The sequence below is a fragment of the Betta splendens genome, chromosome 9 (assembly GCF_900634795.4).
Source record: "Betta splendens chromosome 9, fBetSpl5.4, whole genome shotgun sequence".
NCBI lineage: Eukaryota > Metazoa > Chordata > Actinopteri > Anabantiformes > Osphronemidae > Betta > Betta splendens.
This window is the reverse complement of record NC_040889.2, coordinates 6,327,334-6,395,070: the sequence shown is the minus strand read 5'-3', so window position 1 is coordinate 6,395,070 and position 67,737 is coordinate 6,327,334. Positions and strand designations below refer to the sequence as shown.

Here is a 67,737-nt window from a genome sequence, read left to right as displayed (position 1 = left end):
TGGTCCCAGTCACGTTGCAGTTCAACGTGACTGGGACGGCGGAGGGGGGACGCGAGCACTGTGCCAAAACAAAACGTGATGCAAGCCCTGCACGAGAATGTGTGTCACATTTAAGGAAGCAGAGGAAATGGCCGCCATTGCCAAGATATTTGACCTACTATTCGCTGGGAAGGAGAAGCGAGAGTGCGCGTCAGAGACACAGGAGAGCGCAGGAGCAACAGGTTCAGAGCGCGCGCGGGGACTTTACCAGCGGGATTTTAAGGTAAGTCACGGTCCATGATCATTAATAACAACTTTATAAACATCCTTCTAGCTATTGCTACGCGCAACCTATAACATTTTCCCGTATTTTATGCATTTTGTAATTCTTGTATTAGTGTATTTTTGCGCACCTTTGCGTAGATGCGGCTGCAGCTTGTGTTGCGTTTAACTGTCGTGGGACTTTATGATAACAATGTTTACCTTCTGGCTACGCTCCAACAATGACTGTTTTGATGGGAACCACGTGACCGCCGCGAGTAGGACACCCCCCCTCCCCTCCCTCTCCGTGTCTGCCGAGTCCATAACAAACAAGTAGCAGATACGAGTGGGAGAAGAGCAGCCTTCTCGTGCCCTTGCTCGCATCTCGTGAAAACTCTTCGACGTGACAGCTCGTTTCCACGCACGGCGCCGTCAGCACCGTGAAGCGCACGATCAGAACCGTGGGAGAAGCGCTCGCGCCGCCAACCTCGCCGTTTGCTCCGTAAACATATCGATACTGATGGTAAGAGAATGTGTAGTTGAGTCTGTTGCAGTATGTTTGCAGGTCAAATTGGACCGTTTGTGTGGGTGTGCATGTGTCGTTTGTAGAGGTTTTGCTTGTAATTAATAGTTTAAGACTTTGTTGTTGTTTGTTATATTCAGAAATATGTCGTGCGTGGCTGTTGTGTGCGTTCTGAGCGCTCGGTGCCGTGACAGGATGCCGTGTTTGTGTCACATCTCATTGACCCACATTCGCGATGAATGCAACTGCGTCACACGTCTTTTTTCCTTCTGCATACTTTCCTCGTCTTAATAAGCGCTGTTAACATCGTGATGCCGCATTAAAAGCACCTTTTAGTCGTAATTACACGCGGGGTGTTTTTAATTGCAGTAAAGTGTTTTTATTTCGGTGTAAAGCATTCGAGGCTGCGCGTGCGCTTTTTCTGGCCGCGGGGCGCAGACCACAGTGGAAACCTGATCCGCACACACCGCGCCCACTTCTTTTTCGACGCAAACAACTTTCACTGGGCGAAGAGAGCAGCGGCTCTGCGTGAAAAATCATAAATTAGGTTGTAAAATGTTAAAGGCAGCTTCATGTTGTACAGTTACGCATGAAAAACACCCAAACTCAAAATATACAATTAATTACAATTAATTATAAATAATGGACGCACGCACTTATAATAAAGCTTAGGTTTGAACTGGTCACATTAGGAGCCTGCCAGCCTTAAATTCCAGCCTATTTGACTGGTGAAAGTGCTCTTCTTCGCTATATTATCTATACGTGTCAAACTGTTGCGCAAGGCTGCGAAGCTTCCCTCTCGGGCGCCTCTGAGGTGTTTGTTTTCTAGCTGATTTCTGTCTTTAAGGTGACCTAGTGGCACATTTGCCTCTTACTTTAACACTTATGGTTCAAAGCAATCACTGTTTCTATGGAATCAAATTGATGTTTCCACTAATTAGATTTGTGTCATCTCTGTGTATTATTGATATTTCCACTGGTGAATCTGCTACTTCAAGGACACTCTGCTCTTAATCATATTAGATCAAATCAGTTGCAGGGGCCTCGAGGAACAAGGGCCAGTGTTGGGGATTACATCAAAAAGCAGAAGCATGCATCTATAGTAGCTGCTGCCCATCCCAGAACACACATTTAGTGTCTTCTGCTTTTACTCCCCACACACAGTTAATAAGGCTGTGAGCAGGCAGCTAAGTGGTCGTGATCACCGGAAATATTCTCGGACACTGTACAGATAAAGGTTGTGGTATGATGATTTAAAGAAGGTTTAAAATTAATTAGCATTGTAGAAATAGTGTCAGAATTTAACACCTGATTTAACACCTGTGCTCTAATGAAATGCAGCAGCTGGAGGATGCTGGAAACATTCCTCACTGTGAGGCTCAGTGACCTTTACTGTCGACCTCGGCTGTTCAGGCACCGCGGCAGGTGGAACGATTGGGCTGGACGCGACGGGGCTCTGTTCTTGACTTGAGCGGTAGATTTATTTGGTGTTGGCTCACTTGCCAGTTGCTGCGGGAATTACTCAGCAGGTTAGGGCACACGTGGGTTTGATCACATAAACACAAAAGGTGCCTATAAGAGCAGAGGGTGTTCAGCGGGGTGGGGGAGGTTGAGCCTTTACAAGCTGGTCTGTGTGTATAATCAGTGCCAGTAAAACCATGGATCACACCTCATTGAGCCCCTGCAGGCCTAAGTGAGTCAGCACTCCACCTCTGACCTTCCTTTAACACCTGGTGTGTCTGTGTGCGTTGTGTTCCCCTATAGGGACATGGCCATGTCTGCTCCATCAACATCAACATCAGAACCAGCTATGAAGTCCAACTCAGAGCTCCCGGGCCTGGGGGGGATTAAGGCGTTGAATTTGAAGGTGGGTCCAGTGCGGAGGAATCTCTTTGGGCCCGTGGACCATCAGCAGCTGCAGAAGGACTTTGAGCGGCTGTTCTGCATGAGCGTGGAGGTGGCCAACAAGCGATGGAACTTTGACTTCCAGAGCGACAAGCCGGGGGTCGGGTCCAGCATGGAGTGGGAGGAGCTCCGGTGCCAGGATGTGCCGACGTTTTACCACAGCTGCACGGTGAGGCCAGCGGTGAGACCTGTCGGGATGACAAAGGGCAAGAGGCGGACGTCATCTACGTCGAGCGAGGACTCCCCCGTGTCCAGCAGCTCCTCTGGGTCTGGAGACGAGTACCTTGAAGTGACCACCAGGGGGTGCTACAGGCTGCAACGGTCAGGGAAGCGTAAGCAGTCCAACATCACAGGTCAGTCCACAGAAGGTAGAACTGAAATATATAGAATTAAAAAAAAAAAGTTAAATGAACTGAATGAAGATTTTAAATGTTTTTTGTCTCTATCTAGATTTCTTCAAGGTAAAGAAGAGGAGGCTTCTTCATTACAAACCATCTTCCCGACAGTAGAGGAGCACAACAAGACCCAGTAGAGGATCACTAAGTGGTCCACACATCACCTCACATAGATATGACTGATATCATATGTATATATGTAGCAATTTGTAACTGACTGTCCACAAGCTCATACAACATGGGCTCAAAAACTCCTTTTACACCACATATCATTAACGTTCAGCACAAGGAAGCTAGCATGTTCCTAGTTAAGCAATGTCAGACTTTACAAACATTATATATATTCTTTATACTGTTTTGCTTAGCTTTTTGACTATACTGTGAACTTTTTAAAATGCACTCTTACAGAAAATTAGAAAAGCAGTCTCTAGCTCTAAGGGGTTAAAAAGAGGCCTTGGGTGACCTCAATCCACACTCACCATTTAGTTTTGTGACATGGCGTCGAGGGTCAGTGGTCAAACCTTCAGCGGTGGCTCCGAATGTGGCGTCGTCGTTAGAATTAGCACCAGGTTAAAGGTTAAGCAACGAGGTAACGGTACCTGTAAAACAGTGACTTAAATAGTGATTAATAATAACAATAATAACATTTAACTTTTTATTTATTATTAACAATGCTAGATCATTGTCGAAACAACATCATTATTTTACTAAAAAGAAAAACATGGTGTAAAGCGAGGTAATAGAATGTGTGGAAACCTGCTCTATTGGCTCCAAGTTACACTTTGGACTGTGGCTTGTGTCCACTCCATCGTTGCCTCCTAAATTTATCAATCATACATCATCAGAACATTGCCAAAAACATACAAATTGCAAACTTTATTCAATTTTTGCTTTGTATTATTTGCATAATAGGGTCGTACAGGTGTTTTTGGGGAACGGACCAGAACGTACCTTCTTGAGCTGTATGTTTGTCGGCTTTATGCTTTTAATAATGTAGCATTTCTTACTTCGTCTTCATGTCTCGTCCACTTCGTTTGATGTGTCTCGTCTACTCAAGAACAGAATGTAATTTTCGTCAGTGTGCTGCCGCTCAGAGGAATTTATGTCGCCGCGCTTATGCGGGTGTTGGTGAATGTTGATTTGTTTGTCTTGATGTTCTTAACACGATGAAAGGAAAGTGGCAGCTGATTTAGTAGAGACCAAAGAGAAATTGCTTTGCCCGTTTATAGTCACAAACTGTTGATCGCCTGTTGGTTGCAGACGGGGTCACACACGTGTGCAGCTTTTTTGGTGAACCACAAACAACAGGATGTGACTATTTTTCTTTTTATACTCTGGATTTGGATTAAAAAAAGCCATGGATCCTCTCGTACTACCTCATTAAATGAGTTAATAACACAGAAAAGTTACAAACAAAGTGCAAACCAGTCAAGCTCACTCAGGCTGTTTGCAGCTGTAGGTGTAAAAGACAGACAGACGTGGGACGGGGTTGTTCTGATGTGGTAAAAGCCGTTATGTTTCAGCGCTCGACCTCGAGTTTCACATCAGGTAAAAAAGTCAGTGTATCAAAGTAGAGGAAACGCTGGCCGCCCCGCGGGAGGCCGGGAAAGGGGGGGGCAGTCCGGCCTTTGTTGTCTCTTGCTCTCGCTCATTGCCCCACTTTGCTTTGACAGCATTCCCAGAAATGGACAGAGCAAAGGGAATATGGGGGGGGGGCATTTAAATCAATACATTTCTACTGGCAGAATAGATGCCTGTGATAAAGAAGTCTTTACTAAACCCTTGCATCAGTTGGTGCATAAAATTAACAAGTAAAAGCTGTTATGACCATTTTAAATTGATCAGGATGACTTTTTCATGTCAGCGTGTCTGAGTGTGTGTGTGTGTGTGAGACTGTTTTTGTTCACCTTTCTTCTCAGCGTGTTTAAAGTCTATATTAACTTATTTTGAATTTCTGTCATTTGTATGGTCGGGATTTGTATAATTCCCAGTTATTAGACAACTAATTCACTGTCACGTCTGAAACTATATCTTTGCACTACTTAAAACGTTGACAAGAGAACTATTTTTGTATGGTAACATTTGGAAAAAACATACAAATCCTCATTGAGAAGCTGATGCACAGATTAGATGTTGATACAGACTTGTCACATTCAGTTATTTTTGACTTTGTTTAGCCACATTGACTTGACAACTAGTAAAAATATGCAAGAAAGTTATATCACAACTAATCTGTGCATGAAGAAATTTCATTTATCACAGTTACATTTGTGTTTTTTACTTTGTATATGCATGAATGTATGATAATCTTTGTAATAATTTGTTCATATTTTTAAACGGGCTTATGTGGCCTTGCAACATGTTAGAAGTGTATAAGAAGTATATCCTTCCATGGTAACTTTGTAGATAACAACGTTAAGAGACTCAACTGCTGGGTTGTTGGTGCACTGTTGCCCTTTGTAATGCTAATTTGATACAGTGTGATTGAAATAATAAAACGTTAATTAATTTTTTCATTATAAACAACTAAACATTTGTAGAAAGTCTTCTTTTGCACCAACTACTCCCTCTGGTGGTTGTAATGCAACACTGCACAATTCCCCGAAGTACAAGTGGGAGCTTGTACTTCGGGGAATTAGGGCTTAGCTAAAACAGATGATTTGCAAAATGAAATTTGTATTTATTTAAAACAAGAAGAATTGCATTTACAATTTAAAAATGTACATATAAATAAAAAATATACCAAAAAAAATAAAAATAAAACACCACAGGTTCCAATTTCAAAGAGAGGAGCAGAGGTGCAAGTCTCATTTCAGGCTCCGCTGCCTCAGGTTTAGCATAAGAAACGAGTCTCATACAAGTGGAGAAGACATTAAATAGTGTTCCATGCAAAAGCGCAAACTATGTTCCAAGTATATTTGCCACAGCTGCTCCCTCAAAAAATCAAAATATTTACTACCTTGAAAATTAAAACTGACGTTTCCCCCAAATAGAAAACAAGTATGAAGCTTCTGCTACAAACACAGTTTTCACCCGCTCAAAAAAGTCTCAAAAACAATGGCACAGTTTTCAAAGTGTGCGAGTTTTCATGAGGATGTCCTGTGACGTAAGACACTAACATTTTTAGATGTAAACATTCCGGTGAACAGAAAGTAAACGAGTCAAATTAGAACATGTCAAATCCGTGACGAGCATGTAGACAGAATCAAGAGGACCAGTCCCCCGTTACCTACACTCTAACCATGATAACGCAAAACTGTACGAGAAATCAAATGTCTGTGAGGTGCAAAAAAGCTCCTAAAACCCAGCTTATATCGGTGGTTCACTAGAATCTTATAATAGTAATAATCCTAGAGTGCAACATTTAGACCCTGAACAAAAAAAGCACAAAAATATTTTACTGGAGGTCTTTAAAATCACTTATATTTTTGTCTTATTTACATTCGATAGGACTTTCTAATCCCCAAATTGTCTCTAAGAGCCCAACATCTAACTTAAAAACTTGTTTTAAAATCCAACTTCAATCAATTTAAATATCAATACATCAATTTGAACCATACATATCTACATTTGTACATTCTGTGATGGTTGTGAAAGGCCACTCCTGGTTCAAACCACTTTTCATTTCCACTACACTAGTGAGAGAGTGAGACCTCAGGGCTCACAGGTGATGTGTTGCCAAACCGATCACCATCCTGGCTTTAAGGAGCAGCATCCACCTAATGGTTCCACATACCAAAACTCACCCAAGGAGCCGTCTCTGAGCAGCCAAGCAGTGTAAGAGTAGGAATTATGTTACAGCAGCAGATGTTGCAGGTTTCAGAGCTGGCGCCGCAGCGCTCTTCTGTCTCTCCACATGGCACGCAGCTCGCTGAAGAGCAAGGGGAAGATGAAAACAATGCTGCCTCCGGTCTGCAATGAAACCACGAGAAGTCACAAACTGATAGTTTTCTCAGTCTCTCTCGCTGGGCGAAAAGTAAGTGAAAGTAAGTAAACATACCATGACGATGAAGAAGTAGAACACCCACATCCAGCCCAGTCCACTCTCAATCAGGGACACTAGGTACTAGAGGGACATATGGATGTGAAAACACAGGTTAAACACAAATCAGTCTGTACATGAGGCCGTTACTGTATATTCAAACGGTGTCAATGCAAAGCTAAACTTAAATTTCTTAATGGATTCATTTACCTGTCCTGCAGCAGCTCCTATACTACCGGTCCCATCCACTATACCAGTGACAGTAGCCAGAGCCTCCTGGCTGCCCCTCAGAGCCTCTTGTCTCCCCAAATCTGCAGATATGGCTGAGCTGATCATGTTGGACGGACCACCAATGAAGAAGCCGGTGGTAGCCAACAACACAGCATTTATCAGCTGGTCATTGGGCGAGTCTGGGAGTGCAGAGAGACAGACTTTAGTCACATTGTTCTGCTCAGTTCAGTTCAGCCTACAGAAGCTGTCTGATAATGCTCATGTACTTACGACTGTATCCCACCAGAGATCCCATCGCCACTGCCAGACTCAAGGCCAACACCGGGGCTCTCTTCCCCATGAAGTCAGAGATAAGACCCTGAACTGTCCCCCCTGGCAACAAGAGATAAGATGATGGAGACTAGACTAGAAAACATATGAATACATGTAGTTTGTTATATCAACTGTTAGACCATTTTTAATACAGTTTAATGAGGCTAATCTCTATTTTGTGCTACGTTATGCTTAAAGAGTAAATATACCACTTACCGATGATCCCGCCAACGTCGTACCACACTGACAGGCGGTCAGCCTCGGCCTCCTTCCAACCATAGTTGTTACTCAGGTAGAAAGGAAGCCAGAAGAAAAAGGAGTAATTGACCAGCTTCAAGCACGCATACGCCAGAGAATACTACAGCACAGAAAGACACAGAGTCAACATGTGAATTCCCGTCAATAGAAACACTTGATGTAAAGGGATCAAAGCTCCGGACTCACACAGAGAACCCCCGGCAGACAGCAAGCCTGGATAAAGCCCACAGCCTGGGGAGCCTCAGCTGGAGGTTCATCTAGCTGCTGGATAGACTGGTTTTGTCTCCCATACAATTCCCCCTCGTCCTCCTCATCGCTCATCAGTGGTCTATGGCTGTCTGTGTCCGTCTCCACTGGACTGAGTCCAGTGTCTGACTCCAAACTCAAACCTAAAATGCACAAGAGCATACATAGTAAACATACAGAACTGATTTTTTATCAGCCTTCCCAGTGTCTGTGTGACACAACTTGGAATTGAGGAACAGGTCATGTTGAAAAAGCATAAATAGATACAGTCCTCCATACGTACCGACTTCTTTGGGGGAGGTAAGAAGTCCGAAAAACACGACTATCCCGCCAGCGAACTGCACAACGGAGGTCACCAGAAAGGCGTACTGCACATAGCAACATGTTACATCATGTTAGCATTTAGCTAAAACATGAGCAGCATTAATTAGGCATGTGTGGGTCATACCTCATAGCCATACTTGAGAACACTAGAGGCCAGGACAGCACCCAGGATGTTGCCCACAGAGGCACAGGCGCTCCACAGGCCAAAGACAAAGCCGCGCCTGGAAGAACAAAACAAAGTATTATACTACTGAATCACTTAAAAACATAATTGTCCAAAACGAAAAACACTATATTTTAAATAAATGCAAGTTCTTCACGCAGCAACTTGCCATTTTTACAACCAGCATAACTGGGTTTACATAAGAAAACCGAGTCTAAATAGAATCCGTACCAGTGAATGGACGTCATTGTGAGAGTGTAAGTGTGTATATTTTCATTTGTGGGTGTGTATCACACGGCCTGACTGAATATGTCTGAGCTGGACAGTTGGGGCCGTTGTGAACGCTTGCACCGGTCAGACTCCAAGCGGTGCCTGACAAAGGCAGGCTTTGTGAAAGAAGAGTGTCGCTCACCCCGTCTTGCCGAACCAGTTGCCCATGACGGCCACCACGCAGGGCCACACGGCCGACTGCAGCAGGCCGTTGAGCACCCACAGGACACAGTACAGGTAGACGTTGTAGATGCGCAGCCATTCAGTCAGGGTGCCAAACACAAACTCCTGCAAACATGCGAGGAAATATAATCAACAGCATATAATCATGAGTAGAAAATAATATAACCACAATTCAACCTAGAGTCTCTGTACTTACTACTATAGCAGAGCCACAGAGACCGAAGCAGAGCACATAGCGCAGGTTCACTCTATCCCCAATCACACCACTCAAATACAGACCCTGCGTGGACAGAACATTATAATAAGACACAAATGCCACCAGTGCTTTATAATGGACCTCCGTATGAAGAACACACAATAAAAAGACGGCAGTGACTTTGTCCTAGAGTTGTCAATTTCATTGTCAATGAGCAACACTTCAGATATTGTTACTCTCTAACTCTAAAGTGCCGGCTCACCACAGCATATGAGAAGAGGAAGATCGAGTCTAGAGCCCCCAGGAACAGAGTTGCCTCCTTCTCATCTGCAAACAGATGATTGTTCTGCCAAGTCTGGGACAGTGACAGAAAAACATGCTTTTAGTTGACCTATGGTGGCTATAGAAACATTGTATATATTTTACAATCAGTATATAAAATCCAGCTATTTCTCTCTTTTCTTTTCACATGAAGGCATTTGTTATTTGGGGCCAACGAAGTGTTTTAAGAGGTCTTTGCTACATTGTCTGAAGGTTGAGTCATTAGTAAAAACATTTCACCACCAATCTAGGTGGCTTCTTCTGTCTGAAGAAAGTTGGCTGAAGGCTACACATTTGAATCTCTATATCTAAACTGCAGCCGTTCCCTCTGATGACTGCACAGTAATCTGTTGTTCTTCTCTGGTGAACCCAGTGTTGTTCACTGCATTTATGTGGTCTGTAAAAGCCTGCACCTGATCTTCACCCAGGTGTCCACATATCTGACCCAGTGTGTCGGGGCCATCCCTGGAAAGGCGTTAAAGACTTCTCACTACTCCTATCCCTTTCTTCACATGACAAGCCCATCGTTCACAGGTGGGAGGGGAAACCTCCCCCAAAGGATGGATGTGGTGGATGGTGGTGAAACGTTGTGTCCTGCTGTGTCCTGCTGACACGACTCAAACTTCAGATGACTTAACCTGAATGATTGAGAATCTCCATCGACCTTCATTACATTGTTGGTAACTTTTCATCTTAAAAAGGTATGGCCATGGCCTTTTGGGGGCTCAGTACCTCTCCAGGAGAGAAAGCGGGTGCACTGTCATTCTGGACAGATGGTGTCCACTGGGCCGAGATGCTCACTTTCACATTGCTGAAAGTCTTCCTGGATGCATGCAGCAACACATAACTGGAGACAAAGAGGAGACTTAGTTAGATACTGAAAGAAAATGTGCTTTAGTGTCAGTGTAGTGGCAAAATAGTAATAGATACCCATAATATACCCATAATTAAATAGTGGTAGTTAGTAATCTTAATTAATAGTTGTGTAGGTCTTGGATTGTGTCAATGTGTGCACAGAAGCTAAGGGGTACAGAGATGTAGAAATGTTGGTAAAAACTCTGGTGTCATTGTGACTGACGCGGTTGCGCCCTGAAAAGAGACATCTGGTCTGGCATAATTTTCCCTTAGGTAAACACTGATATCGGCTGTCTCCAGGCTGTCTGCTGCTGATGCGCTAAGAAGGCATAAAAGACTCCCTTCTGGGTCGACCAGCTTCTCAAACTCCCCTCTTCTGGGAAAGAAAGTGACTCCAACTCCTGAACTTGAGGACTGTGCATTTTGTATTACACCTGATAAGGAGTGCCATTACAAGGTGACTCATCACTAGAGGTTTGATTACAGGTGTTAAACATTAACTATGTGACCGAGTTGGACCTTAGTAACAAAACATATGGCATTAAGCTTACAAAATGGCTACAGACACGTCTGGCTTGTGGAACATTTTGCATTTTGGGATTACTTTATAGAATTTGCTGTATTAAAGAACAAACTAATAAGCACAAAAACATACTCATTTATGTCCACAATTTTATACCACAAAGTATATATTTAATGCTCCCTCACTAAACCTATAGGATTCATTACAGTGTCACACAGCAAGACAGGGTGAGTGTTTTACCTAAAGAAGGTGAGGAGGAAGGCAACCAGATGATGATGGGTGTACTGTGACAGGTAGCCACAGCATGGAGGAGGCATCACAGGGACGACCAGAGGGAGGAGGAGGTGGAGGTGGAGGAAGGAGGTGGTGTCGGTGGAAGTCTTCAGGGGCAACAGCAACTAGGCAGGGAAAGGGTTCCGCTACAGCACATCACTAGAGCCACAACAAGAAACAGTCTGAAAAGAAGGAATTGGAGAATTAAGATTATAAAGCAACAGCTTGAACACATTCTTATTCAGTCACTGAGATACTGCTCTCCTCATACGACAAAGTCAGCCTTTTATGCAATTTAAAAGGGTAAATATTAGTTCGCCCGAGGCTGTAGATCGTGTATTTTATAATCTTCACTAGATTCTTGCATCCCTTAACTCTTATCTTCTTGTTAAAATCTGTCCCTTTAGACGCCCCTTAACTAATACATCTGGTCTGAATGCTGAGATGTGTTCTACCAGGTACATGCATCAATAGGCCCAGTGTTCCTGCCTCTGAAGCATTCCACCTCCCCCACTAGTCTGTTCAATCACTGCTATTTTAGCATTTAGTAGTAAATACCCACTGAAAGCAAGAGAAACTTGTCATGTTATTTAATGTGGGCTGCCAATTTTCTATGTCCCTAGAAGAACAAGGAACCAAACAACCCATGAATGAATTACTGAAAATAAAGTTTTCATCTAATTCAATAATTACCAGTTCCTATTGTGCTGCTCACTTTAGCTTCCGACCATCTCCTCACAACAACGTTAACGTGATGACCGAGCTTTTACCTACGTCGACAGTTCCGGGTTGTAAAAATCCAACTACACGTGTGTAATAAAGAAGCTGGTGTTACATGTGAAACGTGTTAAAACGGGAAGAATGCAGCGTTCCTACCTTTTAGCTCAGGGTGGCGTTCACTAGTTTAAGCTCGCTGGGGCGACGGTCTGTGTTTACTGTTAATCCCCGTGTCGTAGCGCGTCATCGGCGGCGGAACACGGCGGCGCTCTGTCGCCCCCAGCAGGACAGGAGGAGAACTGCAGCTGGCAGCACAGCTGTTGGGGCTTCCACCTGTCACCGGGACAGTTGTGCCGTAGGGTCGAACTCTCATTGGCAGATTTCAGCATAGTATAAAATATGCACCGCCAAAACTACTTAGATGTAACACTAGTTCTCTGCTTGAAGCTGAAACTGGGAGCCAGCACTGAACAGGTCACAACAGAGTTCTGGTAAGACTATACGAAATAAATAGTTCTGTTTTTGATTTGCATGAAATCATGAAGATGTCTATTACTATTCATATAATGTATCCAATTTGTGGTTTCCATTTATTTATTTATTATAATTTAATTTGTGTTAAAATCACTAAACATGATAAATAACCACTAAGTATGTACAGTAATACAATGCTTTCTGTACTGCCTCTAAAATGTTTGTGAGCAGTAATTTTTTTTTTGCTTTTTTGGTACAATGTTATGAGCTCCTTGTAAATTTTATTTTCCCGTGTGGTTTGAAAATTTCGGCCAAACTATCTCATCCATTTCCACGTAAGACAGCAGACATACTGTACACCATGGGACTTACAGATGCAGAGTGACCAGCAACTGGAACTCAGAAACAGTGATGATGTCAATTCTAGTGAATTTTAAATTTGGAGGGAAAATATGTCGCAATGTGATGACAGCAAACATTTGGGAATTTGAGCAATGGAACAGTGATTTATTAAGCAAAAAGCATGTCAGCTCAGAGGGAGAGTCAGTGGAGAGGGAGAGAGAGAGAGAGAGAGAGAGAGAGAGAGAGAGAGAGAGAGAGAGAGAGAGAGAGAGAAAGAGGAAGTCATGTCAGAGTGTGGGGGGAGAGAGTGAATGGAAGTTGCACACTGAGGCAGGGAGGAAAGTACACCGCACTTTAAAGTGAGAGTGTAGTTTGTCTTTTATCATCTAGTTAAACTGATCAGCTACGCTGAGGTATAGGTCTGGTTAGTGAAGGCGCTGCAGATCTGAGCTGGAGGTGCAGCACAACGCTGTGGTTTGGATCTCATACCAATGGATACTGTTACAGCAGCATCTCTGGCAATATGCTTCCATTTTAATACTGATCACATGGACACTGTACAACACAAGGAGGTAAGATTCACTTTTGTGTATTTGGCTTTACAGACTGGAGTAATGTGGCCTTATGATAATGGAATTGTAAAGCAGTGAAATAAGATGTATATAGTGTTAAAGATCAGTAAAATGTAAAATGTAAATATTTTAAAGGTCACAAATGAAAACAAAACTTTCCTTTTGGTTTCTTAGCTTACAAAGCTGCAGGCGGTGTCTGTGCTCATGCAGACCTTCATTAGAACAGGACATCCACTAAACTAAATGCTGACACCCCTCCAGATACAAGGGAAATGACCACGCACTGTCTTAGAGACCACTGAACTTTAAAACGTTGGCCTGACGAGTAAAAATCTGGAAGTCACAGCCGGGAAAGCATTTGAGCGACTCTGAGGGTCAGCCTTCGTCACATCTAATGACTGTCACTATAAGTGAAGTGCTTGAAGTCTTTAGACTCCCAGTTTTCCCTCTCATCCTGCCGCCGCTGAGTGAAGGTGTTCTTCTGTCTCCTCTCAGGTGTACAGTTATCATGGATGCCACTGAGTTAATGAAAGCAAAGCCAGCCTGCATCTACTCCACTGTCAACAGGTTTGTACCACAGCAGGTTTATCTCCCTTCACAAAATGGATAATATCTACAGTACCTTAAATTTTTTAGCAAGCGTAAAGAGTTAAACACAGGGGGTTCGCTCTCACGTAACTCATCACATCCATTAAGAGAAAAGTCAGAAAAGGTCTTTCAACTTAGGGCTTCCCATTTCCTCCCATGTATTTATTAAAACATAACAGTTTGATTAAATGGGCCCTGAGCCAAGTATGTGTTTATTTAGCGAGGCTGATGAGAAGAAGATGCTCGTTCATAGGCCTCTGGCATTTACTCTCAGGCCAAATTTTCCCACTGTCGCCATAAAAAGACAGCGTGTCCTGCAACTGGAAACCACTGTGACCATATACAAGGAAGTTCAGGAAACTGGCAGCACTCAGTTACAGAGTTAGAGTCTGAATAACATGTTAAAATTCTGTTACATTACTATTTTTTACATAATAATGAGCCATATGGTTCTAATATTTTAGCTGTAATTATGCGTCCCTCTCAGTTTCAGGGGCCTGTGTAGGAGAGGTGTGGGGCCTTTTTCCTGTCTGTCAACAGGGCCCCATTTCCTCATAATTTGTCCAAAGGCTGGTTAGTGGGAGGTGGGCACTTATTGTACTTAGTGATTTATTGTTATATACTTTAAAGTAGGGTCAGCATTGTGTCAATAAAAACCACAATTATTAATTTAAAAGGATTACTTTTTGGTGTTTAGGCTAAAAACGTGCAGTCGTCGTGGGAGGGGGTTCCAGATCGCTTCAGTCAAAGACAAAGGCACTGGGCAAAGGAGAGAGGGGCGACCGAAACACCCCTTAACCTCATTAGTCAACCTGAGCAACCAAAGAGAAGATTCACTCATCATGGCGAACAGGAGGCCAAACTGTGACCCTCACAGCAATGACAATACTCCTTCAGTTGGGAGTAAGTACCCCCGGCCCAATGTAGGCAACATTAAGGACAAGATTTCACTGTGGGAGGGAAAGGAAGCCACTCATTCTCCCGCTTCCTCAGCGCTTTCAGGCCAGTGTGCCAGCGCGAAAAAGGCAGAATCCCAGACAAAAGGCAGCAGCAAAACTCCAGATGAGAGTGGCAGGAGAGTAAATAACCAAAAGGAAAATCTGGGGAAGGAAAATGTAGGAAAACCTTTGGATTCAAGGCCTTGTTCACCTGTTGGGGAACACATTAGGACACACAAAAGAGGGACCCTCAGGAGCAGCAAGCCCAGTGAAAACCAGAGAGACGACGATGGGAAGAGAGAGACCAAGCAAAAATACGAGAAAAAGAACGTAGAAAAGCCCGAGGATTTAAGACCCTGTTCACCTGTGGGGGCTGGGAAACAGTTAAGAGGGACGCTAAGGAGCAATAAGCCCAGCGAGGACCAGAAGCAGGAGGGTAAAAAGGAGACTAACAAAGACATGATAGAACATGAGAAAGAAAACGTAGAGAAGCTCGCAGATTCAAGACCTTGTTCACCTGAGGTGGCAGCGCAGCAGCAAGTGGGGACGTTGAGGAGAAGCAGTGACAGGAAACCAGCAGAGCAGTCCACGCAGGAGAGGAGGGACGTGTTCACGCTCTTCAAGAAGCTGGAGGCTTTGGGACAGAACCACGGGAAGACTCCCACAGAGCTCGGCAACTACTTCAGCCCGCCGAGCAAGGAGAAGCAGGGGGATGCGAGGAGGAGGTCCGCGGGGGTCCCGGAGGGCAAGGAGCACCCGGAGAACGTGTACACGGAACCGGGCTCGCCCCCCATCAACCCGGTCCCCAAGCCCAGACGCACCTTCCAGCACGCGACCCTCACCGGCTCAGAGAAGAGCCAAAAGGAGGGCAGGGCCCAGCGGAACCTCCCCCCGCTGCCCTCCGACCCAGCGTCACCCTCATCAAAGCCTCCTTCTGGTGTTTATGGGAGACAGAGGGGCGAGAGAGTGAGAGACAGCGTCAACAGGTAGACAGGGACCCATAACTCCTCTGCTCTTATAATAACAAGTGATTGACTAATGTTAGAACTGCGACACAGATTTCTCAAACTGGGGCGCCTCACTGTGCTGTTCACTGTACAGGAAATCCTTCGAGTTTGAGGACCTGGCAGGGTTGAGCAGCCCGCTCTCGTCTCGCTCACTGTCCCAGGAGCATCACTATGAAGACATCCTGGGTCAGACATGTCTAGTGTTTGTTTAAATACAGATTTTAAGTCTACTAGTTCAAAGTTTCTCAGTGCATGTTTTAGTTGCTGAATTAGTGACCTTTGACCTTTGCAGACGCCTCCAAGGAGAATCCATACGAGGACATTGAACTGGAGAGTCAGTGTTCCCAGCAGTCTTTGCCTTCGTCCCCTGGTGCCGACATCTCAAAGGTTGCGACTGTAGGAAACAAGAATATTTGTATTACTTGAAATGTTGACGGAGTTTCATTCTGAGGCTTCATTCTGTATAAGGCCTCCAGACCCGGCTTCTTCAGGCAGAACTCGGGCAGGAGCTTCAAGCTGCTCGACCTGCGGCGAACCACCCAGCAGGCCCAGGGCTGTAGCAGCGGAGGCCTTTCATCTCCACCGCAGCTCAGCCGAGCCTCCACCCCCACGGGGCCCGAACACGCACCCTGGGGCCCCGCAGACGCCTACAGCCGCACCTGCCGCCGCATACCCACAGTGGGTGTTATGAAGAGGCTCGGTCCCAAAGCCCTAAGCCTTTGTTCAGACTCCGTCTTACTTAAAGCTGATTGGCCCATTTTTCCAACAGGTCGTGCTGAGAATCAACAGCATCTTTGAGGCTCGTATAGGGAAGAAACACCTAAGAAGAATCTATCATTACGCTGAGACGAGCTCAGGAAGAGGTGATGCTGGTGTCAGGTTGACGTCACAGCTTTTAATGTGGATGTCTGTCTCAAGAACTTTGATTTTGCTTTATAGTGACAGATGAGAACAGTGACTCTGAGAGCGAAGCTGAAGAAAGAGCAAAAGGTAAAGAAACACCCGCTTTCTCCACTTACATGACATTGGTAGTTTATAACCACACTCTACCCCCCCAAGCTCACCGTCAGCGCCTGGTGTCGGTCCAGTCCATCCTGAGCCATCCGAGGCAGACCCAGGTCCACTACAATGGTACAAGCCCCAGAAACGGCTCTTTGGAAAAGGAGCGCCACCAGCACCAGCGCAAACTTTTTGAATATTTCCTGGTTGTGTCGCTGCAGAAGTCCAAAGCCGGTGGCCACTATCTGCCAGAGGTCACGCAGCAGTTCCCGCCTAAGGTCAGACTGCGTAGGACTGCTGTCGTAACTCACTTTCAGTAGCGCTGTCAAACTAGAATGATTTCTGTGAATGAAGTGCAATGAAGGAAAAAGTAAACGCATTAAAGGAGCCGCTTCATATTGTTTCAGTTGGAGAGAAGCTTTAAGTTCATGAGGGAGACGGAGGATCAGCTGAGGATCATTCCTCAGTTCTGTTTCCCTGATGCGAAGGACTGGGAGCCAGTGGAGAACTTCCCGAGGCAAGTTAAACACGAGTAATGGTCTAAATAGTTGTACAGATGAATTCCCCCACAGCATCACATCACGTTATTAGTTGTTACATGGCAAGAGTGGCGTTCATGTCGTGTGTATGTTATAATTAACGAAACAAAGTACATTTTTAATCCAAATATGCTAATGGCATGTTTATTTGTGCATTTTGTATGGCTTCGTCCCTCACAGTGAGATGTTCTCCTTTGTTTTGACTGGAGAAGACGGGAGCAGGAGGTTCGGATACTGTCGCCGTTTACTGGTAAATAGAATAAAGACGTGTGTTGCTTCTGGACAGGAAGTGGCTGAATACCACAATGACGGCTGAGTAAATAAGCACGCCAAAATAGTCAGGGCGCCTGTGGGAAAGCCGGCCATCTCAGAGTCTGGGAGGAAGTGTGTGAGACTGGGAAAAGTGTGCATGTGGGGATGCGATGCCTTAAAGTCTTTACATATGTTTCTATGAATTCTTGTGTGACTGCGTTTGCATGTTTCAAACCCTGCAGCCCAGTGGAAAAGGCAAACGCCTTCCAGAGGTTTACTGCATCGTCAGCCACCTCGGCTGTTTCAACCTGTTCTCCAAGGTAAGCGGCCCCCACTGCTCCCCAGCGACGGTGCCGGCGATGAGGTGAATGACGCGTGTCCCCATGGCTCCTGCAGGTTCTGGACGAGGTGGAGCGGCGGCGGGCTCTGTCTCCGGCGCTGGTGCAGCCCTTCATGAGAGCCATCATGGAGGCCCAGTTTCCAGCTCCGGGCCGGACCATCACCGTCAAAACCTTCCTCCCCGGCTCAGGCACCGAGGTGAGGGGCGCGGCGAGAGTGCTGGCGCTGGGATCATGAAGATGTGGCGTCATGGGAAGCGCCACTCACTCCACTCCCACTTCGCAGGTGATGGAGCTGTGTCGGCCCTCGGACTCCCGCCTGGAGCACGTGGACTTCGAGTGCCTGTTCTCCTGCCTGAGCCTGCGCCTGCTCCTCCGGGTGCTGGGCTCGCTGCTGCTGGAGCGGAGGGTCATCTTCACCGCCGACAAACTCAGGTCAGCCCCCCCCCCCCTTAAATCTGTACGATTAGCTGAAAACGTCGTGTCCTGATGATGGAGCGAACCTGGGTGGCCCCCAACCCACATTTATAAATAAATTCAAGACAGACCCAGTTTTATTTCGGGAGCATTCCGTGGAAATATTTCGATGGCAGCCTGTCTAATTTCTGGGGCGCAGGAACCGGTTTGTTTGTTCTGCAGCAGAAATCCAGCGGGAGTCAGAGAACCTAGAGGACGGGGCAGGAATGCGAAGTTGGGTGACGTAAATAAAGAGTGCCCAGCTCTGTTTTCCTTCTCAGGGAGCTGTAGCTGGGTGGACTGTGGGTTCGTGCATGTCGCCCCCGTGTGGCCGCTCCGCCTCTAACGCCCCCCCCCCCCCCCCCGTGTGTCCCCTCAGCACGCTGTCCCAGTGCTGCCACGCGGTGGTGGCCCTGCTCTACCCCTTCGTGTGGCAGCACACCTACATCCCCGTGCTGCCCTCCGCCATGCTCGACATCGTCTGCACCCCGACCCCGTTCATCGTGGGCCTGCTGTCCAGCTCCCTGCCTCAGCTCAAGGAGCTTCCCCTGGAGGAGGTAAGCGAGGCAGCTCACTTCACGTCCGCCGACTGCAGATCTAGTAACAGAAACTCTGTGGGCGCAGGTTCTGGTCGTGGACCTCGGAAACTGCCGATTCCTCAGACAGGTAGGCCTCGTGTCTGAGTGCACATGCAAATGAGAGGGCTTTCAGTCCACTTAGGGGTGTGTTGTCATTTTCATCATAGTTGGATGATGAAGACTCCATCCTGCCCTCAAAGCTCCTGTCGGCCCTGGAGAACATTCTGGAGAGAAGAAAGGAGCTTGCGAGTGAACGAGGAGGTGACGTGCCCAGTGGTAGGACATTTCCATCTGGTTAACTGTGTGATTCCTGCCATTGGTACCTTGCACCTGGCCTGTTAACAGCTAATGTCCTCATCTCAGACTCTGAACACCTGAGCACCGTCGTGTCCGAGGCGTTCGTCCGCTTCTTCGTGGAGCTGGTCGGCCACTACCCCCTCTTCATCGTCAGCGAGCGGGAGGATGGCTACTCCTCCTCCTCCTCATCCCCGCTCCCCTGCTCGTTCCAGCGGGAGGGCTTCCGTAAGGCGATGCCATCCAAGACCATGCGGCGCTTCCTGGAGGTCTTTATGGAGACCCAGATGTTCGGCTGGTTCATCCAGGAGAGAGAGCTGCACAGGAAGACTCTGAGAGGTAATGGGTCGAGCAGCGAGCTGAGGTTCAGGTGCTGTGGGTTCATTCAGTGGTTTGTGTTTATGTCTCTCCCCCAGGACTGTTTGAAATGAGGGTGCAGGAGTATCTAGACTCTATCCACGAGAATGAACACAGGAGAGTTAACAGGTTTCTTAAAGGCTTGGGTAAGGATGTTATTTTAGTGTATTACAATGAAGCTTTCTACTGTAAGTCACATTTTCACTCCTTGCCCTTTTCCCATTTGTTCCAGGAAACAAAATGAAATTTCTCTCCAAGAAATAACTGCACAGAACACGTAAATTAAATAAAACACAGAATAAAGGAGAGATTTTATGGACACGGGGAAGATGATCATTTATGTTAGTTTTCATCCTCAAGGACCCATTGTAAAGATTCTGTCTTTGGTAAATCACAATTTGTTCTCACTAATGAAGGAAGCTAGGACAACAGAGCAAAAGAAATGGTTGTTGACACAACTGTACACAGAAATAATAGTGGCGTTAAGTATATTACTGTAAGATAATTATGTGTTATAATAAAGCCTGAGTGAATCAGTGTAGAATGGTAGTGATCTCATGTGTTAGTTAGGGATTTAAATAGCATTCAATCTGAATGATCTTAATCTATATGATACTTTCTGAATCCACCAGGGGGCAGTAGTAGTTTTCTCATAATAGAAGTTATTGACACTGACAAAGCAAAAAATGCCACAAATCTGCATTCCTGCTGTTTAATGCTCCAGTTTTTTCAAGGTCGAAACACTGTAAACAGAATAGAATGATTGCCTCAATGTTCATTTGTTTTATTAGCAATCTAATGCCAAGGTCTGTTTCATTGCACTGAATGTCATTTTTGTAAGCCTCTATGCCCTATACACAGATATTAAATGATGAGATTTGGGGGTTTTGTCAAGGGAACTGTGTTCATCCAGCGTTTGGTGCCAGTTTTACACAGTCACTAACCCTCACACCACCTTCGTGAACCACTTGCTGCTGCGTTCGTGTCTTTTTTGGCCTTTATGACCACAAAGAGTCTCGGCTCAGCTTTTGGCGGCAGCTTTACTATTTTAGTCTCTGACTCATAGAAACACAGCACATCTTCAGCCCACGGAGAGCAGAGCACGAAGACATAACACAGGTGCGGGGCACAGTGCTGCATTGTCTGACAAACCTTCTGGAATGCTCAAAGTGGAAATGCCTCACACCCGTTAAGGTGGTCAGGAAGGAGCAAGGTAGAGCAGGGGACCTGCAGATCCAGCTGGACGAACAGAGGAAGAAAGCCTCCAGTGCAATGCCAATAGATTTACAGGATGAAGTCATTATTTTGGTCTATTTTAGTCATCTAACACAAGACGGTTTTAGAATGACTCAACTCCCATCCTCTGAGTGCACACAGACACTCTTTCTGCTGAGGTCACGGCTAAAAAAAAAGCTAAAAGAGCAGTTTTTAATTAAAGGAGCTTGAGAGAGATTTGTGATAGTCATTGGAAAGAGGGGGATTCCTGAGTAAAACCAGGGCAATTCCCACTCAGACATCACTGACGGCATCGCAGGTTGCCGTCTCTTCAGACCTTTTAATTTGTTTTTAGGTTCTCCACCCCTGCACCAGATGCAAAAGCTACTCTTTCCATGCGATCCTCTAAACGGACTCCATGTTTTCATACAAAAATACAAACCTGCTCGTCGATGCTGCCACGGAGCAACAAACGTGACAGTCATCCTGCAGCTTCCTACAGTATCCGGCTCCCGAGGTGGGAACGCTGCTGAGCTGTGGGAGAGGAGGATGAATGCGTGCGGCGAGAGAGGGGCCCGTCTGCTCTGACTCGCTCGGGTTCTTGGAGCTTGAGCGTCTTTTGGTGCACAAGGCCCCAGTCGCTAACGGCTTCCTGCTCAACACCTGGGCCGCGGCTCAAGACGACCGGCTCATTAGCGGAGGTCATTCCGGTTTGCAACAACAATAGCTCGTTGCAGGTGCAGTCCTTCTTTGCAAAGTGCCTTCGTTTAAAAGATGCTACAGCTGTAAACAGAACCTTTTTATATCACAATTTATCTCATAAAGCTTAGCCAAAAACTTAGTTATACTTCAGGGTGCTTAATGTGTTCAGGTTTACAAAATATTTCTAGCTTTCCCCAGGGGTTTTGGTCGTTACAGCATAAATGTGTCACTCACAGGTTTTCGTGTTTGAGCAGAAGCGTGCGAAAAACAGTGTAAAACGCATGAACGTACAAGAGGAGGGCAGAAGAGTGGAAGGCCTGACTGTGCAGAGGAGCTGCAGCCCACACGCCGCACACACACACACCCGACATGCACTCGCCGGCTTGTTTTTCCGAGCTGCAGGTGCAGCGTCCAGCTGCAGCCCTGCCATGCGTGCCAGCAGCCTGAATCATTTCCCCTCTCAGAGCAGGAGCCATCAAAGCATATGGAGAACATAACAGCGGACCAGGAGGAGGAAAGCGAGGAGAATGGCGGAAAGGAGGAGGAGAGGTTAATTTGACAGAGGGAGAAGTGAAGTGGTGCGACGTGAAAAAGAAAAAAAAAGGGAAGAAAAAAGATGTGGAGTGGAGGATTTCCATCTTCCTGCTGCTAAGCCATGTTACGGCAAAGCCTAAAAGCTGGACGCGGACCAGACGCTGGAGGGGAGGGTGAGGGAGCGTGAGGAGGGAGGTGAAGCCGAGGAGGCTGCTGCAGCCTGGCTTCACACAGGAGCAGAGCCGTCCTGCTTCTAGGTCTGACTCAACTTCTGTTTCGCTCCGGTCAGTCTCAAATGTTAAAGAGGCAAAGGGCCGAACAGAGAGCGGCTCGGACACAGAGGCAGCAAAGTGAGAGTGATGCTGAGCGTGCGCCTAAGTGCTGGGGGCCGAGGGCGACGAGGCTCGGGCCACACACGTAGATTTCCAGGCCTGAGGGTGCGTCAGTCAGGCCTGTCTGCATGTGGTCTGCTCTATGTGTCCAAGTTTATCCACACCACCATTAGTCATGGCGTCTGATGACACGGGTTAAGCTGCTTCTCCCTTCTTCGCTCATTCGACTGGAAGAGCCTTTCAAAGGCTCACGCCGGCTTCTTCTTCTTCTCTGATTTTTTACTCATCTACCTTACATCGTCCGGCCCGTGAGCCTGGCGAGGAGCCCGTCTGGAGGACCCGCTGCAGGGCGGAGTCCTCGGACGGAGCAGCTCCGGGGTGGTCCGGCCTCCAGGACTCCGCTCGGAGGCTCATCGCTCTTCACGCGGACGCCGTGTGTGTCCTGCAAGTCCAAAATGGCTCATTAGGGCTTTTGCACAATGCGGGAGGAGATTATTGGGAATATTCATCCCGAAAGATTTACAGCTCAAGACAGTGGCTCCATTGAGAAGTAATGGCCGTGTGCACTTCATTCAGTCTTTAGTGTAGTGAATGAAGTCCACAAGGCCATGAATTCCACATTCTGCATTCAGGGCTTCACAGCAAAGCTAAGCTAAGCTAGCGCTACAATAAATTACAATTGCAGTGAATATAAACGGCTGTTTATCTTATGTATCTTATCTCCTGGTGGAGGAACCACACCTCCGCTTACATAGGGTTTGATTTGACTCTGTGTGTTCTCCAAAACCTCTTGTTCCCTGTTGAGTTTTGTGTGATAATGACCTGAAAAAAGGCTCTCCAGTATCTGACTTGCTCCGGGTGCATAGCTCCCTCGTCCAAGCAACCTTGACATTTTCCACAAGCTTCTCATACGTCCTGCCAAGATACTATCAGGCCTCTGAGCGTGCAGTATATTGCATTTCTCCGACTCTTGTATCTTTACTGTAACACTCCGGCTCCCGCCGCTCTCCACTTACGTTGACAGAAACAGAAAACACTCTGGGATGAAAAACAACTGCTCCCGTTTTATTTTATTTCATTTCTCTTTATTTTTCTGGCTTTGTTTCCCGCCTTTGGCAGACGTCATGATTTGTGCTTCGGAAGGTTTTTTAACCAGCGCTCGTCTGGAAATTTCTGGAAAAGATTATTTGGAGCGTTTCTTTTTTTTCCATCCCTGCAGAGCACAGATGGGATTGAATCAGTTAAAGTGCTGTAGGTCAAAGAATGGCTTTTTAACTGTTTGATTCCAACACTGAAAGCATATTACAGTCAAAAAAAGCCTAAAACATCTGCAACATATATTTACTCTGGACTCAGGAAAGAGAAGGAAGAGTAGAAAAGCTTGTTACGATCGCTGAGGTGTGTGCGTCTGTAAAACAGAGCTGCTGAGCTGGTTTTCCACTTCTACTGATGATGAGAATGATGCCTCCAACGCATTCTGAGGAAAGGCCCCATCTCTGCCTTCGCTGTACTGTACAGTAGTCGGCCACAGTTCACGCGAGGTGGCTCGGCCTCGTTTTGATGGACGTGGGAAAGGGGGAAGTGACCGTGCCTTGTCTTATCTGCGCGCCGTCCAAGGCCCCGGCTCGGGTGAGTCCTGGGAGTGACAAGCACAGTTGTGTGTCTGGTCGCTGGCAGCCTCCTTGGGGCCCTTCGCTCCACTGCAGCGGAGAGGCTTCAGCTAATTCTCCCCCGTGATGTTTCACAGGCACCGCGATCTGATATGTACCCAACTGTCTCCACAGAGACAAAAGGAGTGCAGTGATTGTGCTTCTTCTGGCTTCTAGTGTGGATTTGGCCGAAGAGTAAACTTAAGAGATTTAATTAAAATTTCTACATGACATATGACTCAATGTGACTGCAATAAGCCACAGTTCGCTGGGTTTTAAAATGAGATATCCATTATTGGAAAAAGGTCAAGCGCTGTCTTGCCTAGCAGAACATAATGAAAATGTAAAAAGACTCCCAGTGACAAAACACTCTTCCATTGTGGACTTTCTTGTGATTGATGACCTTCACTGAAGTCTTTTTCCCGTCTAATATTGCATCTTGGATGAGGACTGCTACTGCAAAGGCAACACTCCCACTCTGGCCAAACCTTGTTCAACTTTGAACTTCAGCCTGAACACACTGATTGACTGACTGGAGGACTGCAGCCAGGGTGTCCTCGTTTAAACTGTCTGAATGTGGTGGTGGTGGTGGGGGGGTAAGCTCCCATGCTCCCAAACCACAGCAGGTGGCCTGTGTTTGGGTCCTACGCTAGCTTAGTATCAAGTTCCCTTCTTATACACATGTTTTTAATCAGTATAGATCCTCGCTGCAGCGGTGCAGAATGCTCAATGTTTTCCATCTCGTTCTCTTCCAAATCCCAAGATCAGGAGAGTTTTCGCAGCAACAGTAGTAAACAGAAAAGCTGGCCAGACGTGCAAAAATGCTGTTTACATCTCAGCAGCTTTTACAATCAATTAGGTGTTGAAATTCCAAATAAAGGCGAGAGTGGGTTATCTATCAGTTGGAGCTTTGTGGGTTTGCGCCACGAATGCCCACTGATGACGAATGAGCAGAAAACCCCCGTACAATACAACTGACAACTTGAAGAGTTGCAGTTGTAGCATCTCGCAGTCTGCAGATGGATTCCTCGCACATGAGGAGAAGGTCTGTGTGCGCCGGGATCCGAGCCTTCGAAAAAGGGGAAAACGTCGTGATTCTGAAAATCGTCCCTCACTTGGTCTCAGTCAGAAATATGTCTGGGACTGGTCCTATGCGAAACACTTGTACAAACACAGTCTGTCCTTTTATACGTGTCTTGGCTGCCGGTTTCATAGACGGCCTTCTCTGGGGAAGGGTCTCCCTCCAGTTAATTTCCATTCGAAAGGAACCAAAATGCATCCTTCAATTCAGACACCATGCGTTTAGAGACAGATGCACGGTTCCTGCTTTGGTACTCGTTTCTTATAAGCGCTATTCGTCATCGTTTGTATACGTGGATCATCACGTGTGGCATTACCGTAAAGGCGAAAAAAGGGGTTTTTCCAGTTCCTGTGCGTTTCCTCTTACACATAAACAGCCACTCCAGATTTTCCAGTTTTTGTTGTTCTCTGGAAAAAGAAAGACACTGCCTTTTTGTGGCATTTTCCTAATGAGTCAACCGGCAATGATTTTTGCACTAACCCCCAATGCAGGTCAAATGGGGAAAAATGGAAGATGAAGGAAGGAGTTGAAACATTGGCCTTAAGGGTGAGAAGTTTGACTTAGTTCATCTGATAATATGAATTGCTGTATATGCATGTACTCAGTGAAAGCGACTGGCCAGACTTCATACAGGGGTAAACGGCTTCACTGCCATTAAATCCAGATGTTCAGTTACGGGGGCATTCGGGGTAACAGGTAAGGCCTGCAGCCTCATCGAAGAACTCGCTAAATCCCTCAGTTCTCGGCACCGGCCCTCGTACAGCTCATTAAACCATGATTATACTGCTCTCAAGGGTTTGGGCCCCGGACCAGCTCGTTACACAGGCAGCAGAGAACAGAGCTAGCGGGAATGCTCCGCATTTATGCCTTGTGCCTCAAGTCAGCATCATCTGTCGCGGTAGTTTGTTTCCAAACAAGGGGCTTCGTGTTTAATTTTGACAAATGCGTTCTCCTACATGGGGGAAAAAGAAGAATCTTAACAGGACGCCAAAGCTGGACTTAGGAACAGGAAGTAAACGTACCGTGGGGAGCTACAGGTTGTTGCTGTGTGAATCAGGGCTTGGCTAATGGCGTACACCTTTACTCTTGTGTATTCTATCATAATGTTGTTAGTATAAGGCCTTAGAGAAAAATGCTAATGCTAAGTGCTGCTTTGAATGAGCCTCGCATGGCAACCTGTGACCCTGCTGCAGGTTCACCCTCGGCCTGTGTGTGTGTGTGTGTGTGTGTGCATGTGTGTCTTTGAGTGTTTATTTTACTTTAATTAATCATCATCACTTATCTGCCTGTGCTTCTGTTCACCTACGTCTGGTTGGTATTTCAAGCAGGCGAAGATTAGAAGTGGTGTCAAGTATCCTGCTCCAGGGCTGCAATGTAACCTTCCTCCCGTGCTTTGACTGATGAGTGCAGATAATGCGGCGACTGAGAGTGTTAAAGCCTCTAATGGAGTGCACATCCAGCTCCATGCCAAAACAAGCATTCTTTGTGAAGAGAGGACAGGATCTTACTGTATTACCTTCGACTGGTGCCAGACTGGGGGGGGGCGGCCACGGTGATAGCTGAGTGCAGTAGATGCTAGGTTAAATGTCAACATAGTGAATTTATAGGTGATCAAGACCAAGGAGACACAAAGACAGTCTGAAACCCTGAATTTCCCTTTTCAACTCGTACACTGTCATAAAGTTTTATTATCCGACTATTTCTCAGATGAAGCCTGTGTGATTCAAATCTAGCCTGAGACTGTAGCTTATCTGCAGCACATCCTCTCTCCTGAAGTATTTTATTAATGCTATGTGTGTCCTAACCAAGGGGGGGCAATAGGAGAAATGTAAGGACAAGACATGAGCCAGACTTGAATGCTCATCTTCGCGGTCACATACTCCGCATGCCGGGCCGCCTGCGTAATGCTTGTGTAGCTACGAGAGCTCGACCTCGTGAATGACCCGTTCTCCAGCGGCGACGTTGCGACTGTGAGGGGGCGACACCATCGAGCTGAGACCTGAACCAAAGTCCACCCCACCAGAGCTCGGGTGTCACATTCAACCCCAGGGCTGGATGCTCCGCCACGAAAGGGGGGGCTACCGTCATCCATAACAGAACCGAGTCGCCGGCCGGATGTGTTTATTTTAAAATGGACAGCGATTACTTAACTATGCTTTAAAGATACGCTAGGCAGAAGAAGAATGCTGTGTGAATATTTAGAGTAAATGCTGGGATAGTTACAGTCAAAACACTACACAGCAGCACTAATACGCCGCTGACATGAAAATGAACGGCTTCCTGGCACTAATATGCTGCACGGCCCTTCACGGGAGACCTCAGCGCTCCTTTCCTCTTAACATTGCCCAGAACATTGGCGGACCTGCGCCGCTGAGAGCCGGGCCTCGCTTTTTCAAACAATGGACAGAAAAGGGTTTTGCGCCGCTTTACGACGGAGAAGCGGAGCCGTGGCCGCAGCTGGGAGGACAGAGGTGGCACCGGGCGCACGCGCCAGCTTTGATCTGCAGGAGGAGTTTGGACGAGGAGACGGAACGATCTAGTCAGCGAAGATGGCCACGAAGCGGAGGAACGTAGTGGGTCCAGGCCTGCAGGTGCAGGAAGGCCACGGTTCTAAAAGCTGGATGCGTTGAGCCAATGTGTTGATGCAAGGGGCTCATTGAATGGTCCGTGATGCTTTGCATTCACTGAAATAACCTGCAAAGCAGAGTTATGTTAATTTCCACCGGTCTCTGTGTAGATCAGGGGTCTAGACTGTGTTTCTGATTTTCCGCTCAGCGAAGACAAATTCCACTTTCCGGCAATATATTCAAGCACGTTTCAAACATGCAAATTATTTAAGCAATTTGCTTTATCTTGTTTATAGACCTGCCTGGAGGCTGGGAGGAGAAGCTGGAGCTGTAATGAAGCCAAGTGATCCTTTTCCATTTAGCAGCAGTCAAAGCCTAAAAGCTGAGTGAGAAGGCCTGTGAAGGCCCTTTAAAGCATATTGCCAACATCTTTCCTCTCAGCTGGGCCGACATACATAAAAGTGGACTCGTCAAGTCGAAATCGCGAAAGAAAACTGAAAGAAAATGATTTGAACCATGTGATGCGGATGAAAAATTAATTCATGTTCTTTTTTCCCCTGCTCTCTGTGCAGCTGTGCATGCTGATTAAAAACACTTACTGGAGCCCTTTGAAAGTTTTTGAGTGATTAAAAACATGAAAGGGCCTTTCACTGGAACCGTGAGGTTGAATCTGGATCCCCATTTCTGATGCTAAGAGAGAGCAGGCTGCAGAATGTAATAAACAGTAAAGGTTTGAAACAAGGCTACTCTGACAAATATTGTCTTTGGAGAGCGGCCAGATTCTTGCGCCGGTGACTCCATGCCAGAGGCAGAGCTCATCCAGGCCCGGAGTGCTCTCAAGTGGGCCTGAGTGTTGTTTTGGAGTTTGAAGGAAGGAGAATAGGCCAGCGGGGCCCCCTGCGAGAGAAGCCATTACAGTCCACTCAGCACACACAAACACAGAGCGGCCTCAATCTGGGTTTCTGCAAAAGGTGCACGGAACAGACTCGGGTCGGGTCACGGCACTGGTGCCTTTTGATAAGCTGCATATGATTTTGCAGTTATGATACTCATGCAAGTAATCTGGCGGCGGTTTATCCCAAACTCTCAGCTTGGCTTTACTCAATTATGAACTGTGTGCTGTCCCATTGTTGCACTATATCCCGGCCTTTGTGTCTGCTTCAACTTTCACCAGGGACTTTCTGAGTATTGTGTGTGTGTGGCTTAAAGCTTAGTGGTGGGGGGGGGGTCTAGCTGAAAGGATGTGTGTGTGTGTGTGTGTGTTTGTGTGTGTGTGTGTGTGTGTGTGTGTGTGTGTGTGTGTGTGTGTGTGTGTGTGTGTGTGTTAGACTTAGTGCAGCTTTACATACTACACAACACTGCTTTTGATGTGTGTGTAATTACATTTTTGCTGCATACAATAATTAAATTATATGTGGATTTGCTGCCTCATGTCCATGTTGCATCAATCCATCCAGAAAAACAGTAAAAACTGCTTCCCTTGGGTTTTCATCTTGTCAATCTAAGCATCGTTTGTTGCTGGAATATGCTTTTAATGTGATTTACTGAACCCTGCATAGCACACAGAGTATCTAATCTTAGCCTGGGGCCTCTGTCATCTTTCCCATGCCCTGCTGTCACACAAGCCCACGGTCACGTCTCTCGCAAAGGTATTTCCTCTGTCATTATTATCATTATTAATAATATTTCTTTTCATACTGCCCTGACCTGGTGAGGACCCCTCCACTTGGCTGCATAACTTGCATTTTTACACACACGGCTGTTTACACAGCTGCGTATCCATCAGGGCACGGTTATAAGTGGACGCATGGGTTCTGCCCGGTGCCATCTGGTACCCCTGGCTCCGAGCGGAACTCAGATGGACGCGGATTTCATGGCTGAGGGGGAGGCAGAAGGCACGGTGGTATCAGAAATAGGAGACGCGCGACGTGGAAGCCGAAGGCAGAGGCGACGGCGGAAGGGTGAAGTTGATGAGCATGTAAGTGGCTGCAGCACAGCAGATGCAGTGGCACAGAGGGGACGAGGGGATGGAGGGTGGGAACCTAGCGTGTGAAAACTGTGGCCACTGGGAAGCAGGAAACAACAGGTTGGGGGAGGGGGGGGGTCACGGTATTCAGTGTGCTGTGCCTTTCATTTGTTTCTCCCTCATGCTAAGTAAGCAGAAAGAGGAAACACACAGAAAGTCACTTCCACAATTTTGAATATTAGCACCTCTAACCACGCTGTGGCACACACGCTCAACCAACAGTGAGATAAGGGGTTCGGAGATTTTAAAAAGCACCGTGTGGGGAAGGACAGGAGGCAGGACAGAAACGGGTCCGGGTCCGAAATGGGTCCAGTCGAGTTGAGATGAGCGATCGGGCTGGAAACTGAAAGGAGTAACAGGGACAAGAGCTGCAGGGAGAGAGGAGGCTACTAGAGGGTGAGGGGGCAGAGTGTGAGTACAGTATGTGAGGCCAGCCGAAGGGGGCGTGGCCAGGGCGTGAGTGACAGGGGGTATGTCTTGACCACAGGGACGCCTACTCCGTCGAGGAGCTCAGAGGAGCCCTGGCCCAGATCTGGCAGCTCAGACTGAACCCAAGCCGTGGGAATCATTTTCTGCACCGTAGTCCACTTCAAACGTCCACTTCACTCTCTTTTTGTGCCTAAAGCAACACGTGCGCGGCGCGAGGAGCGAAAAAGCGGCGGAGAAAAACACCGCATCAAAATCTGATGAAGCCATTTTCATCGCGGCGTCCGACTCTGACAGGCGCGCGGCGTAAACTTTTCAAATCGAAACACATTAAGCACGACTATGAGGCGTCAGCTGATCTGAAAGCAGCTGTGTGATGTTGACAAAAGGTCCGGACGATGAAACATCTGGACAGCGACTGTCCTCTCGGGCTTTAATCGACAATCACGTTAGATCTGGGAAAATGAATGAATGAATGAACGAATGAATGAATGAATGGCGTTTGGAAAATGAGGTGATGCTGCACAATGTGGGCTACGTCATCGGTTCAGGCTCTGCGTCTGTCACTTTCAGCAACTTTCAGGCAGTGACAGGATCCCGCCGCGGGACAAACAAACAATGGGCCGAGTACATCGTGTACGCTTGGACGCAGGCTCTAAAATAACCCGTTTATCGTCTGTATTATCTCACTGCGTTTTCTTTTGATCACGTCCCCCGCAGGAACTCCTGCCGCAGCGCGTGCCGGCCTTGTCCGTCTTAAACGAGTTTGATTTCCTACCAGACAACAAGCGGCCCCGCGTGAGGAAATGGAGGCTGCCGCGACAGACGCGTTAAAATGCCGTATCGCCCCCCGTCCGTTGAAAACACAGAACGCAGCCTTGGGCCGTGCCCCCCCCTCGCTGCCCTTCCTGTCTGTCCACTGCCACTCTTTGATTCAGCTCAGCTGTAATAACAATAAATCTGAGGTTTACAGGTTGTTTAGGGCGGAGTGGAAGAAAGGAGGCATGGAAGGAAAGTGGGAGCGGAGCTTTATTTCATTTAACCTCTTATTTATTGGGTCCCGCTGAGATTAGCGTACAGCAGGGACTGATAGGAAACCACAATAAACGTCAGCCGATAATGCAGTTAAAAAACTACACATCGATATAAAAACCTAATTAGGGAGTTATCCTTCCAGACGTGGGTGTGGTTTTATTGGAGCTTTAATAAACGCACATCCTGAAGGAAGTTCTTTAGAATTGTTAAAGGAGCAGTGAGTCAGATTTTCACAGTTCCACAGGAAAAGTGTGACCACAGCAGAACCTGCCAGGTGTTGAAAGGCTGGCCGTTCTACCGGTGACTCAGCTATTGTGTCCGAGCGTCGACCCGCACGGGGCCCGGGTTGGTTTCCAGGTCCAGTCTGGGTTCTGGCGAACGCCCACTGGCCTCGCTTCGACCTCCTATTCCCTCGTCTCATCTGAACTTTACGCGTTTGCGGAGGCTCGAGGGTACGGGCTGGTGGAAGCAGGACGGGCTCGGGAGGAGCCCCGGCCCTCGCCCTCCGTCTGCCCTGATGGGATTAACGTCTGTGGACCATGTCTGGAGATGACAGGTCATTAGTGCGCTGCGTAACATCCTCGGGGACTAGATGTTGTCTGGAGGCCTGTCTCAGCAGACCCATCAGCGGCTGATCGCAACACTCAATTAGAGCAGCAGCTCCAAACAATCGCACAGACGGGCAAACGGACGCCCTGAGTCGTTGGCTGTCTACTTTAAAATGCAATGGAACAGGCAATGGAATAGGTAGCGATAAAATGTCAAACCCTTAAACGTCTTTGATGGCTTTTTCCAGGCCTTTGATATCCATTTATCCATTTGTGTGTGAGATAAACGCAGATGCATGTGTATGAACAAAAAATGAATGGACCCAAATGGATAAAGGGCTGATAAAGGCTGTATGTGTGAACGTATCATGTTGATGATCTATATGCTCCTGTTTAAACCTGTTGGTGATCAACCAGCAGGGGGCAGCGCATTCAAGTGCACCATGGCATTTTTAAAGCCTCAGTGTCTGACAAACCTATATTTTTTTAAAGTGTAATATTATTATGGCATTCAAAGGGTATGTTGCTCAGGCTATATCTAACTAAATCTGTGTGCAAGATTGATAACGTTGACTTGAGAATTAGTGCATCCTTCCATGGGCTCCCGTCCGCGTCGGGTCTATTACTACATCTCAGTGGCCATTCACACAGACAGCCCACGAACAGACCTGTGACACCATATCTGTTTTTCGTGGACCAACACATCGTTGTCTCTCTCCCTCTTGCCTCAGATAGTTAAAGTTTTACTCGTTCACTTCTCACAGAGTCCCAGAAAACAATTCAGCCCATAAAATCCAGACTCGGCTCGCCATATGTGAAAATGTATGTCTCCCACGGGCGCCCTAGAGGAAAATCACTGGGCGGGAGACAGCGAGCGGGGGCTCGTTTCCTTGCTTTCCTCTCTGGAAGGGAAGGATGACGGCGCGTGTGCTCAGTGGGCTTGGATGGAGGTTCTGATGTGGCTGGGTGGTGCTGCTCAGGCCTTGTTATCCACAGTGTTATCCAGTCAGTAAACCTGTCAGAGTGGAGCTCATGACGCCTCTAAGCGATTGAGAGGAGTAACGCAAAGCAGCGATTCTGGGCTCAACATTTATTGGCTTTCCCTCAAACTGACACCTCGGTGTTGCAATCGGCCGGGTCGAGTTGCTCAGCAAGTGGCTGTGCATCCAACGAAATGTGTTTTTTTTTCTTCCAAATAAACTTCCATCCGTTTGCTCATCGCTCATAGGGGGGGGGGGGGGGGGGGGACTATTGCGAGCGCCGCATGAAGCAGGAGTTATCTAAATCCCTTCTGTAAACACGGCTTCAGTGGCCGCTTGCCAGACCTAAGCACGCGTCATGTGTAAAATGTTTGTCAGGGCCTCATCTGCTTGTTTTAATCTGTGTCTGTTGTGAAAGCTGTTTGTCTGCGTTTGGCTCTACGCTGTTGCATTATTTACCCGTTTGGGTATTAATGGGCGATTCCACAGATTTAAACTTTCGTACATGTACCATATATTAATCGTATAGTTATTGTATGTATAATTATCAATAATTATACAATATATAATTATTATATATAATTTCATAAATATATGGGACATTATTAAATGAACAATTAGTTAATTAATTAATTAATTAATAATAGAACAGCTATTTTTTCACACTCTTTTATAAATGTGCTTATTATTGTGAAATATTTAATGGGGATTATTTGTATTAACATAGATGATGACAGGCCTTGTTATTGCATAATGTCATTTTAGCACTATTCTCTATCTATTTCAAAACAGCCCATTTATTTTGGAGTTCCATATGGCTGCTCTCTTCCGATGATGTCATTTAGTTGCATGTTCTGTGGAGGCTGTAGCCTTGGTTGATCTGCTCCCTCAGATGACATCATCTGAACTCAAAACTCTATCAGCAAGGTCGTCTGGAAATGTTTTCCAACTCATAGCAGCAAAATATATGACTGCACTGCAGGAAAGGCAGATGCAAGCAGAAAACCATTTAAATTACATTTAAATCTTTGGTTTATAATTTCTTTAGCTACTCTTAAGATTTACAGAAGTTTTGATTATTAAGCCTTTTTATCGTTAATTACAATAATTTACACTTTAATTGGCACGTTTAAGTTCCATTGTGTGTGTGTGTGTGTGTGTGTGTGCACACACTGCTGTGCTTATGTAACAAAGAATTCCAATAACTCAGAGAAAATGCTTACAGTAAGACTCATCTCTGACCTCTGCGAGGTCAAAGGTCAAAAAAGATGCTAGCAGGTAACAGAGCTCCAGTATGTCAATGCTGTACATTTGCCTATGTTTCTATCTCTGCTTATGTATGAAATGTGGGCTTATTTGTGCCTTTGTGGTTATTATGTTCACTTCATTTGCAAACAATGTCTTTTCACCGCAGCTGCAAATCACAGGCCTCTGTTTTGTCCTCTAGTGGAAAATGTGAACGTTGGGAAGCGGTGGGAAACTTTTACTACACCAACATGTAAACTTGGAAAAAGACTTAATTGTGTGCCATTATACCCGCTGCATTGCTCTCTTGCTCCTCTGTGTTTATTTAACTGAAAGCAAACCCGAAAAGCTCGACTCTAATTGTGCGGTGGGCTTGTTTTATTTGCAGAAAAGCAGCGCTACGTCCCTCTAAGCTTTTGGACTCCCCGTATGTCATTTAACGCATGACTACTTGCGTGTCCCTGTGCATAACAAATGGATCACAGAGTTGGGTTTTTTTGTTTTTTTTTAACTCGACGAGCGACACCAACAATGTCCTGTGCTGCTGTAAACTCCTCCTCCTGTGCTTGTGATCAAGATGGAGCATAAAAGCTAAATTATCCCTGTATCACCCCCCCCCCCCCCCCCCCCCCCCCACACACACACACACACACACACAGGTGATGTCACGCAGGGGGAAGTACAACAGCAGTGAATGCTGACAGACAGCAATGACTTCTACTGTATCGCTCTTTATCTAACCAAGAAAAGGGAGATGTGGCAAACCTGGATTTCATAAGCAGCCTGCTCTCTGACTCAGACCGTTACTATGTGGTAAGGCTCGCATGTCTGTTGGGAAGAGAGCGGAGAAGGAGAAGCTAGAAAGGATCCTGCGGTATGACCAGTAAGTGGAGCTCTGAGGAACCCGGTGACCCTTCTTCTTCTCTACGTGCTCCTGCCATGTCTTTCGCCACACGTCTATCACGTACCCGCTTTTTAATAATAGGCCAGAGCGCGTGAGGCAGAGTGAGCTGGAATCTGCGTAGGACGTGTGCCCGTGTGTGTGCGTGTGTGCCCGTGTGTGTGCACGCGTGTGTGTGTGTGTGTGTGTGTGTGTGTGTATATGTGTGTGTATGTGTGTGTGGGGGGTAGTATTGATCATATTAATGAGGACAAGTTAGTTAAAAAAAAATTAAAAAAACAGCAGCTGCTCATTTCATAACTCTACTAATTTGTTACAGATCTTTACCTAAATCCAGCAGATGAAGCCTCTGGCACGTTTGTGCTGAAGGTCAGACTTTGACAGTTATAGTTCCTCATTATTCAGATCTCGGCAGCGGTTTCACAGCCCTGTGTGGTTTGCTGCACCAGACAGCAGCTATCAACAGCCTATCTCTCTCTCTCTCTGCATCATGTAACAGCCCACGGACGAGCAAACACGACTCAGGAGTGGATGTGAAGATGCTCTTGTTTTATTTAGACTGATTTAAATACTTCAGGCGTCTTAAGAACGCTTGTGCAGTGCGTTGGCGATGCTTTCTCTTGACCAGCATGAATAAAACGTCACAGTTTTGCTTTGAGTTGAAACGGTTTGCTATCAGCGCATTGGGCAACGGGGCATGTGGTGCATAAATCTGTGGCAGCTGTGCTGTATCGCCTGTAACTCGTTAATGCCCGTCTTTGATCCTGACTGAGGGCACTGCGTGTATTTTTGAAAACACCAGAATAATTAATTTAACAGTGATTTTTACGAGAAAAGACTTTTGCAGTATGCAGTTTTTTGTACAAACAAAGGAAATGATACAAAATCAATACTAAAACTTTGCAGGGCGACGACAACGTTCAAACTTGAAGCAATGAACCAAAACCAAAATGTTTTCACCAGAGATGCGCTGTTGTCCGCAACCGTTTTAATTGCCTCCAGCTGTGGGGAGTTCTTCCAGTTCCTACAACCATCCCTGCATGTAAACGCGCCATCCTTTTTTATGAAGGAAAGGCAAAGGAGGAGAAAGATATAAATGTACAGTATGTCTCAAAGCTGTCAATCAGAGGCACACGCTGTCAGACTCCAACTGTTCCCGTCAGCGCTCAGATGTCCACGAGGCCTGGCAGCGTTTAAACTCGCGTCTCGTGAGCGATGAGGGGACGCAGGCCCCGGCCAGGGGTCAGGGGCCCGACCTGCTCCCTCTGAGCTCGGATTGGATTACATGCGTCCAAACCCACTGACACATCGGCGTGTGATGAAAGCTCTCGCTGACTCATTTGAAAGTCCAAGGGGAAGGTTATTTATTTGTCGGCGTCAGGCTTTTAAAATTAGAACAAAGAGAAGAAGGGAAAGAGAAGAGGACATTTGTTTGAGTCACACAAGAAGTTGTGGAAACAGTGAGCCAGCATTTCCATGAAGCACACAACAGTATTTATTTTCCCTTCACTTATTTATTAGTATTATAAGTATTTTGGGAATTTAAACGATTTCATGAACTACTTCAAAATAAAAGCCTTAATAAAAACACAAACAAGTGATGTACATCTGACCCTGCCGACCTTTGACCCCAGCTCTCTTTTGAAGGAGACGCTCGTCTGGCAGACGGATGTTTTTGGGGCTTCGTCATAAAGATGCTGCTCACGTCGCACAGCTGCCCGATAACCTCTGCGGGCCCTGAGCGGCTGACAGCGAGCATTCTCCACATTCCTGCAGCAGGAACGTCCCGTTTTCCGACATTGTCTCTTTGGTGGCACCACAACGCATCGCGTCCTGCTGAGCTCTGCAGATGCAGGAACTGAATCATAGGGGTCTTTTGAAGTTCTAAGCTGCAGGAAGCTGCTGAGCGAAGCGTTTTTCTGCAGATAGGTCTGGATGGTCTCTGAGGCTTCTTATCTGATACCAGTTGCCTTCAGCTTCTCTTGTGACTCAATCAACTTATAGCAGCATAATGTTAAAAGGACACTTAAAACCTAAAGCAGGCGTGGTGAAAAGCTCCGTCAGCACCTTGGTGCTCGACAACGAGGAAGTATCCGTGTAAAGACACAAACACAAGGCTAAATTTAACATCAGTATTACTCTTTACTAATTAGTTGTGGCACGTGTCTGTCACCCAACTGTCGTAAATACGCCACGGATGCCTCTCTAACCACTTGGCGTGCGTGCAACCAAGTTAAAAAAACGATTATTACGATGATATAATCCCAGAGGAGGAGAATCAGGACTTTATGGCGCGTTCAGACAAGCACACAAAAGCTCATTTACAGGATGAGTCAAAGGGAGGAAGCGTGAGAGGTTTAAGGTGTGGCTGCCTAGATCTTCAGCTTTCTCTGTCTTTATATGCAAGACTATATCACAATTATATATATATATACGTTATAATTATCATGCTCTTGGCTAAAATGGCCCTAACTGTGTGTGGCAGTAGGTCAGTTTAAGGCCCCTCTGATTTCATGCAGCACAGGGAAGTGTTTGATAGTGTGGTCAATCATTCTGCTGCTTTTGCAACTACTACTACTTCTACTATATGTTCATACTCATACGCCTGCTCCCTTAGTGATATTTGTGCTGCATGGAGCCAAAACAATAACAGGAAACCGATTCACAAAAAGCAGTAGTCTGATCACTCTGATTGTGCATTTTGAGACGCAACAGTTAATATGGGCCGCTTATTTTTCACAGTTTCTTTAAAACCTTTTAAGTAAATAACTTTGCAGCTCCTAAAAATTCAAGCTCCTTCCAAAAGGTGTTTTCAAGCATCTGTCGAGGCTTGTAGTCAATTCATCACTCACGAGAGAGCGCTTTCATGCCTGAACATAAAAACAGCATCTCCTCTCACCGCGAGTGGAGAGGATCATTTTACTATGCGATGTGCAGGTCGACCGACAGCAGAGGAGGAATCGAATCGTCTGCAACATGTGGCGACGAAGCAGATGTGCAGTGAGTGGCGCTGGAAGCCTTTACGCTGTCCAGCAGCCAGAGGAACCGGGCCCTCGAGGGCCCCGTGTTTTTGTCTCAGACACGCTAGGCCTGTCTGCCACTCGCGGCTCCTCTCACTACAGAACCCCCCGCCCCCCGTCCCCCCGCGGGCCCCCGGCCAATGGCGGAGCAGCTCAGGTCGCCACCGAGGCCAGACAGGGCGTTGTCCTCTCGGAGCTGCAGGCGGACCGACCGGGAGACGAGTTCACGTGACACGTGTTGATTTGTCGGAGTGGAGAAATGGAGAGAGTACGGAAAAAAAAACGAGGGGGGAGAAAGGAGCGTGCCTGCGAAATGAAGTCGAGAAAATGTCATTTGGCGGGAAAGCAGGAGGGGGGAGTAGCAGAGGGAGTAGAAGGAGGGGGAGGAGGGAGGCAGCGCACCGCTGCACGCTCCCCCTGTGTCATAGATACTTCCACTCATCAGCTGTTTGTCATTGCCGTGACTCATGAGCGGAATTATTTTATCCATTAAAACTTTACTTGACTACGCTGCTGGGCCTGTCTCACTGTTTGATTTAATTACATTCACAGAGTAAAGCAGTCGCTTTACTGTAAATCAAGAAGAGAAACATCACAACTCAATTATTGGATTTTGACATTGTCTTTGTCTAAGACACTGTCTTTAAATAAGCTGTTTGGCCATTTGACTTCTCCAGGATGAGACAGGGTCTATGAACTGTCCTGCACCAGGACATGTGTTACATATCTGGAAAATCACCGCCACAGACACTCCCACAAACACACAACAGACGTGTGCTCATGTGTTGCTACATTACTGTACGCTAACAGAAGCAGCACCAACTCCTTAACTTTGAAATGCTGTGAAGATGATGACATCTAACAGTCATGTTATTTTCACATTCTGCAAACAGAACTGAAATGGTGGCTTAAAACTATTGCGCCTCAACACTTTGATTTGGACGATCTGTCAGCGATAACCGCATGTAAAGCCACATAAAGATGGAGGAGCACAGTTTCTGCATGACGTGACTTTAAAAGTCTTGGTGGATGACATGGGTCAGGGTCAGGGATCATCATATAGTTCAACTCATTAGACATTGCCAGGAACCGTGGCCGCTACATGTATATTTCTGGGTTCTGCTTTTTTAGGCCCTCAGTCATTACAAACCGGTACAGCCTGTAGCGTCTTTACTGGAAATACAGTAAATAAACCCACTCGGCCGGTATTTCAAGACGCTTCCTTTCAACCTCGCCGAGAGCAGCAATGACAGTAAGCGACAGTCACTCCTACAGTACGAAACGCTGCAGTGTTCAGGTCGTGATGAAGTAAACGGACTCTAAAATACTTTATTTTCCGTACGACCTAAACGCTTCAGCCAACAACACGAGGCCGCGATGTTCTGGTCCCACAAAGAGTGAAGACTTTTCACAAAGCCGCAGTGTTCTTAAAAGAGACACAATATGATGAACACATAAACCTCATCTACTGGACTTCATCTATTATTCTTTTCATATTTATTTTGTATTCCCTGAGTCAAAAGAGCAGATTAAAGCACATTACACGAGCCGATTTGTGCTGCACTCGTCTGGCGATCGTCCAGTCACGCGTGTTTAATTCCATTCTGACCTCGTGTAGGTGAAGTAAGTGCTTATTCACGTCCCTTGTTTAAGTTCCGTCATATGTTTTCCACATCGGGCCTCCGTGCAGAGCCTTCGCCCCATATTGGAAAAGCCTTCGGACGGAATTATCCCGACCACCTGTTCCTGATCCAGAGGCATTAATAGACGAGTGGAAGTCGCGTGGGCTGCTGTAAAAAAAGAAAAAAGGAAAGACAGGGAGACAGGCGCCCCTCTCCTCAGGCACATAAAACAGAGACGCGTCTAGACATGACAGAGACGGGGAGTAGGGAGGACGCGTGCGCTTGGGAGACGGATGAGGTAAACGCAGAGAGATAATGATGAGAGTCAGATAAAAGTGGATGAAAAACGTCCATACGTCTTGTTTTTTCAATTTGGATCATTTCAAAGCAGCCACTTGAACAACCTTCTGGGGCCGTTTCCTCTACCTGATGACCTCAGTGCAGCATGGGAGGCGTGAGTCCAGGAGGCTGCAGGCGTGTTTCACGCGTGCACCCGTGACTCTGCGCGATAGCAGTGTTTGCCCCCGGTTCGTTCTTTACTCTGAGTTTCGGTGACATCATTCATCAAACAGCCATCGCTTGCTCAGGCTCCTGCGCTTGGACACAGCGTCTTTGTTCAGACCTTGACACAATGCTGCCGGCTGAACATGTGACTCCTTCTGTGTGTGTGTGTGTGTGTGTGTGTGTGTGTGTGTGTGTGTGTAACCTGTCATCATTAGGACACAAGCCTGCCCACGGACCCCCCGGCAGGATCCGAGCCACGCGGCTCTGCTCTCAGCCTGTCAAGCCGTCGCAGCCTGACCACGCGGACCTCCCCCTGTAATCTTTGTCCCAATGGAGCGTTTTCAACAGCATCAACACGCATTCCAGCGAATACAGGAAAGTAAACACACACAAACACCAAACACACCCACGTGGGCCGTGACCTCAGCCGTGAGTTCACTCCACTCCCGCACATATGGGCCCCTGGCACCGGCTCAGCTCTCGGCGGCTGCCCTGCTACTATCAGCACATTTTTAATTGCCTGGCTTCGGAGATGTGTGATGACAGCACTCATGTTTATTTTTATATGCCGCCATAAAGTCCCGAATAGCCCCGGACCGTATAAGGCGCCTGCGTACGCCGTTTGCTCATTAGGGCTCGTATTTTTAGACTGTTCGTACAAAGTGTTAGTTTTGCTCTCAAACAACAAATGGAAATGGAGAAAAAGAGTCTGCAAAGCATCCAAGCATCCATTTGAAGCTACAAGGCACATTGGGTTCTATGTCTGCATAATGTGTCTCATAATGGAGCTAACGAGGTGCCAGGTTACTATTTTAGCGGCGCCATAAATAAAGCAGTATCCACGGACGATGCAGCACAACGTGCCTCACCTGCACATCAGGTGATGGTGCTCAAAAGGCATGACTTGAAATAAAACAATAGCTGCCACACCTTCCCAACAAAGAAAATATTTCACGAATGAATCTCAGCGTGCAGCATCGTCCGGTCTTTCGCGTTGGTCCTGTAGCTCTGCGTTTTCCGTGCCCATCCCTTTCCTTTCATCTCCAGGCACCAGAGACTTCCATCTACTGTATGTGAGCCTAGCCTCAGAGGCAATCCTCGCGTCACTCTGTATCACCTGCACTCGGCTCTCCGAGCATGAATTCAAACACCAGTGGTGCGATCGCCGTGCGCCCGAGTCACAAGGTTTGTTTTAAACACCACAGTCGATACGCGTCCACACCACAAATAGTGGTAGAGTAAATAGAGTAAAAGGCTGGTGGCCTGTCGCAGTCTAATGAAGGAGCCCATAGTGAACAAAGGAACTCACAGGAAATACAGCAAGGCCTTTTCAAAATAAACTAGCAAGGCAACAATCTAAACAACTGCTTATAGTCAAAAGGTAACATGAACCTTCTACAAGCAGACACTAGATAAGAGATAGAGCCTTACAAAATGCAAGGCTTTACTCAAAGCGATTGAACATTGGTGAGCTTACAATCACGCGGCGCGAAGCAGTCGTTGCTTCAGGTGTCACGTGTCTCAATTGGTGCTTTCTTTAAGGTCGGACGCAGGCCGCAAAAATGAAGGAGCAGCTGCGAGATGAGCTCCCGACCGCTCGGCAGTCAGTGGACATCATCGTACTTGACCTGGTCTTTGAACGCCACACGCGCACACACACACACACACACACACACACACACACACACACACACACACACACACACACGCACGCACGCACACACACACACACACGCACGCACACACACACACGCACACACACACACACGCACACACACACGCACACACGCACACACACACACACACACACACACACACACACACACACACACACACACACACACACACACACTGAGGGGGGCAAAGAATGGGCATGCGACACGAGGAGTGCTCCCTATACTTAGTGAACTCCTGGCGCTTTAATGGGCCTGACGTAGTTCCATGCTGCGGTCTGAGGTCTCCCCACCAGCATCTATTTTTCCTCTGAAACTAAGAGCTGGAAGACAACACCGACCATTAAAAAAGGCTAAAAATGTATCTAATGGCCACCACCGTCAGCTGAAAATAGCCCTGCAAGGTTATTATTATCATTAATGAGGGATAAATTTCCCCACTGGCTTATGCTGGAGTCTGGAGCTCTTTAACACTATGATGGAGTTTGTTCTTCTTTCAGCCGCTTTGACGAATTGTCAACAAACATGGAGATAAAAAAAAACTTGTGTTCCTGTTTTAACTTTCTTAATTTAGAATTTTTCCAAACCCTCGTGAAGCTCCAACAACTCAGGTCGGAGGCCGACCGTTGATTGTGGACATTTCCTTCTCACAGTCGCAGCCTCTTAACGTGGCAGCAGTGAAATGATGTAAAACTTTCACTCTTACTGATCCAAAACGAACAAATATGCACTTTGACCAGCATTTTTAGTATTTTTTGTTCCATCCTTGCGGCAAAATACACCAACGTATTGTTGATACAGGATATTCTGGTTGTGTTTTGTCGTTAAACAGGAACGTGGAGTTCATGGTGACATATGAACTCATGACAAGCGAGCGGCGGACGAGTGTGACGAGGCCTGCTGTTCCTGATGACGAGGCGGGACGGAGGAGGAGCTCTCCGCTCCCTGCTCAGTGAGGGAGCACTGCGTGTGTGAGGGAGTTGGCTGAGCTGCCGGGACAGAGTAGAGGAGAGTAAAGTGCAAACCAGAGGAGGAGGACAGACGTAGTAGTAATCTTATCTCTGTGGCCTACTTTCAAACATTATACAGCAGAAACGGTCAAACCGACCTCTACACAGTCATTTATATAGGCCGCGAGTTACTTCCACAGTGTTTGTTACATACTCACAAACAAGCTTTTATGTTATGTTGCTGTTAAAGCTCGAAAATACTTAAGCTACGTGAAGCTAACACTAGCGAGACAGAAGTTGGATAATTCGAACAAAGTGTATTTTCCACATGTTGTTTGCTGGCTTCATGCGGTATCTGCTACAGACAGGGCGTTATTATCATTACGAATCCATCTCGGCTCCATAAATTCATAAAAGTGATAAAATACAATAAAATAATCTGCGTGCATCGTAACCCAGACGAGTGGCGGCGCTTGGGTCGCGTTTATTGCATAATGGAAATGTAATCACCACCGCACAACTTGGTTTGTGGAGATGGTAAAATGCACTGAAAGGCAGACCAGTCGGCTGCTGTCTAGAGACTACGTGTAACTGTCGCTAATATCTCAGTTGGTGAACTATTAGCACTGAACTTCCACCGTGTTGCGGTGCGAAAGTGAGAAACGAAAAAACAGACTGTGACTCGGGGACTTCTACATTTTCACCACCAGACTGACCGGGACGCGTGTGCTGCTGCAAGACTGCAGCGGCAACAGGACAATGCACCATTCGTGAACTTTAACTGTGCACATTTACTCCAGGACCGACCCGCTGGCTGGTTCTGAACATGCACGGTGAACTGAGCAAAGTCTCTTATTATTGGAACGAAGTGGGCGAAAATCCTGAGGACAGAAGATCCGATAAAGAAAAAAAAGGGATGACTGCTGATGAATGTTGAACATAAACATGTGGATGGTGCGTGACAGCCGGAGGTACGGCCATTATTAATCAACCGTAGCTGCTCAGTGCGGAAAATATTCCAGCGAGTCTATATGTTTGGCAGGAAATCAAGTTCTGTGCATGTCTCCCATCTGCAGAGTCTACAGACGGTCGACGTACAGATCGGCATTAATCTGAAAACCTACGACTTCTATGATGCATGAGTGAGAGAGTTTCTGAAACGAGCGCTTATCCTCACAAGTATGAGCTTGATTCACCTTGACTTGAAAGGAAAAGGTGATAAGTGAAGCACTGACAGGGAGAAGCCCCCCCCCAACCCCCAACCTGGATTTGATCCCTCTCCCTCCACACCAGGCTCCGCTTCGTCTCTTATGGCTAATTAGATTAGTGCACTTTATTAGCCGGCCAGAGGCCGAGAGGAAAGGTCGACAAATAAAAGTAGAATTAAAACATACCACCATTAAACAATAACTGTATCATCACGCCCCTCGTGCCTCGATGCTCAGCTGATTGTCACATCACATGCTAACACAAACAGCCACACTGGGGCTTGTTTGCATTGAGAGCGGCGACTATGAAGGGAATCCATATTAATACACTTTGTGCATCTGTTGTTTTTGATTTTGTCCTTGTTTCAATATTATGGACTGTGCCGTCTGTTTTACAATACAGCTGAAGGTAGTCTGAAAAACAGCAAAAGCACTGGATAGAAACATTAAATGTTGCTTCATGAATTCATGATGTAACTGTGAGTTTGGCAAAATGTAATAGTCCGAAAACAACAGTTGATCGTATCACTGCCCATGAAGTTCATGATCTCAGGTACTCGGACCCCCCCAACACCAGTATATTTTGAAGGGGCCCCATTTAGGGGGTTAGGGCCAGCACTGCGTCGTGGCTTTACGACACCTATAAAGAGTTTATAGTTGTCCAGACCAGGACATTAGATTTTTGTGGGGGAGGGGTCACACATTTGTCTGGTTTCTATTCTATTCTCACTTTGCTAATGTAATCTAACAGTTTGTTGTGAATTCTCAGAAGGGAGCTTTGTTGAGCTCATAAGGCTCATTTGCTGAACAGTGGCCTGAAATATTACACATGCATGTTCCCTTTCTGAATCAGCACAGTGTGCTAGCACAATGTCTGTATTTGGGTCATTTCTGCTAGAAGCAGCTCAAACTTTATCGTCTGGTGGCTAATTTCTTCATTATTATTTGCAGAGGCTACTTGACATATTGTCTAGTGGTGGTTTAGTTTCACCTACACACACACAGGCCTGATAAGCCTCCAACTATCTCCAGCCTGCATCTACCTTCTCTATGGCCGGCTGACCGCCCCCCTGCTGGGAGGGGGCCGATTCGTTTGACCGCTGACCTTGCACTACTTGAGCCCCTTTGAAGTCGGCTGGTTGGAGGTTTCTTAACAACGCTGGACATTAAAGGGAGCGGTGATCAAACCGCCGCTTCCTTTTATAGACCGGCCTACATGAGAAAATGGCCTCCCTCAGGGCTAACAGCATGATGAAAAGGTGGCCTAATGAGAAACGCCCTAAATGGCAGAGTGTCTCCTACCTGAGGGTGACAGAGGTCCTGCTGAGTGGACGCCATAAAGCTGCTTGTTTGCTCAAACCTTAGTAAACATTTAACAAGAACATTTAACGAACACAAAGTAAATCCACGTAATGTATCACATCAAAACTTCAAGACGAATGAACTGTGAATCTCTGTTTGACTCTGGCTGTTATCTTGGTTTTATCAGCCTCCAGAAGGAGTCTGTCAGTGGGAGATTTGAGCAACGCCACCGGTGGAGCGCGAGATAGGCGAGCTGACACCGAGAGCGGCACAGTCTAATTCATGCTTTTTCCTGCTGTGGTTGTTTTCCCCTTCCTTATAACTGGCAGGGATTGATTTAGAGGCCGCTGCTGCCGAACGCACCCCCCCCCCGTCTCTCTCTGCGCTAACGGCAGAGGTCGTCAGCAAACGCAAGGACATTCCTGCAGCTCGGTGCGTCTCCGCGTGGAACTCCCTGCCTCCATTTATCTGCTTCCCTCTGTCAGACCAGTGAAACGCTGCGGTTTCAGCTTTCTGCTCTAGTTTGTTAGCTTTGCCTCGCTTCCTTCCATGCATTTGCACGCCACAGAGGCTGCCAGCGCTCTTTGCGCTCTTTGTGCCCGTGTGTGTGTGTGTGTGTGTGTGTGTGTGTGTGTGTGTTTATTCTACAGCGTCGAGCCCTTGGGATGTGACCCATCATAATGACTGCTCATTACCTACCATGCTCTCCTATAAAGATATATTTATACACCCAAGGACATAACCTCATCGCTCATCTACATAACAATTATGGCTCATTTTATAGGCCTCTCTGGAGCCATTCAGGAAGCACAGAATCCACTCAGTTGCAGAAATGGCCTGGGTGATAGACAGATTGGAAAATTAACAACAGCCACCAGTCATAACGACGGTTAAATTGCTGCTGTGGCTTGTAAGTTTGTCTACCAATCTCCTTTGGTAGATGCGACGGGTAAACTGATGAGACAGAGGCTTCAACAACAACACTCTGGTCATGCGAGCCCGTTACAACAGAACAATGAGTGAATGTTCAGAGAAAATCATGAATTTGAGCAGCTAAACTTGGATTGGTGCTCAAAAGACCATAAAACCACCTTTTTGTTTTTGTCCTCGCTCAGCTGTGATATTCCCAGCGTGTGTTGACACAGTTCGGGTCACGGTCTACCTGGCGCCACGAGTGACACGATGACACGATAAGCGCAAAGTGTGACACTGTGGCGAAGGGTCAACAGTTCAAGGACAAGGAGAATCAAGAACACGTGCAAGAGTTCAAAAAATGCTTGAGTTGTGCACAGACTGAAAGCAGATGCAGGTATTTATGACGCAGGGCTCATTTCGTGTAGGATAAATAAAAGGATGATAGAAGAAAGCTTCGCTTGTACCTGGACTTCGATCTCAGACTTGGACAATCTTTCTCTTGATTGTGTACAATTGTCAAACCTTTGTGCCGTAATTACAGCAGCACCCTGTGATTCTAGAGCTTAATTACAGTTAATGATCGACCAGCGCAGACACATTACGGCTTATCTCCAGCTAAACGCATCATCCTTTTGGAAAAGGCCCAAACGCTGGCAGGTGCGTGGTGTTGACTTCACTGTGGATCCGTGCGTGTGCGCGTTGATCATGAACAGATGGTTAATGTCCAGAGGAGAGATAGACCTGGTGCTGACTGATTTGTTTTCCTGACCAACGTGCAGCTCCTTGTAAAAACAGATGTTTTTAATCACATGTTCATCCGGGCCAAAAGCCTCACGGAGGTGTCGCGTTAAATTAATTCATAAGTGGAATGTGAGCATTAACTCACGAGCGAAGGATCGTCTTTCGACGGCGATGCGCTGGATGTGACATTTGGGCTGCGGTTTAGCAGGAGACAGACGTGTTGTTTTCTGTTAGCTCTGTCTGTTTCCTCCTTTCTGTGCGCGCGCACACACACACACACACACACACACACACACACACACACACACACACACACACACACACACACACACACACACACACACACGCACGCATATGACACACACACGCAGCAGCGGTTCACCAGCACAAACGTGGGTGCAGGTTCGGCCTTGTTAGATATGATCAGTGCCAAAAGTTGTCGGATGTCCTCTTTGCATGGGTTGTTCGGGTTGAAACGTTAGCGTCAGATTAAAGAGCTGCTCCGGCAGTGAAAGTGTGTGGGAAGCGGTAGCTCTGGGCCGTGTGTTTGTGTGTGTGTGTGTGTGTGCGTTTGTCACTGTGAAAAGTGTCGGTAGCTGTGTGGGGGGCTGAGACCACAGACTTTTAGAAAAAGAGCCAAACTAACATCAGCCTGCAGACGCGTGTCATTTCCTCCCTCTGCGTGTCTTCTTACCCCCCCCCAAAAACACCCCAAAGCAGCTTTATTTCTGCCTACCTGTCTTTCACCTAAGCAGTGGACACGACAACCAACAGCGGCCAGTAGCCTTAAATCGCCTCGTGCACACCTCACACCCCAGTATCTCAGCCTGACTCCCTGCTGTGGTTACACATCACATCTGGACATTAAGACTATTATCGCCTCTTTTAGTTGCAGCAAATTCTTAGTTTAATGCTCAAAATAATACCAAACAAGTTGAAAGTGCAGTGAATGTGTCCAATAAGCTCCTCGTCAGCGTGCTGTGTGGTGGAAGCGGGTGGCGTCTGCTCCGGGGGATAAATTAAATTAGATGAGGCACTGGACCTTTAGAGCAGAAGAAGATGAAAAGATGCAGAAATGAGAAGAACAGGAGAGGAGGAGGAGGCGGAGACCCTTCTCAGTCACATGAGCACAGACACTTCCACCACCTCAGCAGAAGCTGTGATGACAGTCACATGTTCATGCTCGCTCCACTCCATCCATTCGAGCTGCAGCGCGTTCCAGGAAAATGGAAGCGCTTGTGACGGTCAGACGCGAGGCCGCGGCAGCGGGATCGATTTCACTGTCGTTTAACCGCGGCGGGTCGTGACCCCCCACTCACCCGGGCACACGCGTCAGATGGGGGAAGTGGGTGGGGTGAAGGGATGAAGACGGTCCTTCTTACCTTGGGCTTTTTTCACCAGACCTCTGTACTTCCATGTGGCCTGCTGGGTCCGTCTGACTTCCTGCACCATCCCACTGTTTTTCATCATCATCATCATCTTCATCACCACCACTCTCGGTGTACGACCTTTTATTGTGCTGAAAAATATATATATAACAGCACCCAACAGAAGCAGCATGTGCAGGATGAAATTCCTCTTTCCCGACCAAGTTTGCCAAGTTCTGAGTTCATACTTTTAGGGCTGAGTTTCTATTCATAGCATCAAGACGTCAGACTTTTTATGACCCAGTTTTCCTCTTGTGATCTGCTGCAACAATTAACACTGGGAACGTGGAAGTGCTTCACTGGGCTGGAAAGAATATTCACGACGAGAACGGATTATCAGCTTTCCACTCGTCTTTAGAGATAGAAGTTACAGTCCTGAGTCCTGAGGCTGCAGCTCTGCGTGAACGACACCACCGCAGCTGCACTGATGCCTGGTGCTGCATTCATCATGCACCACCATGAGGTCGGCTCTCAAACGTGGCCTGAACAAAGCAACTTGGGCTCCGTTGGAGCACAATACAGATGATTAGCGTTGCATGTCGTTTGACCTCTCCTCAGGCCGAAGCCCAGTTTGTCAGGACACCCACACAATCCTGAGAGGCAGGCATTTTAAGTGAAAGCACCTGTGAGAGCGGTGCACTTTAAATACACATATCCTAAATCCTGCATGAAGCATCCCGGAAGATTCTCAGGAACAACCAGTCAGCACATCTTCGCCTCCATCTCATCTCATCTCTTGACTGTCTTTCCATTTAACATCTGTTGTCATTTGCCTTCATTTGAACCTAAAGCAACACAGTGTAATTGTAGCCAGCTGAACGCTTTGGTCCTCGTGGTGCCAAAACCTTTTTTTTCTGAGAAGCTGGACCTCGTGGTCACATCACGTTTCTCTCAATACCCAGCTCCTTTCAGTCTGTTTGTGCCTTACTTGGTGTCTTCCTTCAACTTTGTTCTGAAAGCTAAAGAGGAATCAAAACATAAAAGACGTTTCCTTTACTACAATATTCATCTTTCATGAGTGATCACTATGAGCCTCCTTGAGAGGCCACACCATTAGTACCTGCTCCTAAAATGATGTACTCCAGTGTGAACTCAATTAGACACATACAGGTACCGTACAATAAGGTTTATGGCAGCTCCAACTTAAAAACTGAAAGGTTAATAACTGTTGACAAGTGGATCAAGTATGACATAGGTGCTTCATAAAAAGCCTCTAGCACCAGTTTATCCATATACATAGTTTTTACATATTTTTGATCAAAATCTATTCATCAGGGCATGGCCAAGTTTGACAGAAACAAACATAGAAGCCTAAGGTTTGCATTATGAGCTTCCTCTGCACCAAACATTTGCACTTTTACTATTTAAATAAGTACAGACACTCATGAGCAGTGCACATACACAGTATTTGACTCCCAAGTTGGTATCAACAGGAAGGAGTCAGCCAGAAACACTAATTGGGTGGTGTGTGTGTGTGCGTGTGCGTGCGTGCGTGTGTGTGTGTTTTATGAAAAGAACAGGCTGTACTGTCCCGGCTCCCTCCCACAGCTCTGTGACTGGCTGACTACTAAGTGGTCTGCTTTTCTTCTCTTCGATGTGATTGGAGGCAGGAAAAGCCAATAACAAAAAAAGGAAAAGAGAAAAAAGGAAAAAAAAGAAAGAAAAAACTTTTTTCCCTCTTTTCCTCAGGACATACCCTTGTTGTTTTCAACTTTAGAGGCAGAGCTGGACTGAAACGAGCCAGTGAAGTCACAGGGCTGCGATTTGGTGCTGGCATTTAGTCCTGCAGCACCACTACGCACACATACACACATAAATATATATATACATATAGTTTATGGGACTATAAAAGATACAGTTTATGTCAATAAAGTGAGTTCTGTTTTGACAGTAATGATAGGTCACACATTAATAACATGTCGTCTCAGCATTGTCTTTGTGTATGACCTTGTAATCACTATGATCACGCCGTCAGTTTACATGGGTGGATCACTTTAAAGCTAACCTGTGTGTAAAGGGAGGAGTGACTGTGTGCTGTGCAATCAAATTAGTGAGCACAAGTGTTTATCATGACGAGCAATGTTTAGCAGATAAAAACACACATGGTATCAAATGCATTGTTAGGCTCAGTTTTGCAACAGTTTATTTATCTTAAAAACAATAATGAAAATATATATTTACAAATATGCACAACAATTATGCTTTGGGAAGTTATACATACACCCAACAACGAAGCTCAATATAAATAAGTTAGTATATTTTTTTTCAGTGTTTAAAAAAGGCACAGGTACACTTCAAAGTTTTACACCAAATGAGGCAGTGTAACTTTGTCTCCTGCCTTCACAAAAATGAGAAATAATTATAGTGCAATTCCATGTTCCACATGAATTCCACACCACAAAGACAAATCTTTGATTCACATATTTGCATAATAAGTAGCCCAGTGATTTTAAGACGTTTTATCTCACTTAACCCGAACTACAGCGTATATTATAAGGGCGAGGCTACGTGACATATAAGTCACTAAAATATCAACTAATTTAAAAATAAAAACAAATTCTTCTTAGGATTGTTAGCAAATACTGTTAAAAATTTGGTTGGAGATTTCTCAGGAATAGAGGGGACCCATCCACCCACTCATCACCCTCCCTCAGGAAAAAAGCGCAAACTTTGGCAAAAACCCTTGAATATAATACAATAGGGGAAATGGGAAAATAAAGATTGAAACATTATCTGTATGTAAACTTTATCTATGATGGCTGTTCCCAGTTAGATGGATCCTCAACTTAAAGTGTGGCCATCTGGGCCTTCAGAGAAACAAGATATATAATACTGGGACAAATAAAGCCATAGTACATGTGAAGAGATTTTTTTTCCACATAACCCTGACTTATGAAATCTGCATTTTCATCTTTTAAATATATCAATTACCTGAAGAACGTTACAACATGACCACGTTACCAAAATAATATTTCTCTGTTGGAAGTTGCACTGCAACTTCCCGAGTCAAATTCACACACTTATTTAAAAAACATTTAGGAAAAGGTATGAAAAGCATAATATGCTTTTTATGTGCTACATCTGAAACATAGGTAGTAAATAAAAAAAAACAACATGAGCAAAATTCCATTTGCATATTGCTACATTGTCTGCTGCTTCTGAGGCAATTGAATTAAAACGAGTGCCAAAAACTTGATAGTGTACATATTCAGTGCTTGTGCAGCCTCCTCTCCTCCCTTCTTTAGAAAAGGCTGCTCTTGAAAACGTTCTCTCTCCCGTCTGTCAGATGATGAGAAAGGCTACAGTATTCCACCAGCAACAGGTCTCTACCAAAGGAGAGCAAGAAAGAGGAAACAGGCTGTTGAATGGCGCAATTGAAAAAGCAGTTGTTCATGCTTGATATCACACGCGCGCGCACACACTTGCACGCGCACGCACACACAGTGACCAGTCACTGCGTGAAGGATTGTGGAGTAGAAAAAAAACTACATCCTGCACGTTTGTTGGTGTTAGTGCTGCGTGTAGGAATAACAAACAAATAACCAAAACAAAGCGTTATTGAAATAACAATATATTTTGTTTACACACAAAGAACGTGTTATTGTCATTGCAGTAACGTAGCGTGGGGATTGTCCTTACCTTTTTACCGGACCTCCGCGCTCCCTTCTGGCAGACCAGGTCTCTCCGCCGCGTTCACCGCTCGACTTCCTGCACCTTTCGACTGGTTTTCATCATCATCTTCCTCGTCGTCGGTGTGCGACCTTTTGTTCTGACCGTCGCTGGAGCAGGGACCTGGCGGACAAATAAGACAACGGAGACGTCAAATTACGCAGGAAAAGCCGCGGCGTCGAGCGGCGCGGACACTTTAAAGGCCACCTGACTGCTGCCAGACGGTGGAGAAAAGTTAGAGAGCAGGAACTGGGAGGAGAAGAATTTATAAGAAAAGCCCGTCTGCTCCTCACGGTGGCTTCGGGAATAAGTGAAGCGTAGGGTCACATCAACACCTGTGGACGTTTTTTTTGCTTCCGTGTCAGTATTTATACAACACACTTTTTTATTTATTTGCAAAGACGTAACCAGCCATTGCAGGTGGAACCCCGGACACCAGTTGCGCCTCCGCATTGCGGCACAGTCCTACCGCAGATGTGCACCACGCAGGCGAATAAAAAAAGTGCGACTGCGACAGCTTTAACGAGTAAATCACCTAAAGCTCCTGCGCCTCGTTTCCTCGAGCCGTTTCTCTCCCGCTGGCGATCCGGCTGCGTTCCACTCCTCTCCGCGGCATCCTGCCCGTTGTCATCGCCGGGCAGGTCCGCCTCTCGCCGGGGCCGCTGGTTCCCGTGGGGCGCTCTGCGAAAAAACTCCGGCGCGTCGCCGTCCTCCTCCCACTCGAAGGTGTGCGGAGAGAGCGGTCTTTCTTCAACCGGGTCGAAGTTATATCTCTCAATAAAAGCCTGCACGTCGTCCTGTATCAAAGCCGCCACATTTCTCCGCAACTCCTCTGGGTCCGGTCTGCCGAAGAGGTTTCTGCGGACCGGGGGTCTGACGTTGTCTGGCTGCCGCGGATCCACCCTCTCCAACGTCGGGCTCGCATTAGAAAGTCGAACGTCTGACATTTTGTTGCACATATGACAGAAAACGCACAAAACGACGAGCGAGCCTTTCTCAAACTGTAATTCCGAAGTAGTATTCCAAAGTCACGGGAGCGATGCATGCATACTCCGCGCGTAACATCCACACGCGTGCGCGCAAAAGCGGGATAAATTGTCTCCGAAGGCGCACGGTGATTTAAGAGAGCCACTCCTGTCAAGTCCGTAGTACGGCTGATGAAAACAACAAGTCAAGTTATAGCAGCCAACATGGCGTTAGAGGGAGCTGTGAGTGAAGAAGAAAAGTTGACATCAATGACTATTTAAACAGAGAAGGCGATTCATTGGTCTCCGCGCTAGGACCGCCCACAGAGCCTCTTAAAGCCGAATGGGGCAACAACACTACGCCGATCTGGATTCAATTAACTGTGCGCGCCTTCTCGCCATAAATAATCGGTTTGATTGAAATTCGTGTGAAGCAGAGAAAGAAAGAACGCGGAGACGGGGCTGCGCTTCTAAATAACCACTAGCGCCCGGCCTCGGGTTAGATATGAAGCCGAACACTTGAAGGTCAAAGATCTCGTTTAATCCTAATTACTGACACTTGTCCCTCGCGAACCATCCAAAGATAAGACCATAACAGTGATAAGATTTATCTGTTGCGCGGATCCATCACCAAACTACTGTACCAGCGCTGACAATGGTGACAGTTTAGATACCCCTGATTCAATCACAGCGTCACTCTGAAAAATATTTTATTAAAATGATCATCACACCTTGCAGCTCATGAAAATTAATAAAAAGCACTTGTTTACCGATTCGCTGCATCAGTGTGGTGTGGCATTGACACAATCAACCCGTGGTCCTGCTGAGGACACACAAACAGGTCTGTTCTGTTGGTTCTGTTGGAGTCACATCCGTCCTGGTGAAGAAGGAATTTGGCATTTCTATAAAGATCCCCTCAAACTCTCTTCTCTGTGTTGCAGGAGCTACTGCAAGACAGCGCCGGCCTCAGTGACTTACGCACCTTGTGGAGGGTGTGTTCTAGATGTTCTGTGTTAGAACACGATCTTCCTCATGACTGTGATTGCACCGACTAGGTGGAGAGCCACTGTTTTAATACTGTATGTATACAGTAAGAAGGGTCATATTGGTGCTTTTGCACTCAGAACAAATGTCTGACCTCTATTCTGGTTTTGACCTCAGGGCCAGTGGTGGTCGAGAGACAATGCTTATTGCTAAGGGGGAGAACCCACTCATCATGTGGCTGTAGCCACATGACATGGGCTACTCATATATCACAGAGACTTAAAGGGAACACAGACTCACCACCTCCGTAAAAATTTGCTTTAATTAATTTTTGTAGTATTTATAATACTACAACACAAATTAAAAGGCTTTACATATTCTGCGTTACATAATTTATGAAGTATGATTTGTATAAAGACTTCACATTTTCAGATTTCATATACACACAAGGACACTAATGAGAGATTTTATGCAGGAAAACGAGACAAAGGGCCACAAATTTCCCCGAGTCATGCAGTGACATCAGCCCTAGAGCAGAAAGCCTTCCGTGGCTGGCACGCTGCCTATCGCTGACAGACGTCGCCACTGGTGCCGCATGGGTGGTTTTGTGTGCTTCTCTTGTTGTAATTGCTTGTGCCTGATTAGAATTGAAACTGAAAACGGTTCAGCTGATGACTGTGATTTTTAAAAAGCAATTCATTTCCATCTGAGAGTTCTCAATCTGCATTCTGACTTTAGGTTTTCACTGATGTTCATGTCAAAACTAAACCACTACCGTCTTTGTTTTGCATGCATCCCACAGCTGCACACGCATCCTGCAGTTACCGAGTGAAAACATCACTGACAGTCTGCTCTAGTTGTGCCCAAACGTCCCAACTGAACCTCTACAGTATTACTCTGCATGAAAATACAGCACATACCAGTAAGTGCCTCTGGGCCATGTTGATTCAATTAGCCCTCGAAAGGATTAAAACATATTGTGACGGACAAGGCCATGTGTTATATCATGTTATCGCCAAGATCACATTTAATCCATAATGTGTTTATGCGGCTGCAAAGTGTGCAGCGTGATCACAGAGATGAAAATATCAGTTTGATCAAAGTAGGTGTGAAGTCAGGCAAGGGAACATTTTAGGTGGTAAATGTGACATCTCACAACTTCAAAAGACAAAATAAATACTGTAAGTTCGATAAGACATTGCTGTGCTGCTGAACTTTCCTTTCAGTCTTAGCCAGAGTTGAGACTTCTCCACCAGATGTTTCCCAGTCGTATTGTGCAGATTCTTCTGTGCTGGAGCAATGTTTATTGCTTTTGTGTGTCCATTCTGCAAACAGCCACACAAGGGTAACACTAGGAAATGTAGCCGACTGAAATGACGCAACTGTAGCAGATTCTAATGTTAGTTACAAATAGAAAGGTCATGGTGTGTGACTGAATACAGGAACAAAAGAAAATATATCTGAATCTGCAGAAGTCAGCATTGAAGTGTACTTTTAAAGGATGTGTGACTGTCAACAAAATATGTCTATAATGAGAGTTGTAAAATGTTTTTTTTACCATATGTTGCTATAAAGTCAAAAATGTGCCAGTGCATTAAAAATGATTCATAAAAACAAATTATAGACACCAAATTGATTTGTGTGCAAACATGAGTCTGGGTTTAATGTGCTTTTCCTAACATTACATCCAGATTGTTCCTGAGTTACAACAATGACAACCTGTTTGTAGGTTTGAGCCAAGATGGGCAAGACGGTTTTAATATTGTGCAGCAATATCCTAAATTAATACAGCAAGGATGCACAATGATTGAAAATGTGCTCAATTACCCCTGGCATCATGAGTCACTCCTGCTGTTTGTCTACAAAACTCTAGAAAACATATAAATCCTAGCTGGCTAATAGACCAGGCTGGTTCACCAGCTGCAGGCAAAAATAATTATTTTCTGTGTGGACGGTGTTAATTTTTTTCTATCAAAATAATAATAACCTGGAGCGAAGGTAATAAAATACAGGATGTTTAGTTATTTTGTAAGGTGTGTTTATAGTTGGACTAAATGTGGGTTTAATAAAACGTGCTGATAAAAATCTATTTGTGACAAAGGCTATTTACACATTTGTTTGTGATTGCTTAGGAGGTTGCTGAGCAGCTCCTCTCGCCTGGTGTCATGAGACGGCAGGCCTGGGGCTCGGGTTCTTCTTGGCAAGTTCAGTCTGAATCTGACTGGGGAACTGGTCCAAGTGCTTGTTTACACACTGCATACAGAACCGCTTGGTGTAGAAAAGACTGCAATCCTGACAGAAGAAGACGGAGAGGAAACAAGGCATGACTAATAGTCATTACACCAAGAGGCTTTTGTTGTGCATCACATGCATGAAAAAACGTGATGTTATGGTTTGTAGTCACAAAACGTTGCTCGAACAGTGGAGCAACACAGGTTCACTGCTAACGAGCTGAATTACAGCAGCACACACTGGTCTGACTTACTGATCCAACACAAACACACGTGTTGCACAGGCTACAGGTGGACCCCAGGACGAGAAACTTGTCCCTGTCTGGGCTAAACGGATCCCTGGTCACAAAACACTCCTCCAACAACCTAAAGGGCGGCACGAAGGCAGAAAAAGACTGAAGTGCACGTTCGAGTTATACGGGAGCGTTACATCCAAGAGTGCGAATGGAGTCTAGGAGGAAACCTTGCTAGCATCACGTACAGTCATGTAGCAGCTAACGACGTTAGCATTAGCACAGCTACCCGTACCTAGCGCCTGCGTCAGCATTCGGCTGTAATGTCACTTACACTATAGCCCTGGTGTTTGGTGGTTTCTGTCCGTAGTACGTGTAAGGGCTACTTAAACCACACAACTGGCACGTAAACGTGTTATGAGGCGTTTCGCCGATAGCCTGCGCCATCGTTCACAACGGGGCAGTTTGTTCCTGGTTCCGACGTCGATCGCAGCCACGTAGTTCCGTGAGACCTTACCGCCACCTAGTGGCCAGGGGGAGTACAGTCAGAGCCGCTTACTGCTGGGACGAACCAAGCCTCTGACCTCGAGGTCAACATGTGATAAGTAATAATACTTACTGACTTACACTTGCATTAGAGCAACAATATTATTTCCACCTGCTTATGTGCTGTGACTCTAGAATAAGTGCAGGGACAATTAAAAGCCTTAATCAGACAATGCAAAGACAAAGCATGTCAGGGATGGATTGAGAAGGGATTACAAATAAACAGTTGAGTATTTTAGTTTATTTTGCAGTACCACATTATTCCTTTCATTGAGAGAGCAAATATATATATTCATTCTACGCTGCACTGTACATGATAAAAATATAAACGGTTTCATTAGAACATAATTTTAATACTAAACTGGAAGGTAGAGAAAATAAGGCCATCAGTTCCTGTTATTGAGGTCACATCCATGTCACTGGCTTCTCGGCATTCTTATAATAAAACGATCAACACTGATTCATTTGAATAAACTGTGTCTTGACAGCAGAACGTCTACAGTACAACGCTTAACAAGTCAGTTAAGAAAAAAATTTAAATAAACGTCATACCCATAAAATTACAATGTAATTACGTTTAATGTTAAGTGAGAACATTCCCTGGTCCAACATTAAATAGTTAAATGTGGATTTAAAATATCATAAATACATCTACAGTCTTATTTATTCATGGTTCACGTGATGTATTTTTAAGAGGTGGTAAAAAAATCTTAATGGTTTATGCTTAACTAGTGAAGCAATGATGAGGCAATGATCATTCTTAACCACTAACCTAAAGTGGTTTAAAGGTATTTGGCTGCACCAATAACACGTATGTACAACAACATGGCACACTGTTAAGTGACACTAACCTTAAAATAACTTTCAAATGACCTCTTATCAATACCAAATTTATTTCATATGTGACTTTTAGCCAACTAGACATTGTCTTAAAGACAAACGTGAGGATTATTAATCACAGGCACAAATAGTATTTAGCATCAGTGCATGCATGACTGGCCGTCAACCCTGTATCTTTAAAACTATATTCTAAGCTCAAATGGCTGCATTGAAAATGTCGTTATCCATTGGTGGCATCAAAGATCTCCCCCTTCTTGGAGACAGGAGTTGCCACTTCGCTCAAGAATTTCATTATTGCTTTCCTGCAATAGAAAGTGTGACCCGTTCGCGGCCGTGAGCCTCCTACTTACAGTACACTGATGAACATGCACACGTGTGCTACCCAGTCAGTACATGTCTCTGTAAATCTCCTGCAGCAGAGGGTGCAGCGACGCGTCCTCCGTGGTCTTGATGTCCTGCACCAGCTCGGCGTGCTCGGTGACCAGCTCCCGGAGGTCGGCCAGCTTCTGCAGGAGCCGGGGAAAGAGGAAGGCGTCGTCGGGGTGGTTGGCCAGCAGGTGGAGCCGCAGCGCCTGGACGATGCTCTCCTGCAGCTGCTCCACCAGGCGCACCTCCACCAGGCCTGGACGATCTGCAAGGGAAAGGTGTCCCTTATTCAAAGTGTCCAATATTTAGGGCCTTTCAGCATTTATCCCCGTAGATACCTCCGCAGCAGATAATCGCAGCCACAAACAGGGCCAGGTCGCTGTCGTCCAGCTCCAGAGAGTTAAAGCGTATTGCAAACTGGAACTTGGGCTCCATCATGTCGCTAAACGGCCGGCGGAGGCTTTTGAGGAACTCCCGGGTGATGAAGCCTCCACCGCGGGCAACCAGGAGGCCGTCTTTGTTCATGCACGAGGCCAGGAGGGTGAAGAGGGCTTCATAAACACCATACTTCAGCAGGGTGACCTGAACATGAGACGAGTCAAGGTCAGTACCTTGCACCTTCCCGTTCCCTGAGGCAGACAGTCCCCAACCCACCTGATCGTTCAGGTCCAGGCTCTGGAACCCCGGCACCGCCTTGGCGAACTCCGTCAGCTCCGTCACCGTCTCCACCGAGGTGCTCTGGCAGCAGTGGAAGAGCCTGGCCTCGGCCTCCAGCTGCTGGAGCTCCCCACGCCCTGCGGCCCCCTCCCCAGTCTGATGGCGGCGGCCGGCCTTGGGCTCCGGGTCGGACCCGTTCACCATATGGGCCGCTAGCGTCTTCTCTGCCTGTTGGAACGTCTCCATGTCGTGGATGACAAAAGGCTGCTGGAAAAACAACAACACACACAGTGGCGAGTCGACACAGAGGACAGAACCGATGGAAACTAAAGCGATGCCATTAAACCCCTGTTCTCCTGTTTACCGGCTTGCCGTTTTTCCCGGTGAGTATGAGCCGCGCTTTGGCCTTGTTCATGTTGAAGTTCTTCATGTAGGCTTCGTGGATCTGCCCCACCAGGATCCTGTGGTCGGCCAACATGGGGCTTTTCACCTCCTTCTCCACCGTCCTGCTCTCGGCCTTCAGCTTCAGCTTCTCCGCCTGCGGCATCCGACCGAAGCGGATCGCTGGAACCGGGAGACATTTGTCATTTGCGAGAGCAGCTCTCCTAGTTTTACGACTGAAACATCAAACACCCCCCGACAGAAAACGCGAAAAACACACAGCATCCGACCACAACAGAGCATCTGGGCTCTGCTCTAACTCTCTTCTGAGGGCAACACGTCTTCCTCTCAGGTTTCCAGCACTGTTCCGCCTGCAGCGGGGAGCCTTCATAACAAACCCGATGACCCTGCAGCAGCCGGTGCACATGACGGGCCAGATGTGGAGCTGCAGCACACGGGCCTAACTCAGCTCTGGCAGCGCTGGAGTTCTATAAAAGCCCAGCACCGTGCGGCTTCGCGGCCCCCTGACTCACCGTTGTGGGACATGCCGACGGAGAGGCACTTGTGGAAGCGGCAGTACTGGCACTTGTTACGGTTCTTCTTCTGGATCTTGCAGTTGCGCTCGCACCGGTCGTACTCCAGCTTCAACCTGATGGTCCTCCTGAAGAATCCCTGCGTCAAGCGCACACGCAGTCAGTGAACAGGCCGAGGAGTCGAGAAACAACGGCTTTCAAATGACCTTTACGTTGTATCGGAGGGAAATTAATGTGTTCTGCATGATGTAACCACCGTCACACATTTTAGACTGTGTACAGTAAACGCTGACTGCCTGCAGCGCGCGCGCACACACACACACACACACATGCACAAATACACGCACACTCACGCACACCTGCTGTCAATGAAGTTACAGCCAGGATGGGGCTCAGCTCTCCGGGGGTAATTAAGTGTTCTGGCATCGGTATATCAGGGATCATGTGGTTACACACAACGCGTCAGCCTTTATGTGGCAGACACGTTGTTGTGGTGTGTCACACATTCTGACTCGTGTCACTTTTGAACCCGCAGGGCGGCGAGAACAGGGTGTGATCTGAAGATCCAGGCGTTTAGTTCAGGACCAATGGCACGAGGGTGTGAAAGCACGTGTGCATGTTTGGAGCCTGCGTAGGTTGTAACTTTGGTGAAGGTTGTTTCTACTGTCCCGACTACCCCCCCCCCCCAGTGCTTATTTCATAACGTCACAACCAGAGGATCGCAGCACATTCCTCCCTCACAACCCCTTCCCCCCCAGTGCTCCTCTCCTTAAAGCGAGGTGTTAAAAGTGATTCACAGCCCCCCCCCATTGGAAACCATGAACTCTGGCTGCTACAGATCACAAGCCGGACTTTTCCCCCCATCTTGAAATGCCTTCAAGAGGGATGAAGCAGCTTGGAGTGGGACTAGGGCTTATCTGTGATCTGCAGAGCTCGGTGTCAGTAGCGGCGGCGGCTTCACTCAGCGCGGCTTCGTGCCAAACGGGGGAGAGGCGAGAGCCGGCCAAGGCCGACGCGTCCTCCACCTCACACGACCCGACCGCGTGTCTCGCAAACTTTCCACTGGCCTCTAGGTCGGGTGCCTCTGCACGCTGGACTGTGTGTGTGTGTGTGTGTGTGTGTGTGTGTGTGTGTGTGTGTGCTGCCTTATTGCTTTCGCGTCCTCACCTTGCAGCCCTCGCATGCGTGCACGCCGTAGTGGAAGCCCGAGGCCTTGTCTGAGCACACCCTGCACTCCAGGTTGAGGGGGCCGGGGTTCTCCTCGGGGCCCGCTGCTCCACACCCCCCCGACGATGGACTGGAGGCTGGGGTCAAGGTGTCTGCGGGGGGCACAGCAAAGGTTAGCTTGTTAGCGGTGTGATGTGTGATTGCCTCAGCTCAGCGTGTGCTCGTCTTATCTCCAGTCTGTTTGTTGTGGTAGTTTGAGCTTTAGAGGCTATTTAGCGGTGGACGGAGCCTGGGCAGCTTTTTCCACTGTTTACTCTAAACTAAGCTGCTGATTGCAGGATTAGCTTCAAGCACTAGAGCAATAGTTAGTCGGCTGTTCTCTCCTGCACGGGAAGCTTTGAAACAATCATCTTAAGTAGTAACTAAATATTTTGTAAATAATGGATCTGTAGATTAAAGATGACGCTGTGCACATGTGGCAGAGTCCAGACGGTCAGAGTCTGTGTTGTAATGAGCCACGTTTCCTGTCATGACCTTATTTGGCCCCTGTTTATTGATTCCTTTGACTTCTGAATGCAGTTCAAGTGGCTGCTGCTGCTCACCCAGTGAACCGGGGCTCTGGTACTGTGGGAAGTCGAATCCCAGCGTGTCGGCACCAATAGAGTGGGAGATGTCGCCCAGGTCCTCCATCAGGTCTCCGCACAGGGGGCTGCCCATCAGGGAGTCTCCCAGGGGGGACGGGGGGCTGTACAGGTCCCCGGCCATCGCGGCGGCGAAGCCCGAAAACCGGGAGGACGAGCGGCCGATCTCTCACTCGCCAGACTGGAACGAGACAACGCGGGAAGAAATGGCGATGAGGACGAGCTTTGAAGCCTCTACTGAACTGCGTGGGTTAAAAGAAGAAGAAGAACAACAACAAAAAATACACGACAGTTGGGTAGTTTCAGGTTTCAGTACGTTCCTGCTCGGTTGCGAACGGCCTAAGAGAGCACGTACCTGACCACAGAGCGCCGCGGTGATGACAGGTTTCACTGCAGCACCGGAGCCAGAGCGGAGGTTGTCAGACACCTAGTGAGTGAACCGCGTCCGTCCGGCTGCGTTATTGACACGCCAAGTCTCTGGGACAAAGTCCACACAGATGTATTGACCCAAGTTGATGCTCCACAGACGCTCCACAGCGGCTGTGTTTGCACTGTACGCATCGTATGGATCCCCTCAGCTCCGTTCCTGCAGCCTGGCCGCTCTGTGTGAGCCTCCACATCCTGTTTCTGTCTATTTTCAGAGGGGATCTTTATGTATGTATGTATGTATGTATGTGTGTGTGTGTGTGTGTGTGTGTGTGTGTGTGGGAGGGAGGCTTGGTGGAGCCATCAGCTGCTCACAGCGGGGCAGAGGAACATCTGTTTAAACCATTGCAGAAGCTCTATGACGCTCTCTGCAACTTCCACTAGTTCATCGCATCACAGGTATTGTCCTGCCGTCTGCAGCCTGATCTGTGAGCAGATTAGAAATTCACCCCACAAGCTCTAAGCTTTAGTGATAATACGATCATGAAGACCAAAATGGAGGATATCGGTGTAAAAAAAAAACAACACAAATTTCGCAATGTACACCATACGCTGGTGTTTTTTTTTTCTGTCCAAACCCTCTTAACCTGTCTGGATTAACCGCTAACAGTATTATAGCATCACCAGGCAATAATGCGAGCTCCATGTAAAATCTCAGTTTACATCTCAAAACCCGGAGCGGTGGAACATTGGCCCATATCAGATTCTGCCACTTTGTGTCGGCTGCTAATGGTTCGGGCTGACAGACGAAGCGCCGTCCCTGTCAGTCCACGGTAGAAGAGCCGCGAAGCCGTTCAGCGAGGACGTGGTTGATCAAAGCACACGCTTTGCTTTAATCTAGTGTTTGTGCGGCGGCGTCGCAGGGGGACACGCCGTGAACAGGAGCCAAGTCCATGTTTCAAATATATTCTTGTAGTTTTTAACAGGTGAATCAAAGTTTCGTGTTGGTTGACCTACATTTAATTTAGGTTAGGAACCAAGCAGTGTTTACTTCTTAGAAGACCCAGGCCCAGCCCACGCTTCCCCCGTCATCACAAAGGACATTGTGTTTTAAGTCCCACAGGAACCATAACCCCAGACAGGGGAATCTAAGTTTAGGTCACAGGAGGAGAAGAAACAGGAGCTGCACTGAGCGACATCAGGAGACTTATTAACTGATGGGGAAAGATAGAATCAGCAAACAGAACAAAGCAAACCTGACACCCGCACACAGTCTTATCATCATAGTTTGCTTTCACCTATCATTAAAATCCTGAGTGATCAGCTGTTTTGACCTTTGATCCCTCTCCCTCCCCGAGCTCCACACAGACCAAACACCAGCTTCCACATTTAACTTGGACCGAGTTCTGCGCTTATATAATGAATGTCATGTTTAGTGGTGTCACCCAGGCAGAGAAATGGAAACAGGCCGGGGACTAAAATAAGGAAGACAACGCGTCCTCCTGACCAGAGTCACGCTTTCCTTCACGCGCCGTTTGTTTGTTTCGCTGCCAAACCAGGTGAAGCCTTGACGAGGCAGGAAGTTCACAGACACGCAAAACAGCTGCGTGCCGTCGCAGACCACAGGCGCAACGAACAGCGTGTGATCTGTGCAGTGTTAAACGCCGTGCAACAACGAGGTGGAAGCAGTAAAGGTTTAAAATCACAGTTATACAACAGCATAGTTCTGTAATAAACGCCACCAGTTACCTCAGAAATAAGAGTGGGAGGCATTTCCAGAGGACGGCCGGGACGGGTGCCTGTCTGTGGGAGTTGATCTGGTCCCGGGACCCCGTGGCGCACGCGCGCGTGCACACACACACGGATCCTAATCGACTCTGCGCTGGACTTGACGCGTCGCCTGCTCTGGCGCTGTCAAAACTCCGTCCATCGTCTCCAGGAAATAACGTAGCGACGGACGCGCACGCCTCCCGACACACCTATGCCCTCAGCCAATGGGCGCGCGCGGCTCCGCCTGGGCACCGTGCGCCCGTTTTTTTGTTCCGCGTTCGGCAGCGCGCGATGACTTCCTGGTTATGGGGCGTCACGGGTTGATCTGCGCCTGTGGATGTGGACGCTGGTTGCCTTTCGTGTCCTCTTCGTCCTTAATAATGAGCGTGGAGGACGGCGAAGCTCAGCGCGATGACGTGACCACGGGCTGCGTAGTCAGTCATTTACGTTATTGCAATAAGAAACAAATAAAATAGCTTGAATCTGCGTTGTCTTCAGTGAACTGAAAATAATTAGGGGGTTAATTACAGTATTTTAACCGTGCCTTTATGTGAATAATTTTTATATTCAAATTTACTTTCACACCTAGTTCATTATCTTTAATTGCTAACCCTATTTATTATATCAGAAAGTAAATTAAATATTACATCAAAACTAAAATAAAGTCCATTACAAAGTAAACGGTGAAGTGACAGAAGACCGAGGCAACGTTCTAAGGATACCTTCAAGTGTTGCTCTGGAGAAAACATGCCACACATTCCAGTGAAGTGAACGCTGAGGATGAACTTGGTGTCTGTGGAGTCCACTCAACTGATGCTCAGCAGTCATGTAGGTTCACAGCGTCGTACGACAGCAGGACAGGGGTCCTAAGGTTTGATCGCTCGGCGAAAACTGTCAAAATCCTAATAAAACGTGTAATATCTGGCGCCATCTACTGTGTATGGATGAATAATATTTCCAAGTGTCATTAACCTAAAGCTAGACACTATTTTGTGACCATCACACTTTAAGTTTCTGTCCATATAGAACTAGACCACAAACACCTCTACACTCGGAAAGTATTGATCATTAGTGAGAACCAGATTTCACTGTGGTTGAAAGCCTACAGTATAAACACCGAATCACACAATACTACTGTACATGCAGCTCTATTTAGTTTGACTCATCCACCATCAAATTGCTTTCCAGGATTCTTTTAATTTGATTTAAAAGCATTATTACAGACAAACAGCAATAACAACAAATTTACCCTTGTACTCTAACAAAATGAAAGGATCACACTCCATCCAGTTAGTTTTGCAGTCTTTATTTCATGAAATCTCAAAGAAAATGCACAAAGTAACAGATTGTAAGATCAAAAGCTTATCTACATCCCAGGTTTATCTAAAATCTGCTATTTTAAACTCATTCTCTCAGCCATACTCACCCATTCAATGAAACCGCTGACATCAGCTGGCAGCCCCATTGCTCCTGTACGACCATTCCCTAAGCAGAGTTGTGACGTGGTTGTGTGTTCCTGTGACGTATTGCTGCCCTCCAGGGAAGGCAGTAGGTTGTATAGTTAGCTCCTGATGGGGCAAAATCACAACCCTGAAACCACACAACCTACTACCTCACCCTGTACGAACACCACAAGTCACCCAGGCGGGTGGGAGGAGGATGTGGGTGCGAGGGTTTGGTCCGAGGTCAGTTGTTACAGACAAGACTTGGGTGAGGCTTGTGGTCCTCACATTGTAGTTTGGGCACAAGTAAAACCAATATTACACAATTAGCAGATACAAGGACATAAACATCTTAAACATTTCCAATTAAACCCTGCGTATAGAGAATCTAAACCGCTCAGAAGCAAATTCCTCTTCTAAGCAAACTGCTCGATGACAACGACGCCAGCACCATCGCTTCAGGAAAGACAGTAAGTTGTATAGTCATCTGACATCTTGGGAATGACCCTAAAACTATACAACCTACTACCTCACCCCAAAGGACAGTTTGTCTCCTGCAGGTGTGTCGTGCGTCACACGGCGATTTCTGCTCTAGGGGAAGCAGAAACTTCAAACAAACAGCCTTGAGGAAAACAGATACAACGCCTGACGTTCAACTACAGGCAAACAGCAACAAAAGCATTTACATGCAAAGTATAAATACAAACATGTTAAATAAGTTGGACATTTACTTATTTCACTGGACACAGGGTTCAGATAATAATGTTCCACAACTGTTCTATAACTATTCATTTATACATTTAAATTAATTTCTTTTTATTCCAACACTGTTACACACTTCCGTCAATTCTCTCAATATTTATAAATAAATTAACCTATTGGATGATTTAAATCCATATTCATTCATTCAAAAATACACACAGCACTGTTGAAATACTCCCCGTCCACGTCAGGTCGCCTCTCTGCAGTTGCGGCCGTGGGTCCGAGTGGTTCGGCAGCTCACTTCCTCCTGATGAAAACAGACGAGAGGAGAGCGTGAGCTGCTGGTGGCACACACACACACACACACACACACACACACACACACACACACACACACACACACACACACACACACACACACACACACACACACACACACACACACACACAAACTTTATTCCATTATTATTTATGAGGAACCTGTTTGCTAATCTGTTACCTGGTAGCTTACTTAAAGCAAATTAGACAACTGTTCCCCTTAGTTTAATTGGCTGAATGTGTTTGGCTATTTGTGTGTATCACAGCAAATCTCGGAGCACACGAGCAGAAATTTGTCTGAGAGTCTGTTTGACCTTTTCACCAAATGTACAGACAGGTTGCGGTCGTTTCTGGGAGTTTCCTGAGCGAGACAGGAGAGGATGTGGTTTCCCCATGAGCAGGGGCGCAACAGGGGGAGACGAGAGCGAGAGGGAGCGAGGTGGGGTCGAACTTATAAAAGTGAGTCATCGTGTTAACTCCTCACGCACGCACCGGTTTGCGGCTGTTTTATTGCAGGTCGGTTATCCCATAAATGCCACACAAATCTCTACTGGAGCTACTTAAGGTCCAAGCCTGTGAGGTCTACGGCACAGCCACTCACTCTGCTAGTGTGTGTGGGGTGAGGGATCAGGTTTACAAAAGGAGAAGACCTTTTACTTCAATGGTCAATTCAGACAAATTACTAACTACTGGTCTTTAGCCTTAAGTCAGTGTGCTTGAGCTTTGCGGTTTCCACCTCCACACCGAGACGATGGAGAGAATATACAGAACTGATATTTAATTGTACTGTTCACACAACTCAAAAATTCAACAATATACCTTCTAAGAAAAGGTTACATTGAGACACAAATGCAGATGGAGAGTTTTCATAACTTTTAATAAAACCTAAACAAAAGGGGAAAATATGTTTTTTGCTATTTGGCTGCACCAACCATTAAAGGTTTAAATTTTGAATTCTAATTTTTGGAACTCCCATTCCAGAAGCCACATGTTAAATGTGCTGAGAGGGTGTAGACTACGAGTCAAAGAACACCTGAGCCTACTCTGTAAAAGCAGAATTACATTACTAACTAATGAGAGGTGTAGCTGGGATAAACCCCTGCAGCACTGCTGAACCTCTCCCCTTCTCCTCCTAATATTCATCCAACATTTTAGAAACATGTCGCCATAAACTGGAAAACTGTGTTAAACTGTCAAGAATGATCCTACGTAATTATACGAGATGAACCACTGCCGTCTTTGAAGTGAGTGGAACCCATGTGCCTGAAGCACTGGAAGAAATCTGTAAAATGATCAAATAAAAATCAAAAGTAATTTCAGTTCCTCTCTCTTTGGTGTTTTCACCTCCGACGTCATCCTTCATCCGTCATTGTAACTTTATTCTAACAGCAGACTCGGCCTCTTCTTCGTCAGAATACGGCATCAAATAAATCCCGTGACTGGGAAACACACCTGTGAGTGTGCTGATGCAGGATCTATTCAGAATTATTGACAATATCCATGTGATTCTGACCACCATTTGATGAAAGTGTGCTCAGTAGTGTGAGCCTGCAGTGGACCAGAACTACCAACAGGTGTCACATCGCCCCAACTACACAATACAGGGAGAGTGTGTGCAGAGTCTTGGGCTCCCATGACAATGAGGCCTTTGTGCAGGTCCGAGTGCCAGCCC

The 67,737-nt window shown here is 46.6% G+C and overlaps 6 protein-coding genes and 1 long non-coding RNA gene across 16 annotated transcripts; 3 read left to right on the top strand and 4 right to left on the bottom strand.

The window, feature by feature from the left end:
• Window positions 1-108: 108 nt before the first annotated feature.
• On the top strand, window positions 109-5,594 carry cdkn1d (cyclin-dependent kinase inhibitor 1D). 2 transcript variants are annotated; one of them, XM_029162104.3, is made up of 3 exons: window positions 109-262; window positions 2,528-3,021; window positions 3,119-5,594. In XM_029162104.3, the coding sequence occupies exons 2-3, from the start codon at window positions 2,532-2,534 to the stop codon at window positions 3,175-3,177; spliced, it is 549 nt and encodes a 182-aa protein (XP_029017937.1). In that variant the 5' UTR covers window positions 109-262; window positions 2,528-2,531; the 3' UTR covers window positions 3,178-5,594. The 2 variants fall into 2 exon arrangements, with proteins under 2 accessions (XP_029017937.1, XP_029017936.1); XM_029162103.3 differs by lacking the exon at window positions 109-262 and adding an exon at window positions 547-763.
• Window positions 5,595-5,722: 128 nt separating this feature from the next.
• On the bottom strand, window positions 5,723-12,211 carry slc37a3 (solute carrier family 37 member 3). Of its 2 annotated transcripts, none has more exons than XM_029162100.3 (14): window positions 12,077-12,211; window positions 11,168-11,382; window positions 10,282-10,396; window positions 9,491-9,583; window positions 9,229-9,312; window positions 8,992-9,137; window positions 8,541-8,637; window positions 8,376-8,460; window positions 8,033-8,235; window positions 7,805-7,946; window positions 7,547-7,648; window positions 7,256-7,455; window positions 7,064-7,129; window positions 5,723-6,975 (listed from the first exon to the last, which is right to left on the bottom strand). In XM_029162100.3, exons 2-14 carry the CDS (start codon window positions 11,242-11,244, stop codon window positions 6,883-6,885), a joined length of 1,503 nt encoding a protein of 500 aa, XP_029017933.1. In that variant the 5' UTR covers window positions 11,245-11,382; window positions 12,077-12,211; the 3' UTR covers window positions 5,723-6,882. The 2 variants fall into 2 exon arrangements, with proteins under 2 accessions (XP_029017933.1, XP_029017935.1); XM_029162102.3 differs by lacking the exon at window positions 12,077-12,211 and adding an exon at window positions 11,894-12,000.
• A 775-nt stretch (window positions 12,212-12,986) lies between these two features.
• LOC114862124 (DENN domain-containing protein 2A-like) lies at window positions 12,987-20,545 on the top strand. 2 transcript variants are annotated; one of them, XM_029162099.3, is made up of 20 exons: window positions 13,005-13,305; window positions 13,801-13,872; window positions 14,591-15,817; window positions 15,933-16,024; window positions 16,131-16,225; window positions 16,307-16,516; window positions 16,608-16,701; window positions 16,778-16,828; window positions 16,898-17,115; window positions 17,245-17,354; window positions 17,557-17,626; window positions 17,871-17,948; window positions 18,025-18,165; window positions 18,253-18,401; window positions 18,802-18,979; window positions 19,047-19,088; window positions 19,168-19,276; window positions 19,364-19,633; window positions 19,711-19,797; window positions 19,884-20,545. In XM_029162099.3, the coding sequence occupies exons 2-20, from the start codon at window positions 13,814-13,816 to the stop codon at window positions 19,913-19,915; spliced, it is 3,312 nt and encodes a 1,103-aa protein (XP_029017932.1). In that variant the 5' UTR covers window positions 13,005-13,305; window positions 13,801-13,813; the 3' UTR covers window positions 19,916-20,545. The 2 variants fall into 2 exon arrangements, with proteins under 2 accessions (XP_055367680.1, XP_029017932.1); XM_055511705.1 differs by lacking the exons at window positions 19,711-19,797; window positions 19,884-20,545 and having other exon boundaries at window positions 12,987-13,305; window positions 18,860-18,979; window positions 19,364-19,515.
• Window positions 20,546-39,770: 19,225 nt separating this feature from the next.
• On the top strand, window positions 39,771-46,508 carry LOC114863254 (uncharacterized). 3 transcript variants are annotated; one of them, XR_008695711.1, is made up of 5 exons: window positions 39,771-39,832; window positions 39,926-40,061; window positions 40,254-41,223; window positions 41,581-41,669; window positions 42,544-46,508. It is a non-coding gene; the product is annotated as an uncharacterized LOC114863254 (long non-coding RNA). The 3 variants fall into 3 exon arrangements; XR_008695710.1 differs by having other exon boundaries at window positions 39,774-39,832; window positions 39,923-40,061; XR_008695712.1 differs by lacking the exons at window positions 39,771-39,832; window positions 41,581-41,669 and having other exon boundaries at window positions 39,839-40,061.
• A 3,861-nt stretch (window positions 46,509-50,369) lies between these two features.
• Window positions 50,370-53,119, bottom strand: cdkn1ba (cyclin-dependent kinase inhibitor 1Ba). The gene is made up of 3 exons (XM_029160793.3): window positions 52,459-53,119; window positions 51,894-52,046; window positions 50,370-51,580 (listed from the first exon to the last, which is right to left on the bottom strand). The coding sequence occupies exons 1-2, from the start codon at window positions 52,880-52,882 to the stop codon at window positions 51,898-51,900; spliced, it is 573 nt and encodes a 190-aa protein (XP_029016626.1). The 5' UTR covers window positions 52,883-53,119; the 3' UTR covers window positions 50,370-51,580; window positions 51,894-51,897.
• A 1,057-nt stretch (window positions 53,120-54,176) lies between these two features.
• Window positions 54,177-56,965, bottom strand: cdpf1 (cysteine rich DPF motif domain containing 1). Of its 2 annotated transcripts, XR_003786812.3 has the most exons (4): window positions 56,671-56,965; window positions 56,358-56,469; window positions 55,983-56,164; window positions 54,177-55,197 (listed from the first exon to the last, which is right to left on the bottom strand). XR_003786812.3 is itself a non-coding variant. In XM_029160795.3 (3 exons), the coding sequence occupies exons 1-3, from the start codon at window positions 56,781-56,783 to the stop codon at window positions 56,036-56,038; spliced, it is 354 nt and encodes a 117-aa protein (XP_029016628.1). In that variant the 5' UTR covers window positions 56,784-56,965; the 3' UTR covers window positions 54,177-56,035. The 2 variants fall into 2 exon arrangements, 1 of the variants encoding a protein (XP_029016628.1); XM_029160795.3 differs by having other exon boundaries at window positions 54,177-56,164.
• LOC114861502 (peroxisome proliferator-activated receptor alpha-like) lies at window positions 56,024-63,916 on the bottom strand. Of its 4 annotated transcripts, XM_029160788.3 has the most exons (9): window positions 63,583-63,914; window positions 61,429-61,648; window positions 60,827-60,978; window positions 59,660-59,798; window positions 59,110-59,309; window positions 58,743-59,012; window positions 58,427-58,670; window positions 58,073-58,353; window positions 56,024-56,164 (listed from the first exon to the last, which is right to left on the bottom strand). In XM_029160788.3, exons 2-8 carry the CDS (start codon window positions 61,589-61,591, stop codon window positions 58,109-58,111), a joined length of 1,413 nt encoding a protein of 470 aa, XP_029016621.1. In that variant the 5' UTR covers window positions 61,592-61,648; window positions 63,583-63,914; the 3' UTR covers window positions 56,024-56,164; window positions 58,073-58,108. The 4 variants fall into 4 exon arrangements, with proteins under 4 accessions (XP_029016621.1, XP_029016625.1, XP_029016620.1 ...); XM_029160792.3 differs by lacking the exon at window positions 56,024-56,164 and having other exon boundaries at window positions 57,104-58,353; window positions 58,743-59,009; window positions 63,583-63,916; XM_029160787.3 differs by lacking the exon at window positions 56,024-56,164 and having other exon boundaries at window positions 57,104-58,353; window positions 63,583-63,912.
• Between the last annotated feature and the right edge of the window lie 3,821 nt (window positions 63,917-67,737).

What these genes read in the sequence shown, in the direction of transcription:
- cdkn1d (XM_029162104.3), top strand. Translation starts at nt 2,532, where the DNA reads ATGGCCATGTCTGCTCCATCAACATCAACATCAGAACCAGCTATGAAG. An exon ending in TAAGCAGTCCAACATCACAG is followed by an intron (nt 3,022 to 3,118) that starts GTCAGTCCACAG and finishes GTCTCTATCTAG; the next exon opens with ATTTCTTCAAGGTAAAGAAG.
- slc37a3 (XM_029162100.3), bottom strand. Translation starts at nt 11,244, where the DNA reads ATGCCTCCTCCATGCTGTGGCTACCTGTCACAGTACACCCATCATCAT. An exon ending in TTCTCAAGTATGGCTATGAG is followed by an intron (nt 8,461 to 8,540) that starts GTATGACCCACA and finishes TGCTATGTGCAG; the next exon opens with TACGCCTTTCTGGTGACCTC. An exon ending in TAGGAGCTGCTGCAGGACAG is followed by an intron (nt 7,130 to 7,255) that starts GTAAATGAATCC and finishes ATGTCCCTCTAG; the next exon opens with TACCTAGTGTCCCTGATTGA.
- LOC114862124 (XM_029162099.3), top strand. Translation starts at nt 13,814, where the DNA reads ATGGATGCCACTGAGTTAATGAAAGCAAAGCCAGCCTGCATCTACTCC. An exon ending in TTCACCGCCGACAAACTCAG is followed by an intron (nt 18,402 to 18,801) that starts GTCAGCCCCCCC and finishes GTGTCCCCTCAG; the next exon opens with CACGCTGTCCCAGTGCTGCC. An exon ending in ACTGCCGATTCCTCAGACAG is followed by an intron (nt 19,089 to 19,167) that starts GTAGGCCTCGTG and finishes TTTTCATCATAG; the next exon opens with TTGGATGATGAAGACTCCAT.
- cdkn1ba (XM_029160793.3), bottom strand. Translation starts at nt 52,882, where the DNA reads ATGTGCAACAAAATGTCAGACGTTCGACTTTCTAATGCGAGCCCGACG. An exon ending in ACGAGGCGCAGGAGCTTTAG is followed by an intron (nt 52,047 to 52,458) that starts GTGATTTACTCG and finishes TTTGTCCGCCAG; the next exon opens with GTCCCTGCTCCAGCGACGGT.
- cdpf1 (XM_029160795.3), bottom strand. Translation starts at nt 56,783, where the DNA reads ATGGCGCAGGCTATCGGCGAAACGCCTCATAACACGTTTACGTGCCAG. An exon ending in CCAAACACCAGGGCTATAGT is followed by an intron (nt 56,470 to 56,670) that starts GTAAGTGACATT and finishes GCCGCCCTTTAG; the next exon opens with GTTGTTGGAGGAGTGTTTTG. An exon ending in CGTGTGTTTGTGTTGGATCA is followed by an intron (nt 56,165 to 56,357) that starts GTAAGTCAGACC and finishes TTCTTCTGTCAG; the next exon opens with GATTGCAGTCTTTTCTACAC.
- LOC114861502 (XM_029160788.3), bottom strand. Translation starts at nt 61,591, where the DNA reads ATGGCCGGGGACCTGTACAGCCCCCCGTCCCCCCTGGGAGACTCCCTG. An exon ending in CCGGGAAAAACGGCAAGCCG is followed by an intron (nt 59,013 to 59,109) that starts GTAAACAGGAGA and finishes TTGTTTTTCCAG; the next exon opens with CAGCCTTTTGTCATCCACGA. An exon ending in TGCGATTATCTGCTGCGGAG is followed by an intron (nt 58,354 to 58,426) that starts GTATCTACGGGG and finishes TTTCCCTTGCAG; the next exon opens with ATCGTCCAGGCCTGGTGGAG.